Source organism: Mesocricetus auratus, unplaced genomic scaffold (assembly GCF_017639785.1).
Source record: "Mesocricetus auratus isolate SY011 unplaced genomic scaffold, BCM_Maur_2.0 Super-Scaffold_100021, whole genome shotgun sequence".
NCBI classification, from domain to species: Eukaryota; Metazoa; Chordata; class Mammalia; order Rodentia; family Cricetidae; genus Mesocricetus; species Mesocricetus auratus.
In genome coordinates, this window is record NW_024429202.1 from 12,892,073 (window position 1) to 12,953,992 (window position 61,920).

The 61,920-nt window shown below is 36.7% G+C and overlaps 2 protein-coding genes across 2 annotated transcripts; both read left to right on the forward strand.

Moving 5' to 3' along the window:
* Window positions 1–21,315: 21,315 nt before the first annotated feature.
* On the forward strand, window positions 21,316–39,763 carry LOC101830431 (cysteine-rich secretory protein 1). Its single transcript, XM_021228479.2, has 8 exons — window positions 21,316–21,343; window positions 24,219–24,298; window positions 27,364–27,480; window positions 28,558–28,645; window positions 30,432–30,577; window positions 32,133–32,227; window positions 35,211–35,299; window positions 39,088–39,763. The coding sequence occupies exons 2-8, from the start codon at window positions 24,221–24,223 to the stop codon at window positions 39,213–39,215; spliced, it is 741 nt and encodes a 246-aa protein (XP_021084138.1). The 5' UTR covers window positions 21,316–21,343; window positions 24,219–24,220; the 3' UTR covers window positions 39,216–39,763.
* Window positions 39,764–47,873: 8,110 nt separating this feature from the next.
* On the forward strand, window positions 47,874–58,720 carry Pgk2 (phosphoglycerate kinase 2). Its single transcript, XM_005072288.3, has 2 exons — window positions 47,874–49,470; window positions 58,511–58,720. The coding sequence occupies exon 1, from the start codon at window positions 47,959–47,961 to the stop codon at window positions 49,210–49,212; it is 1,254 nt and encodes a 417-aa protein (XP_005072345.1). The 5' UTR covers window positions 47,874–47,958; the 3' UTR covers window positions 49,213–49,470; window positions 58,511–58,720.
* The last annotated feature ends 3,200 nt before the right edge of the window (window positions 58,721–61,920 follow it).

Consider the following 61,920-nt stretch of genomic DNA (forward strand, 5'->3'; position numbering starts at 1 on the left):
CATAACTGTGCTTTAGCCCAAATTTGGACTTATATACCTCTTGGAGTAGTCAGCACAATTGATAGTAATTTTTTTAATGATAGTAATTTATGGGTTTATTTTTCTGTAAGTCACTAAAACAATAGTTTTACTTTCTAAAATGTTCTAAGATATTTAAGATCTACTTTAAGTGTAACCTCTAAAATAATTGCTTCTTATTGTAGCATAAAGTTAATTATGTTTATACATATTTAAAAGCTATTATAGAATATGAGAAATCTATTGAAGTGTCTTTTCTGCCCATTTAATAATTAAACTTTTCATTTTAATCATATCACTTTTAAAATTAATCATGTACAAACATGAAAATAGAAATAAATGTTGTTAAGATTACAAGTAAAAGCTATGGAAGCAAATTTGTGGGCAGTAAATGTTAATCAGAACTCTTACGTGTGGAATAATTATGACAATTTACTGCATAGCAAAAATGTATTCTTAATATTTCTGAACAGTTAACTTTCCATATTTCAGTTATCCAAAATGACATTTATTATTAAAAACAGAATAATTAATAGACTATGTATTATGATGGTTTTGAAAATTTCTAACAATCATGTATGAAGTTATTTTTCTTTATCCTGAAGAACATAATACAAATCACTAAGATCTTATTTATAGCTAGAACTATTCTGTTGAAATGTTACAATACGAAGTGTGAGAATGTAAAGATTTTTCATAGTTTTCTATACATATAAAATAAAATAAAATTTAATTTGGATTTCTTTTTGTGTTAATTTTATATATATGCCATGCTTCATATATGAAGGGCAATCTGTATTGTAATTTTTAAAAGACATCGTGAGGAGAATTGATCATCCAATTTTGAAATAATAATATAGGTCTATTTTTCCTATATGATATTGATAAATATTATAAGCCCAGAGAATGAATATAGTGACAAGTTTCTCTCAGAAATGGGGAAAATTCAAATATACAACATATGTGCATTTAGTTTGCAAGCCATTAGGTCTTAAGAAAAGATGAATGGTGTAAATGTCATCTATTTCTAGTTTTGTCTTTTCATTCCTATGTATATTACTAATGGTGGAGCATTATTCCATTTCCTCACATACAACATATTTAATGTCAGAATCATACAGTCATTTACACCGGAATTCTTTCTTACAAAGAGCTGTGAGGGTTTATCTTAATTGTCTATTTGATTGAGGTAATGGACATCCTGGATATTAATAAACCATAGAACCATGAATTGCTGTGAGAATGTGTCTAGACATATACAAAAAGCTTAAACCCTAGATGCAGACAGCATCGTTCTATAATCTAAAATATAAAGTGGAGAAGGAAGACGCCAGTGTAGTGCATGCAATTTTCACTTTTCCCAGATACCATAAAATGAATAATTTGTGATACATGACTTTCAACCACTTGTGAAATGGTGTGACTGAAACAGCTTCTTTAGGAATTAGGACTGTGCCTTTCCTGGATGATATAAAGTGCTATTTGTGGAAAGTGCCTTTCTGAGGAGTATATATGCCGCAAAGAAAACCTCAAATAAAAATGAAACACCAGGTTAAGACGTAAAATGAAGGGCATCAGTACAGCAGTTGAAAACTGAGTTAGAACTAATTTTAAGAGCATTTTATGTAGGAGTATTTCCTTTCAAGGGATTCAAATAGAGGTCAGGAATATATAGACACCTAACTGAAGTTAAAATTTTGAGGCCAGGATGAGAGGAAGTGGCCATTACACCCCAGAAGGCCCTATAGTCAAAAGAAGTTCCCTTTCTTCATAGGAGACATTGACAAAATACAATACTTGAGTTTATAACAATATTTGACTTCACAGAAAAGGGTAACATGTAAAAATCTATAATCACAATTTGTGATCTAATTCAAATAGACCAGCAAGTTTTTAAAAATTACAGTGTAATTTAAGATTACAGTTTTAACTATATTACAGATCATGGGATACTCGCATTTTTGTGAACATTGGAATAAATAAAAAACGTTCAAAGGTAAATCGAGAATCAGTCAAGGGATACATTTCTTTTTCTCACCATGACTACAAGTATTTCAAAGATAATTTTTAATGTTAAATTTGGAAATAAACAATTGTAGTTAATGTATAAGTGTTATGTTGAAGACCAAAGAGAGTTTTTTCTTCAATGAGGGCTAAGTAATGGTTGCAAAGCTACAAGGATTGGTTTCTAATAAGTCATAGGTGACCTTTAAACATTTGTGATTTACTAAGGAAACACAATCACGGGTCAAGCAGGTACCAGAGCCAGATAAATCTGTCAAATGTTTCTTTATTGCATGAATCTTTATTCAATGGAAGTTAGCAATTGTTTAAGTCAACTGTAGAAGGTAAAGAAACTGAATGCCAAAGCAGCCAACGGATGACCTTTATGAGAACAGGAAAACACTAGCACAAGGAGCTTAGTGAGGATTCATCAGGGATTTATAGCTTTTTATCATACTGTAATTTTGCATGGCTTGGAATCAAGCCTAGGGAAAAACAAACTGACAGTTGTAAGAAACTGAAGTTTTGTGGTAAGCATAGAAAGACAGGGCAGGGATTTAGTGGTTCCTGGAGCATTGGTCTAAAGTTCCTCATACTGGGATAAAATAATAAACAGTATAAAAATAATTCCCTTCCTTCTATCTCATCTTCTTACTAACCAAATATTGTTATTGCGTGATGGCCAGTGTGGTTATTACTGTCTGGTGTTGAATTTATCCTTAACCTCTTGAGAATAAAAATCAAGCTCATCCATTCTGTGTTGTAAATTATTGCATTAAACATGAAACATGCTACATTCATTAACTCTATCTAAACATTTTTGTTGTTGTCTTGTATTTTAAAATTAATTTGTTATATATTTTATATACCACCAACAATTTTCCTCCCTTCTGTCCTCCATTCCCCTCCCCCACCTCCTTGGTCTCCAATCAGAAGGGTAAGACCTCCCATGGAAATAAACAAAGCATGGCATATCCAGTTGAGGCAGGAGCAAGCTCCTCTCCCTTGCATCAAGGCTGGGAAAGGCATCCCACCAGAGGGAATAGGTTACAAAAGGATAAGTTCTCAATCATACCACAAGATCTCTTGCTCAACTAAACATTTTACCTGAACATTATCTTTCATTTATATATCTTTCCAAATAAATATGTTTTATGTTAAGTTAATTAATACATTTTATTTGTATTTATATTTTAATTCAGTTATCAAGTGTTTTTAAGTAAATTTTTATTTAAATTAAAAACAATTGTATTTTACATACTAATCACAGTTCCTTCTCCCTCTTGTTTTCCTATTACTCCCACCAACTCTCCCATCTGACCCCCATCCTTTCCTCAGGGAGGGTGAAGCCTCCCATGGGGGATCATCAAAGTCTCTCACATCATTTGGGTAGTCTGAGAAAATAATTCTCCATAGGGAATGGGCTCCCAAAGCTCATTTGTGCACTAGGGGTAAATAGTGTGGTTCCACTGCAGAGGCTCCATAGACTACCCAAGCCCCACAACTGACATCCATGTTCACGGGGCCTGGTTTGGTCTTATACAGGTTCCCAAGCTGTCAGCCTGGAGTCCATGAGTTCCCACTTGCTAAGGTCAGCTGTTTTTGTGAGTTTCCCAGCATGGTCTTGACCCCTTTGCTCATCACACCTCCCTGTCTGCAACTGAATTCCAGGAGTTGAGCTCAGTGCTTAGCTGTGAATCTCTGCTTCTGCTTCCATCAGCTACTGGAAGAAGACTCTATGATAGCATTTAAGATAAACACCAATCTCATTAAATGGGAAGGGTATTTCAGATAGCCTCTCTACTATTGTTTACATTCTTAGTTGGGGTCATCCTTGTGTATTGCTGGACATTTTCCTTGTGCCAGATTTCTCATTAAACCATAATAGGTCACTCTATTAGGGTATCTCTTTCCTTGATCTCCTTCTCTTTTCTTCCCCCAACTTGACATTCGTAATCCCTCATGTTCTCCTCCTCCTTCCCCTTCGCCTCTCCCCTTCCTCTTACCTCCTTTCCCCATGTGCTCACAATTTACTCAGGAGATCTGGAAATCAGTCTAATTCAAGATCCAGCAATGTCAATTTTAGGAATATATGCAAAGGATGCAAATTCACACCACACGGAAATCTGTTTAAATAAGTTCATAACAGCATTATTTGTAATAGCCAGAACCTGGAAGCAATCTAGTTGTCTCTCAACCAATAATGGATAAAGAAAATGTGGTATATTTACACAATGGAGTACTACTCAGCAGCAAAAAAACAATGAGATCTTGAAATTCGCAGGCAAATTGATAGAAGAAGAAACTATCCCGAGTGAGGTAACCCATGTACAGAAAAAAGCATGATATGTACTCACTTATAAGTGGATATTAGACATATAGCAAAGCGTAACTAGCCTAAAATCCACAGCCCCAGAGAAGCAAGAAAAGAAGGAGGACCCTAAGAGTGACATGCATGGACCCCTGGAGAAGGGAAAAGGGGCAAGATCCCCTAAGTAATTGATACATTTTAAATAGAACACTGTCTTAATTAGGGTATCTATGGCTGCTACAAACCATCATGACCAAAAAGCAAGTAGGGCAAGAAAAATTTTATTTGCCTTATACTTCTACATTGCTGTTCATCAAAGAAGGAAGTCAGGACAGGAACTCAAACAAGGCAGGATCTTGGAGCAGGAGCTGATGCAGAGGCCATGGAGAGGAGTTACTTACTGGCTTGCTTCCCATGGCTTGCTCAACCTGCTTTCTTACAGAACCCAGAACCACCAGCTCAGGGATGATACCACCCTCCATGGACTGTGCCTTCCCCCATTGATCACTAATTGATAAAATTCATTAGAGCTGGGTCTCATGGAGACGTTTCTTCAACTGAGACTTCTTGCTCTCTGATGACACTAGGCTGTGTCAAGTTGACACACAAAACTAGCCAGTATAAACACTAAGAATTAATACCTGAAAGCAGGTTTGCTCAGAAATCAAAAGTATGACCGTAATTTAAAGGGAGATAGATATATGGTAAGAAGTTGTATTTTAAAAATTCATAAATTTGCATCCAGAGTTAGTAGTTTCAAGTGCTTGCTGCACGTGCACCGGACCTAATATTAGTTCCCAGGACCCATATGGTGTCTCATATTCACCTGTAATTCTAGCTCCACGAGATCTAATGCCCTCTTCTGGTCTCTGTGAGCTTCTTCATTCTCATGGTGCACATAAATTCATTCCAACATCCATAAATATTAAATGCATCTTTAAAAGAAAAATGAGTTAGGGATATATGCAAAACAAAATACAAATCCAGATTAAATATTTTCATCTTCATATGGGAGCTGGACAGGTCTCTCATGAATAAAACAGCTATAAGTTAGTTTGAATGAGAAACAGTGAATGAGAATTTAGGGGACAGGAAAATGGGGTGAGAGAGAGTAGTGCCTCTTCACAAGGAGGTTTGATAGAGGAGAATAAAAGGTATGGGTCACAGTATGGATAAATTTATAAGAATCAAGACCATGGGTAAGTTTCTTACTCTAAAAAGAGATTTAAAGCCTCAAGACACTAATGACTGTGAGATACCTGAGCCCAAATGATACCTCTACAATGGAAATCCTACTCTACAGGCTCAGTGGACACCTCAGAGAAGAAGGCAGAGAGACTTTAAAAGCCAGATATCTGGCATGCTTGCTGTGATATTCTGTGTCTTACCAGAAGGAAAGATGAATCCACGACATCTTAATTATATTCTTGCACAGGGTCTGGGTTTGGCTCACAGCCCTGAAATGGCAGCTCACAACCATTTACAATTAAAGCTCCAGGGGACAGGAAACCCTCTTCCAGCCTCTGAGGACACTTCGCTTATATGACTCATAGACATATATGCAGGCAAAACACTCATACATATATAAGTAAACCTTAAAAGCAATCATTGACAGAGAAATAACGGCATGATGATAAAGTCAGTTAACATGCCAATACGGATGATGTAAACTTAAGGTCCCAACCCTAGATGAAGAGCTACAGGCAACCAGAGGCTGATAAGAGAGGGAAAATCAGTCTTATCTAGAGATGAGTCCTCTGATAGGTTATTCAGTCTTGCCACACCAACCCCAGTGGAATCGGTGTGACAAGTTCCACAAATTGAAGAGAAAACTTCAAAAGAAGGAGGCCTCCTGGAACGCGCTGTGGAACTCTCTGCCGGAACAAAATATTGAGCCATAGTTCTCATGGAAATTTCTGTTTTATCTTCTATTCTTTTTCTGTATTTACGAGATGTTCCTGATAGCCTGGGCTGAGATTTTACGTGAGAAAAATTGATAAGAAAGCATTCCTTGAGATGTGGGTCACTAGCCATGACCTCATCTCCAGGGAAACTAGCACTTTATAAATCATTTGCAAAATTACAAAATAGTATTATGATAAAAACTTCCCCAACAATAAAACTACTTATGGCTATATGTGTGTTATCAGAAGTGGGCTTAGATGTGTGGTAAAGAAAGCCTTAAATAAAAAAATTAAAATAGTTCATTTTGCAACTTGAAGACTCACAAGAATTAGGAACTGGATGTTAAGCAATAACTGACCACAAACATTTATTAACTTGATCTTGGAAATATGCCATTAGCCTTGGATGATTTTGTGCTTTACTATGCCAAAGACAATAATGTTATCTGTCCTATCTGAGATTGCTTCACTAAACCCATCTTCTAAGAATATTAATATCTGTTTCATTATTTATTAAAATCCGTGCTTGAAAGGTGCAAAATACACACACATTCAAACTGCTTCTGTGTTTCTGTTTGTCACTGCTGAATCCTTATCTGCCTACCCTTTGAGGAACCTCATCCCAAGGACCCCCATATCCAACTAGTGTGATCCGTGGTACTGTTTCAAGTGATCAGCTTTAAATACAAGAACACAAAGACAATACTCAGTAGATTCAACAGGTTCTGTGTGTGTGTGTATGTGTGTGTGTGTGTGCGTGTAAAACAATAATAATTAAAGAAGAAGAAGTTATGAATTTGAGAGATAGTTGTAAAAGAGGAATATGGGACAATCTGGAATGAGGAAATGAGAGGTAAATACAGTATTCATGTATATAATTATCAAAACTACTTAATTTAAAAATTTTAAACCAAAAATCAGAACAAAAGATTTGTTCTCAGTGAATACTCCATACCTAGTATACCATGAACACTTGTGATTGGAATGTTTTTTATTTACTTTAATTAAGCTCTGTCTAGAAGACACTACTAGCAGCATGGTGGTGGCACATACTTTTAATCCCAGCACTGGGGAGGCAGAGGTAAGCTGATCTCTGTGAGTTCAAGTCCAGCCTGGTCTACAATGGCTACACAGAGAAAACCTGTCTCGAAAAATCAAAAACAAAACAAGAAGACACTACTAAGCCAAACGTAAGTGTAACTGTGTTTAGCCGAGGAAAAAACCAGGAGGTCTTGAAAACAGAGCTCAGAGAGCTACAAAGCAGGAGAAAGCCATATGTGAAGAGTTAGAGACAACAAAGTTGATCAACTGTTGTTGAACAAGAGGTGGAAAATATTGATTCTTCCAATAAATTATATGGCATTAATTAAAATATTAGACATCAGAGACAAGACATAAGACAAGTTGTTCCTCATAAAAAATATGGAAAAGTATTTTTAGTGTTCTTATAATGGCCTTAGCATGTATGACAAACATTAAGAAGGCTACTACAAACTTTATTCTTGCAGACTGACCCTGGATCCCAACCTGGGATTCTAGCCTGTGTGACTTGAAATTCATAGAATTTAAGAAAGGTGAAGTGAGGACGAACAGTGAAGCTTTTCATATGTAATAGAGAGAATGAACAAAGATCTCAATCCTAATTTTATATTATTTTAATATTAACAATGAGATAAAAATACTTTGACCAGGTACTACTTGGTAAAATATGCTTTAGATACCCCACGTTTTAATGAAAACTTGACTATGAAGTTTTTTCTTCGTGGCAAAGTTTCTTCATGTGTAACCTTCTTCAGATATTTCCACATTATCATTTTTTGGAGTTCTTTTTCTCTTTTTGTTTATTCTTCTCTCATACACTACATCCTGACATCAGTCTTCCCTCCCTCCACTCCTCTCAGTCACCCCACTCCCACAATATTGGCCCTAACTTTACCCTTGCACATCTTGCAGGCAGGGCAAATAGTAGATCCCTTCACTTGTCTGGTTACAGAAGATGGCCAGTTCTGGCTCCTTAACTACCATTATTAGAACCCTTCCCTAGAGTCATTCTTGTAGATTCCTGGGACTTTGACCAGCACTAGGTTTCTAAGTCTCCCCAAATGCCCCTCCCCAAAATTTTAGTCATCTCTCACAGTACTCTCCCCTTCCATTCTCCCCCGACCTGATCCCTCATGTTCCCATTCCCACATGTTCCCAGTCCACCCAAGAAATCTATTCTACTTCTCCTTCCCAGCGAAACTCATGCATTGCCTCCTTAAGCTGCCATTGTCAGGTAGCCTCTCAGAATCTGTGGGTTGTAGCATGATTATCCTTTCTTTACATCCAATATCCACAGCTAATGATATTCTGATCATGTTTTTCTTAATTCAGATAACCTTCCTGGATCACTGCTTTCTTGTTACACTCATGTATAAAAGTGCACTGACTCTGAAGTAAGGTTGTCTATGGCATTAGACAGTGGTCTGACCAATTCTTTCAGGTCCTCAGATCCCAAGTCCAGCAGGCAAGATCTGCATAGGTCAGCAAAAAAGTCAATAGTTTAGTGTCAAAAATGTTTTAGATTTAACATTTTCTTTGACCATTAAATCAATTTCTTCTATCATATCTTCTACTTCTGGGATTCTGTCTTCTATTTCTTATATTCTGTTGGAGATGCTTGTGCCTATAGTATTTTTCACTTACCTAGATTTTCAATCTCTAGGATTTCCTCAGTTTGTGTTTTCTTAATTGCTTCTCTTTCTATTTTCAGGCCTTAAAGAGTTTTATTCATTTCCTTCACCTGTTTGTTTCTTCTTTGTTTTCTTTAGGGAATTTATTCATTTCCCCTCCTTGTTTGTGTTTACCTGGATTTTCTTTGACGGCCTGTATCATCTTCATAAAGTTGGTTTTAAGGCCATTTTGTTTGTGCGTCAGTTGTGTTGAAATATCCAAACCTTACACTAGGATAGCTGGACTCTGATGGTAACATCCTGACCTGGCAGTTGTTAGTGGTATTCTTATGCTAACCTCTGTGCATCTGAGTTTGGGGCAATTATAGGTTGAGGAGCCAATTTCTGGGTTAGTCTTTGTTGGATAAGAGTTTGTTTCAATTGATTTATGTTTCCTCTCTGGTCCTCCGGCCTCAGGAGCCTGTGGTTCTAGTGACTGGCATTTTCTCTGGTCCAACAGAGTGCTTCCATTGGGATTTTGGCAGCCCATGTGACCTTTGGGCTTCTCGATGCTGGTGTTGCCTCTAGAGTCTGTGGTTCTGGGAACTTGTGTGGCCTCTGGTGGATCAGGAGGGTTCTGTCAGAGTTGTGGGTTCGGAATCTTGGTACAGTGTGGCTTTGGTGGAGTAGGGAGTTTCTGGATACAAAGACAAGATACAGAGACAAGTGGGTAGCTGTTGTGGGAAAGCATGGAAGACTCTTAGGAAGTGTTGGTGTGGCCTCTGGTGGAGTATTTGGCCAGATATTATTTTCAAATATGGATTTTATTAATTCTTTGGAAATTTCATAATCTTTGTCCTGATAATATTCATACTTCTCTGTAATATTTTCCCAGACCACCCACTTTTATGTCCCCCGTAACATATGGGCAGAGGGCCTAGGTCAGCTACATGCAAACTCTTTCGTTGGCAGTTTAGTCTCTGTGAATCTCTGTGATCACAGATTCGTCGATTCTGTGGATTTCCTTGTGGTGTCCTTGGCCTCTCTGGGTCCTATAACCTTCCACTCCCTCTTCATCAGCATTTCACAAGCTCTGTCTAATGTCTGGGTTTGTGTATTGTAGCATGCTTATCTTTTAATTTACACCTAATAGTATCTTAAAAGTGAAAACAGATCATGTTTGTCTTTCTGAGCCTGGGTTTCCTCACTCATGGTGATTTTTTTCTAGTTCCATCCATTTGCCTACATATTTTATGGTGTCATTGTTTCTGACAGCTAGGTAATACTCCACTGTGTAAATATACATTTTTTTAGCTAGTTTTCAGTTGAGGAACATCTAGCGTGTTTCCTGTTTCTGGCTAGTACAAACAAAGGTGCTACAAGCATAATTGGGCAAGAACCCTTGTGGTATGGTGGAGCATCTTTTGGGTATATGCCCAAGAGTGGTATAGCTAGGTCTTGAGGTAGGTCAATTCCCAATTTTCTGAGAAACCACATACTGATTTCCAAAGTTTGAACTCCTACCAGCAACAGAGGAGTGTTCTCCTTGCTCCATATCGTCTTAACCATTCTGACAGGCTTAAGACTGAATCTCAGACTTGTTTTGATTTGCATTACCTTGATGGCTAAGGATGTTGAACACCATGTATAACAACATCTGAGTGTATTTCTGCTATGTGAGATTCCTCTGTTGATAATTCTCTATTTAGATTTGTGCCCCCATTTTTAATTGAATTGTTTGATTTGCTGCTGTCTAGTTCCTCAAGTTCTTTTAATATTTTGGAAATCAGTCCTCTGTCAGATGTGGGTTTGGTGGAGATCTTTTTCCATTCTGTTGTCTCCCATTTTGTGCTTTTGACATTATTCCTTGCCTACCGTAACTTTTAAATTTCATAAAGTCTATTTATTAATCGTCCATTTTAGTGTCTGTTCAGTTGGTGTTTAGGTAGTTGTCTCCTGTGTTAATGCATTCAAGGCTGTTCCTCACTTTCTTTTCTATCATGGTCAATGTATCTGGTTTTATTTTGAATTCTTAGGTCCACCTTTAGTTTTGTGCAGGGTGATAGATAAGGATCAATTTGTATTCTTCTACATGATAACAGTCAGTTATACCAGCACCGTTTATTGAAGATACTTTCTTTTTTCCAATGTATGTTTCTGGTTTATTTATCAAAAATAAGTTGTCTATGGGTATATGAATTTATGCCTGGGTCTTCAATTCAGTTCCATCTATCAAAATGTTTTTTATGTGCCAACATCATATGGTATTTTTATTGCTATTGATCTTTAGTACAGCTTGAAGTCAAGAGTGGTGATACCTACAGGAGTCCTTTTATTTTACAGGGATGTTTTAGCTATCTTGGGTTTTTTGTTTTTCCATATGAAGTTGGATGTTATTATTTCTATTTTTGTAAAGAGTTGTGCTGCAATTTTAATGAGAATTGAATTAAATCTGTAGATTGCTCTTGGTAAAAATGGCCATTTTTACTATTTTAATTCTACCAATCCATGAACACTGGATATCTTTCCATCTTCTGATATGTTCTTCATTTTCTTTCTTCAAAGAATTGGTATTCTTGCCATAAACATCTTTGACTTGCTTGATTCAAGCTATTCTAATATATTTTCATACTATTTGTAGCTATTTTGTGAAGGGTGTTTTTTTCTCTAATTTCTACCTCAACCCATTTATGATTTGTATATAGGAGGATTACTGATGGTTTTTAGTTTATTTTGTATTCAGTCACTTAGCGGAAGGTGTTTATCAGTTGTAGTTTCCTTTAGTTGCCGTATTGGTCTAAATAAAATATTAAGTACTATATTGAAGAGGTATAGAGAGAGTGGACTGCGTTTCTTGTCCCTGACTTTAGTGGAACTGCTTTAAGTTTCTCTCCATTTAATTGGAATTTTGCAGTTGGTTTACTGTATATTTCCTTTATTATTTTATGTATGTCCCTTGTTTTCCCTGATCATCGTAAGACTTTTATCATGAAGGGGTGTTGAATTTTGTCAAAGGCTCTTTCAGCATCTAATGAGATGATCATGTACTTTTTTTTCAGTTTGTTTATATGGAACATTACATTTACAGATTTTCATATGTTGAAGCGTTTCTGCAATATGGGATAGAAACCTTCTTGATCATGGTGGATGATCTTTTTGATGTTTCCTTGGATTTGGTTTGCAGGTATTTTCTTAAGTATTTCTGCATTAATGTTCATGAAGAAATTGGTCATAATTCTATTTCTTTGTTGAGTTTTGGTGTAGTTTGGTATCAGAGTAATGCATTTGGCAATACAACATCCATTTCTAATTTGTGGAATAATTTGAGACGTATTGGTATTAGCTCATCTTTCAAATTCTGGTAGAATTCTTCCCTATACTAAGTATCTGGAGTTTTGTGGACTGTTAGACCTATGAGGTTTTGGGTGCCAATGTTGTCTCAGTTAGGCTAAGCTCCTGTGTAGCCTCTGGGGTACTATATACTTGCTTGGTTTCTGAGATTCCCAGTATGGCATGGCCTCCAGAACAGCGGAAGTTTTCTTTGGAATTTGTGGCCTGGAACATGGAGCTCAGGGGTAGAAGTGAGTTGGGGACTGTTGAATCAGATTTAGGAAGTATTAGCTGGCTGAGATCAGTGTCTTATCATGGGTCCCTAGAAGTGACCTGGTCTCAGTAGAGCAAAAGTTTTCTGAAGTTGTGGACTGCAATATTAAGCTCTAAGGGAGGGAGTTCTGTTAAGGGATGATGGTAGAGCTTTAAGGAGCATTAGTGGCCATGAATGGGGTCTTATCTTGGGTCCCTAGATCCACCCTGACCTCTGGTAAAGCAGAAGTCTTATGTTGAAATTGTGGGTCAGAATATGGAGTCCAGGGGAGAGGGGGGATATCAAGTAACATGGTTTTATCATTAAAGGATTTTAGAAAAAGCCGGATGAATAGGCTACAACAGAACTTCTAGGCAAATTCAATAAGGAGATAATGTGATAGAAATATAGCTCAGCAACTGAGAATTGATGTATGATCTGTAGCATAAGAAAAAATACTTAAGAGAAAAAGATGAAAAGGAAGTTCAAGACAAGTCAAGACAAACAAAACATCAGACAAAACAAAGCAAAAGAAACCTTAGTGTTGACTGATGACACTCTATTCCTTTTCTAAGGAGTCAACTTGCTTTTTCACAATTGTTTTCAAGAAGCACATCATTTTAAGACTCAAGGTAATATGAAATAAATTACACAAATGCATTTGTGCATTCCACACCTAGTATTGTTTGTTGTTGTTGTTGTTTTATTTTTTTGAGACAGGGTTTCTCAAAAACCTGGAGCTTATCCTGGAACTCAATCTGTACACCAGGCTGGGCTCAAATTCACAGAGATCTGCCTGCCTCTGCCCTGCCACCAACACCAAGCCCACACCTATTACTAAGACATAATTATTTTAAGTATGCTTACAACAGCCAACAGTTGTTCAAAACATCCTAACTAATATGTCAACACGGATGGAGGCATCCCAGGATGTACCAACCATAGATGAATATGTACATGAAATTAATGATTTCTGAGAGAGAGGAAGAATCAGACTTCTCCCAGAGTGAGAACTGATAATTAATTCCCAAGCAGTTAACTCTAAGCATATATACAAGCAAACAACAATAAATGAATTCTCTAGGTTTTATTTATAATAATTAAGGAATAAAAGAAAACAAGAAGGAGTAGGGAGGTGAGGAGAGGCTGGAGGATGGAGGAGGGTGGAATTGATAGTAATATTAATACGATATGAAATACTCCAATAATAAAACTATCTAAAAATAAAAAATTCTGAAACTTTTCAAAGTATTAATGTATTTTTATCTTAACATTTATTATTTTGTGTATCTATGGTCATGAGCAATGAGAATATCTGATCTGACATACAGAATGGATTCAAATGCTTAATTAACAGATTTAATACTTATCATATGCGCATGAACTACTACTGAGAAAGACAATGACATCAATTCATGAAAACCAACAGCTCAGGAATTATGCTGATGCTGCTAACAACAAAGTTAGAATGACAAATATGCCAAGACAAAAATACCTTCAAATGTCAAGAAAACAAAGATGAATGTAAACTGAAATCAAATAGTATTTACTTATCACTAAAACGAAGGGTTCTTATCATGTGGCCAAGGTTTCAAGGCATTTTCAGTGCTAATGACAGAGAATTGTTGAGATAAGAATTGGAGATTGTAATAATTTTATGACAGGCTTTTTAATAATAACATTAGTATGTACAATGTTAAAGTTTAGTGTTCCACCCTGGTCATCTGTGTTGAATATACTGCCATCAGTAATATGACAACACCACCTAAGATGATGTGGAAAGTATTTATTCATTTCCTATTTTAGGTGACTTTTAGTGTGAGTTTATAAGTATCATACTGCTTATTAAGTCAAGGGGAAAATACATTATTGTGTATATATTACATTGCTCATCTTTTATATCCTCACAGGATTACCTACAGATACATTTCCTGAACAAGTCATAAAATGCATGTCTTCCTTCCTCATACTTTTCTACAACAATGAAGAGGTAATCTTTACTAATTGCTTACACATGCATGTGGAATTATCTTACATATTTAGAGGTAATAGAGTAGATGGAATTAGTTTATGTGCATCTAACCATTGGCTATAGGATAGAACAAATTTCAGTGACTTCTATGTGGTTATCAAATTTAGTGGGAGTCCTTACATCAGTGTCAATACTCACAATGATATGGTTGTTTTATTCATTGGTGAGAAGTTATGTTACCTTTGTGCCACCCAAGAGATAGGCGTAATTCCTAAGAATCCACTATTTCCAGCATTAATTCAGTACTCAAGTTTTAAAACTTTATTCTAAAACATGGAATTAATGTGTATCAAATTTTTATCTTTAAGAAAGAATATATTACTCTAAATAAATGAAATCAGAGCAACTTTAGATATCTATGAATAATTTATTAAACATGGACATTATATATGTATATGACATAAAACTATTGACTAATGATAATAAGGCTAAACATATGTTATTATTAAATTAAGATAAATTTAACTTTATTTATTTTTGTATGCAACATCTTGTCTCATTCATCCTGATTGAGCCATTATTTAGGAAATGTATAATATAAATTACCTATCCCATGAAGATAGTTTCCCCTATAAGTATTCTTATTAAGAAGGTAGATAAAGGTATCATTTCTAATAGAAATGCACACCTTCCATAGAGAAGCTAAAATACAAAATAGAACTTAGATTAACTAACTTCATTAAGGCTCCAAATCTATTCACTTGTCAATCCCTCCTCCTCTTTAATTTTTCATACATGCATGTGTTCTGTTTACACTAATACTGTTCCTTATTTTGGTTTATGAAAAGAACAGTTAACATGTTATTTGGATGTAAGAGCTTATATACAAGTTCCATCTCTTCAACAATCTGGAGACATGATTTTCAAATCCTTCATAATATTAGGTGAGTGCTGTGTGTTGAATATAATTAACAAACAGTATATGATTAACATCTTTACTTGCCACTTATTGTATACATTAGACTAGTGGCTACAATCCTTGGTTTAATTATCTGAGGAGCTTCACTAGAAATCATTATATACAGAACACATACCAAATCAATGACATTCTTAGATTGACAACATGGGATTCCTAACATATATATACTTTCATATATATGTTTGTCTTATTGGTTGATAAATAAAGCACTGTTGACCAATAGGGAAGTAAGATAGGTGGGACTAGGAGTTGAGGAGGATTCTGGGAAATGTAGCTAAAGAGAAGCCCTGGACATTGTCTAACAGCATTGTAACTAATAGAGTCTCTTTGTGTTATTTGGGGTTGACGTGGCTCTGGGACCAGGCTGGCGGGATGAATGCTCATTACATATATACATATATATGTATGTATCTATGTATACATATGTATATATATGTGTGTGGAGAGAGATATAGATGATAGATATTTCCCTTTCTCTCTTCTGTCTCCTTCCATTTTGTTCTACTTCCCTTAAAGTTAGGATAGCAAAATAGACATTGGGGTGAGGTTGTTATTTATAGTACAGTAAACTGCAGTCATGGCCTTCTGCACCTCTATAATGTATTTTGTCTTCGCCAATGGTGTTCCTAAGACAACAATAACTGGAGAACTGGCATGTTATAATGAAAAGATTTATTTTGAATCATTGTTGGAGAAGCAGAGAAGTCAATATTCTGAGGTCTGCTGGCATCTTACTGTGGAAAGCCTATAAATATTGAGGAGAAATTACATATAAAGTGAGACAGAAAGTTTGCTTTGTAACTGCACTGGCAATTAATGATCCAGTGTTGAGACAAATAGAAGCTGTTCCCACAAGAAAAGCACAGTTTTTGTTTAAAGGTTCCCCTAACTTTGACAGAGTTACACATATCTATTCTCAATATATTGTGTGATAGCAAACCCTATTGACACCCAGCAGTCCTGAATAATTTCAGCAACTTATGCTTTTTCAAAGTAGAAATTACACAGTTGTTGACTGTAGCCAACATAAGAGTGCTGCTACGGCCCCTTTAAGGATATTTTACCATGCTTGTCATTATTGCAGTTCATAGGCTAATAGCTGATTAGGGCTACTGATTGCTATTCTCCACTGGCATGTTGCATAGCAACTTCTGGAAGGAAGCTTTCAAATCAGAGCCAGCTCAACATGGTCTTGTATTTGAAGTACCTGGTGTCTTCAGAAGCAGGGACTTCCCTTTAACTTCTGACAGCAACGACGAATAACAGCAAAAACAGCCTATATTGTTTTTGGAGTCACTTGAACTCCACTGACCAAAAATTCAACAAAAGTTACTAAAGCCAGGTACTGGAGATTTTGTTAGATAGTTTGTAGCTATTACAGGCAGTATTGTTAGCCTCACGGACATAACTATATGTGTGTGTGTGTGTGTGTGTGTGTGTGTGTGTGTGTGTGTGTGTGTACAGGTATGTATGAATGTATATAGGTGTGTATGTATATATACATACCTTAAATGTATTATATGCAATTTTAGGTAAAATATGAAATAACATGTTTCTTTAGAGTGTTTTCAAACATTCTTCTATTTGTTCCCCCTCCCTCCTTGTTCCTCTAATTTGACCTACTTCTCCCTTCTCTTTTTTCACATTTCCTCTTGATTTAGATAATCAATAATTCAATATCTGTTTATGAAAACATTTTTGTGCTTGACTTTGGATATGATAATGGGGAAGTCATGCATAAGACAAATGTCTTAACTATTCAATATTACCTTTATGATATGTTCTTCTATAACACAACAAATGTCATAGTATGGTAGAATCTACTTGTGTATTCCCAAGAGATTACACAGCGGGAAAGAGTCTGAGAAGATGCTGTACTCAGATGTTGTATGTGTTGGTCAGCAGTGTTTGTTTCTGGCCCTGATCCAGAGCTTTCCATGGGTCAACAAGTGCCATCTTCCCAGGAAGTCTCATCATCCTGGGGATGATGCATGTATCCACCAACATTTGTTGTGACTTATTACTGTTTAAAATATGTTTTTTTTCTCAGCTGTGCATTTGTGTTGCACATCTTTAATCCCAGCACTCGGGAGGCAGAGGCAGGGGGATCTCTGTGAGTTTGAGACCAGCCTGGTCTACAAGAGCTAGTTCCAGGATAGACACGAAAGCCGCAGAGAAACCCTGTCTCGAAAAAAAATAAATAATAAAATAAAATATGTTTTTTCTCATCATAGATGAGAAGTCAGTATAGCATGTTTAGTTATTCAGGTATGTATTTCCAGATGAATATATTAGCTATGCTTACATGGTTTTGTTAAACATCAGTTGTTTAACACAGTAGCATTTGTTTTCTTCATTGACCTTAACTTTCTTTCTGACAGTTTTAAAAATAGCACAAAAGACAACTTAAAGCCATAAAAATTAAGATCAGACGTTAACTAACAAGTTAGAAAATGGGCAAAACTATGGATCTTTTTTCCATGCAATAGTAAAGAGCAATCATTTATGTACTGAAAAATATATAATGTGCTCTCTGGTTATCTCTACAGATTTGCAAAGGTGTCAGGAAAAACCGAAAGACAGGTGATTTAATGGTATAGGCACTTGAACCTATCTCGTATCTTTCAACAGTTGCCAACCACCAAGAGTTAGGGCTTATTTCTAGGCCTGTTTGATGAGAATAATTTGATGGATTAAAAAAAATCTGTAAATGTGGATATGTTGTCTTCATCATTGAGATTACATATTTAAACCAATTCATGAAACTGCTCTGACTCACTATAACTCAGTGATACATGATGAGCAAAATTGTGAGTGCGGTGAAACTGTAGAAGAGAATCCACTGAGTATTCCTATATTTTTTTAAAAAGTGCTGTAATTCTCAGACATATGTGTTAGATTGCCCTGCTGGACACATCTTAGCTTCTGAGTAACAGAACTGGGAAATAATTCCTATTCATTTATTTATTTATTTTGTTTAGTAGAGATTGCCTTTTGTTGTAATCATGTCTCAGTATAACAGATATTTATTATAATGTCACAGAATCTCTATTTAAATGTATTTATTAAATGCATAACATTTTTGATTAAGGGATAAAGCAATATGAATTATGAACAACTATCAAAGGCAATGATATATAGTGAAAGAAAGTTGGAGATCATTTTCCAAAACACAGACGAAAATAATAACTCTGTCTTACGGCATATAGAGGGGTCAACATGATTAAGTGCTATCGATATTACAAATAACTAGGAGATACAAACTACAAGTTGAAAGCATGAAGTCATAATGATAAAGACAAAATTGCTAAGTACCTTGATTTTATCATCTCAATTATACACATGAATTGAGTTACTATCCTTTATCCCACAGACCTGCAAGTCTCTAATATATTTTTGAAGGGGTGGGTTAGAACATTAACCATTTTGCTTGTAGCAAACTAGATTTCTCCTGATTTCTCTGCATTCTTCACATTTGATATCTAGATCATTCCTTTCCTTACAGCTTTTTACTAAATTATACTTTCTCAACAAATCCCATGTACTCAGTTACAAGTTTTATTATGACACAAATGGAAATATATATATATATATATATATATATATATATATATATATATATATATAGTAGACAAAGAATTAGTTTACCAGTTTAACTTTCCAAACAAAAAATAAGTTGTAGATTCTCTGGGATATGCTAGTAATATAACTCATAACCTGAGTTATGAAATATTAACATTTGCTATAACATATGTCAGTAAAGAAAAGGTCACAAAATCATGAGAAATGAGGAAACAAAATTGACAAGAAACAGCCATATTGAAAAATTAATGTCACTTTGATGCTTGAATGCATGTGTGTTATTTCATGGACCTTAGCATCTTTATATATCATAGCACATTTAATGATCATAAAGTTGAAATTTAAGAAAATTCGTGAAGCACAAATCTTAAGCCAGAATATCTTTGCCTTTTAGCCATTTGCATCCACTTTGTATAGGAATTACTCACGGAAAAAATTACTCCCTATAGGTTAGTAAAGTCAACTTATTATCATGTAATTCACAGATATTTAGAATAATTTTCTTCAGGTAAAAAGAATACTTTAAAATACATACAACATGGCAATGGATAATATTTACCATTTTATCAAAGTACATAAACAATTTCCGCATATATTATATAAAATCAAATTTCACCATTGTTCATGAGAACTGAAATATCAAGGTTAGGAAACTTTTGTACACCCCTAAGCAGCCACCAGGGTGAGGATGGAGACTGTTCTGTACATGCTCATGACACATTCTTCCATAGAAAGATGGAGGTAGAGACAGCAAATCCTAAGGTAATGTGCTTCAGGAATGTTACATAGTTACTTAGAGCTCATACTACTGCACTTGTAAATTTTTTTTGTTTACTGATTTTTTTCAAACAGAGTTTCTTTGTGTAACTCTGGCTGGAATTCAGTCTGTAGATCGGTGTGGCCTCAAACTCACAGAAATATGCCTATCTCTACCACCCCATTGCTGGGATTAAAGGCAGGCACTACTACCACCTGGCTCTCACTTGTATATTTAAAAAATACACATGAGGAGGTGATGAGAGGCAGTTAAACAACCTGTGAGCCTTTAATTTCTTGTAGTCAAATCCACCCTGACCTATAAATAGTGTGTTACACATAACTGTCTAATATTTAACCCTATGATTAAATATAATTAAAACATGTGTTGAGTAGATTCTGTTTTCTGGTATATCTTATTCACATAAATCAGTGAACTTAACAATGAAATAAGAAAATGAAAACAAATTATTAATTTATGAATGACATGCTAAAATGTATATGACAACATGAGCGTCCAGAAATACCTCTCAGTGCTATGTATGCACTACTGTGATTGCTTAATTTATCCTTGCTTATTTATCAAAAAAATTTTCATAGTAGTATAGCCTAGGAAATTTTCTGCTGTTAGTCTATCCTGCTTCATTTTTGTGGTGTGGCAACAAGCTTAAAAATCAGTAAAACCTTGTGTGGATCTACACACTCAAATGGTAGCAATTTGATTGCCCAATATTGTGTTCAACTTTGTTGAACCAGAAAATAAAAGCTAATACTACGTATATTTAAAAATATCAGATGGCTCTGGGGTTCTTTTTAAATATACCCTGGAAGGCACTATTACATTGAATTTACAAAGGCAAAACACAATTGCTTTCCAAAATGATACAGTCCAATGTTTAATTATGGTTGCTTTTGATTTCTGTGAATAAATCTTGAATTCTCTAGAAATCATGAAAAGTATAAGTTCACATTCATTCTTAAAGGAACAATTTTTAAATTATGCAATATGTATATATATATATATATATATTTGCTTCTGTGTAGAGGTATATGCTTGTGAATAAAGTTTTCATGGAGACCAGAAGCTGTCAAGTCCCCTTGGGCTGGAGTTAGAAGCAGTAGTCAGACACATGACATGGGTAGAAGACACAAAACTTATTATTCTCTGTAAGAGCATCTCTTAACCACTGAGTCACCTCTGCAGCTCCCTTAAAAAGAGAAATACAGCTCTGATAAGATGAAAATAAGTTGGTTAACAGCTTTCAAAGAATCTACTGACAAATATATAGATACATTATAACACTAGGTGAGCACCACAGAGCTAGTAAAATTCTCTAATAATTTCTTTCTAATAGCCATATACAGACTAACAACATGATGTCAAAATTTCAGTTAGATGACCAGCCATAAAATCTGGCATGACAGACCCTGTGTCATACCTTGTTAACCAAGACGTACTTGCACAACCAGATTGTACCAATACAGGAAATAGGTAGAGTACATATAGACAGTTCCGACTCTTGTCTGTCATCACCTTTCTTTTTCCAGAAGCACAAACACCTCATTCTGCTTGGACACCAGCAGTAAGTAACACTTCTTTATTTTAAACTGAGTCTCCTGTTTGCCAATGCATTTATAACTCAGCAGCAGCAAAGTGTTATCGTTAATGATTGCACATCTTGATCATTGTCAGAACCATACTGATAATTTTATTGAGAACAATTGTTATTATTTAATCTTGTAAAGTTAAGTATACATGAATTCAGTGGCTTATTTTTCATCCTTGAAATGCTTTTTGTTTTTTTACAGAGATGTGGGAAAGAAAATTTTATTCTAAAATCAGAAATTGGTCCAAGACTTTTTAAAATAGTTCTGTTAGAGGCATCTTTACTACAACTTATTTATGAGTACAGGGATTTTCCTGTGCAATGATGTAAATATTAGATTATGGATGAGAAGGTAGCCTTTCTAATGATTTTAAATGGGCAAAATCTGCATTATAGCACTGACCTCGAAATAAATGTGCTATTCCTGATCATCAGAAGAATATATAACTGGCCCCCTAAAACAAGCAGAAAACAAAACATTTCATTTTTCTGTTCATAGGTGAATATATTCATGTAGGTTGTATGTTCTTTACATGTATAAATTATGTGTATATTTTATATGAGGAAGCAGTTTTCCTAAAAGATACTTGTGTTTGGAACAGACAAGAAAAGTTTCTGGAGAATATTAGACTATAACTTTGGAAAAGATTGTAATTTCAAGGGGGCATTTATTGATGCTTTTCTACATGTGTTTAAATGATGTACTCAGCTTGTTGACATCTGAACCTACAGTACCTGCCAGTCTGGCTAAATTCTTGATGTTGGATCAAAAGCAGTCAAAGTTAGGATTAAGTGTCAATCCTGGCAGCTATTAGATAATAGACTGCTCCAACGGTAGCTCTCAATCCTTGATGTGAGACAGCTCATTTTACAAAAGGCATGCGTAAATTGCAGAAATGAGTGACATAAATTCCAAGTATTGTAGATCAGACACAGCTTACAATTCCAGTGCTACTGTTTAGCAAGTTCAAAGAAGCAGCGGCATTCGTTCTTAGAAAATGGAAAAAGGAAAGAATGCTTTTTAGGAGTGGACAAGGCTGTCATCCTTACAAGATATTTGTCCAGATTGTGTCTATAATGACTTCTAGCTGTAGAATTTATGTTCTGTGTTTACTGTTTCATAGCTCAGAGAAACAGGACAAGGCAATCTGAGAGAAGATTACATATTACTTTGGAATATAGAAAATATTACATCAGACACTCAGTGGAATGTGAATACTTGTCATGTGATTCTTCCGGTAATGCACTTATCCCACATAACTCTGCTGGGAATTTATTGACATATTTCCTTATCTACATAATCCCCTAGCACTGCAGTCTCTGGCTTTCAGAAATGAAGGCTTTGAAGCCACAGAGATGGCGCCTAGGTTTCAGCTGTGCTCCCTGAATTCTTATGACACCTCATTATTAAATCTGTAACACTGAGATTGCTCATGTTAAAGTGGGCTATTGAGTCACAGTATCTCCCTACTAGGTTTTTATGAGTTTTAAATGAAGCCCAAAGAGAGGCACATAACAAGTGACACCAAACACAGTCTATGTTATTTTGTGTGCCTAAGTTAGGGCAAAAGGGTGCAATGGAAAATTTCATGAAAAGTATACATGTATGCATTACATCCCTCTACTTAATAGACCTTTATTCATTGTAGAGTCAGAAAAACCTTTTTTACTGGTTAGAAGAAAGCATTAAAGCAAGCTATAGGTGCTGGCAATCTGTCTCAGTAGAGAATATACTTGCTATGCAAGCACAAGGGATGATGTTTAAATCACCAAATAAAAACCAGATTGTCGTGGCTGCATGCTATTAATTCCAGTGCAGGCAGAAGGAAGAGATGGAGAGCAAGTTGTGTAGTCAGACTAACTGAAATGGTGAGATATGGACTCCCTGATAGATCCTCATTCAGCTTACAAGCTAGAGAGGTATTGAGGACACCTAATGTCTGTCCTCGCATCTGTATACATATACATCCATACTGGAACACATTAGAGTATATACATGAGTGTGTGTGTCCGTGTGTGTGTTTTACTTAATACCCTTTAATAAGAGTATGTGTTCCAAATTATTCAAATGTTTTTCCTATTGTTGAACATGCCATTAATTTATCATACATTTTCCATTATATGTAAAATATGATAATGAAAGTCTAAGATTTTTCAGGTTCAATCTTAGTATTATGGACTAGAATTTGAGAGTAAAATTATTAATACACTGGACACTTTAGTCAAGCTAATGCCATTGATTTAAAAATATGATAGAGTTGTGTGTGGCCTTTTATAGACATGTCACAGCACTTCAGACTCTGAGGCAAAGTTGTAAGTTTGAAGCCAGATTGGGGTATATAGTGCAACCCTGTCTAAATATAAAAGAACAGAAAAACTTCTAAGGGATGAGTAGCAACCAAACATAGAATGGTGCAGGCAGAGGTGAAAGTATCCAACACGGTTTAATTAGACCATACAGGTGCCCTGTCACAGTAATAGTTGGGAGCTTTTGTTATTGTTGAAAGGATAGGGGAAGAATTCCTACATTCCTAGAATCTGAAGAGTAGACTTCCATGGATTAGAGTGTAACAGTGGGAGGAGAAGTTAATTTTCCAGAGCATTCATAGACTCCTTCGTCAGCAGCTACAGTTAGGCACTTTGATTTATTTCTTACTGCACCAGCTGCCAGCAGGCTATTTAAAATTATTTTCTTATCAGGTTGATGATATAAATAGCATGTTCTCTTTGTTAAATTGCTAGTGAATCTGGGATATGGATCTGATTACTTCCTCCAGAACTTCTGTGTTACTCAGAAATCCATGTACTAATCATTAAAATGCAGGTCTCTTTTCTCTTCTTTGTTTTTTAGACATGACCTTATTGCCATTGTTGTTGTTCCTGGCCGCTGTTCTGCCCCCATCCCTCCTTCAAGATGACTGGGAAGAACAGGTAAGGTTGAGTATCTTCTCAGAACAATTTAGGCAAATATGAAGGCTAAGAAGCTACCAGATCACTCTTCAAAACCGTAAAAGGTCAGAGTGTGGAATAAGTCAAAAAGTACTCGTTCATAGGTCAGAGCAGTCGACTTTATTTTAAAGCTGTGCAGAATCACCTTGTCGACCTAACAACAAGTGAATATTAAACAGTGGTTAAATTCAGGCTACATCTGAGTTAAACAGGTATACATCTATACCACAAAATAGATATCAAAATTAGGACTGGAGACAAATATAAAACATTTCATATCAATGACAATTAAATTGTATTTTTGCGATATAATTTTAAATATAAATATTGATATTAATTAAAATACTTTCCTACTGTGCTCAAAAAATTAAAATTATACAAGATATTTGAATTAATATTTGTGTTGGAATATTCATGTCTGTGGATTTATTTCATGAATCTTTCTGTTCCAAGCATTGTTATTATTTTAGTTAATCCATTTCAATATGGTTCTCATAGGAAACTCACATTGTATTCAAATTTGACTGACTTAATCTTATATTTTTCTGCATCTAAATTTCATAGATATTGTCTGAGAAGTTTATACCTACACTTTCAATTTTAAAAGTTTGCTAGATTTGAGCAAGGGATGATGCTCAAGAACACTTGTCTAGAATGCACAAGGCCCTGTGTGTGATCCTCAGCAATATCCACACACACACTCACACACAAACTCACAAACACAAATACACACACACAAACACACATACACACACTCATACACAAACTCACAGGCACACTCACATACACACATACACATATACACACACACACATACTCACACACAAACTCACAGGTACACTCACACACACACACACACACACAAAGGTGTTAAGAACATCTACTATGCAACAGTAAGGTATGTATATGAATAAAATATTAATTATTTGTAATATCTTCTTATGCGTAGAAAATCCCAATTGAGGCTCAGTCATCTTCTCTAATGATAGTGTGTGTACCAGCAGAGATGTCCTCCCTATATTTAGAAAACTACTAAAAGCATTACTGTTGTCCTCAAGCTCTTCTTTGGTCTCAGCATTAGAAACTACTAGAATTCCTCAAGAGTAAGGATTGCCAGTAACATGTTAAACCTGTTTTGGAAAATAAATTGCTTGTCTTTTGTTACAATAATCAAATTAGCATTCTGGAGACTATTATCTAGGTGTTCATTCAAGTTGTTTGCATTCCCAGTTTCTTTCCTAAAATGATCACATTTTGCGCCACTTTTGAACCATCTATTTCCCCTTCCTTCATCCTATTACTCCCTTCCCCCTCCCTTCTATCTTTGGTCTACTTGTACTTCTTAATAAATTTTCATGGTCCAAATAGTAGATAGATTCACCGTCATCTTTTATGAATGATGACTTCTTTGAGAGTTACCATAGAGAACTGATTCTTCTCCAGACATCACTTATTATTGCTCCTCTTGGCTTTACTTTGTGGTGTTGCAATTATTAGGTCATAGTCTCACATTTCATTGTTTCTAATAATGTTTGTTTTGAATTGGTACCACTGCCTGTTAAGAAAATATGAGCACACTGATTGTCATATGGAATTTTAAGTTACCAGGGGAGGTAGGATAACAAACAGAAAATAATTATGGCTTTCTCAGAAGCCACATATTTTGTCTTTAGAAATGAAACAACTTTAAGGAGGGTTTTCAGGTAAAAATAGAATATCCGGGGTGAGAGGCTGGAGAGTCAGCTTTGTGGATGACTCTCTTGCTGATGCCCTTTTAGATGCTAGCATCCACCTCAGGTGGCTTACATCCACCTGTCACTCCAACTCCAGGAGATCTGATACTCTTTTCAGGCCTCCACTCGTACTATACTCCTCTACACAAACTTACTCTTCAACAAAAAATGCACACTTAATTAAAAAATATATTTTAAGAAAAGGATGCCATTCCCTTAATAAATAAACATCTGGGGCTATTGTTACTTTATATTTTCAAGTGATGACTAACATGTGCATCCTTTCTGTCTTTGCAATTAGTAGCTCTGGAAGATCTCCTGCCACTAGTCTTTTATTAGTGGCCTCAGAACATAGAACATTAGGGAGAGATGGACTTGTGACAAAAACTTGCAATTCGGTGTGATTAGATCCATGGGTGTAATTTCCCCAGAATCTTGAGGGCAGTAAGTAGTACAATGAGAAACAATTTATCCCAACAGTAAGATAATGCATGTGAGCATTGTCCATCAATCATTATGCTGTAATATCTTGCTTTGCACTATAAAAAGCACATATTGGAGTTTGTTTATACCAGCAAATACCTCTAACATCTCTGCCAACTCACATCCACCTGTCCCGCACAAATGTAAAAATATAAATATATAAGCACATAGTTTATATAGATATAGCTTTAAACATCAGGATCTGAATTGACTAGGCAGTCTTATTTCTGTTCACTGAAATGTAAAGCAGCAATACCCAACTATGCTCAAGAACCCATTGCCTCCAAACTGAGTTGGATATTCTATTAGATAAACTTGTTATGGGAATGAGTGCAGAAATCTGTTACATATAAAATTCTCTTGTAATAGAATACTGAATATATACATGTACTGGGTCTGGACCTACACATTATCTCACAAGCCTCCAAACTCCTGGTCATATGGTTATCACCTACTTAGGTGTATAATAAATTATGTGTCTTCATCCTTAATACTTTCTTGCTACAACCTAATTAAGTGTTAATGATTTCAGGTTCTCTACTGTATATCGCTATCAGTATAGGTCTCTCTTAAATCAAAATTGACCTTTGTAGCCTCAGAAGAGTTTTTACTTTGACATGCCATGAATTTGTTCTTATTCTCAAAATTTTTGCATAAAGCGTTCCTTAATGAAAATGTCATAGATCTTGCTTAACGTTTTTTTGTCAAGGATTAATGACTACCACTGTCATGAGGACTTTAAAAATGACCTTCCTTCATTTCAGTCAACCTCTTCACCATTTTTGCAACCTTAACATACACTGACATGACTTCTATTTTATTTCTCTGCAGAATGAAGATTTTGAGAATTTGTCAACCTCTAGAGTTTCCGTTCAAGAACAGATTGTAAACAAGCACAATGAATTGAGAAGGATGGTTTCTCCCCCTGCCAGTGACTTACTAAAGATGGTGAGGGGCCACACTGGGACAGTGCTTTTGGAGAGCTGTGTTTGAAGCCTGCTGAGAGCATCTAGATTCTCCAATGTGCTTTAAGGGGGTTTACATTTATTCTAGCATCTCTTTTTTTAAAAAAGCAAATATCCGTTGTTTTGTTTATGTGCTTGTGTGTCTCTGTGTGGGTGTGTGTCCACCTAATAAGGCATGTACATCAGAGTTGGTTCTCTTCTTCTACATCTTTAGCTGTGCTATGATAAGAGTAGGATTTATTCAATTTCTTTTATAACATTGGTATGATGGAGTTCTCTCAATTCTAGTGACAGAACTAAAACCAAATCTTTTGACTTTGATCTCCAGTGAAAAGCCACTACCTTAATTTGGCTCGCTCTTCTCTTTCCCTTAATCTCGGGTCAGAACTTGTCTCCTTTAAAGTCCACGTGTCTCTTAAATCCTTTGAATGGGGGAAAATGAAGCTAGGATTTATGAGACAACTCCTTACAACTATAAAAACAGTCTTAGCTCTTCCACATGGTTAGTGCCTACTAGTAGTACAGCAATTGCCCAAAGTCTTTAAGAGTTCCTGTTGTGATTTCAGGAAGCCATTAGACCACTAAATATTTCATATATATGTGACCTTGGGAAGACAGACGACTTGTATTTCTTTAGTAAAGAAAAGACCATATATATGTAAGTGGGAGTAACTTCTGAGATAGGTTATGAAAATACTAAGACGATCATGAGAGGGGAAGAACGGGGCTATAGAATGTGTGTAAAGGGGAAGGAAATGGGCCATGTGTGACATCAGAGGGAGGCTAACGGTGGGAGGGCAAGCATGGGAGGACAGGCAGGATTAGGAAAATATGCAGAAGTAAACTTATTTATAAATGTTGCAATGAGACTTGATAATATATACGCCAAAATAAAAATTTGGATATATACCATATTCTAAATTGATTATGATGAAAATCGAAAGGTGCCAACAGAAATTTTGTAATGATATAAGACAGTAATATCACCGTGTTTGCAAAGGTCATGTGACTTTGAGGTTTGAGTTATTACATGGCTATCTTCCTTGCCTTTCCCGTTTAGCAATGGAGCAATGATGCCCAAGTGAACGCGCAGAGATGGGCAAACCAGTGCTCTTTTCATCACAGTCCTCGAGAAGACAGAAGAATCAGTATGTAAACTCAAAATCACTCAGAAACAAATGGAGACTAACACAGCAAAGCCCAGTTTCTGATCTCGTGCTAACAAAATGTGTAAATAAACACCTATTCTGATACTGCTTTTTAAAAAAAGCTTAATACTTCTGGGGCAGAGATGGCTCTGAAAGGCTCCACATTGCATATATTTGACACAAACTGTCTTTCATGATGCCAGCTTTGTTTTTTTTTTGTTGTTGTTGTTGTTGCTTTTTTTTATTTTTTGGTTTTTCGAGACAGAGTTCCTCTGTATTGTTTTGGAGCCTGTCCTGGAACTCGCTCTGTAGACCAGGCTGGCCTGGAACCCACGCTGTCCTCTTCTTGACCAGCTGTTGCTGGGATTAAAGGCATGTGCCACCAACACCCAGTCATGATGCCAGCCTTGAGCCTTGCAACCAGATCAAAAGTGAAAAAGATATGGATTATCACTTTCTCTGCTTAAAAGTTTAGAAACCGAAGTCTGGATGAAAATAATTACTAATTAATGTCACATAGAGGAAATTTGAAATTATAACCTCTTTTTAATCTTATTCTGATATTATATATTTATGTACATGTGTGTCTCTGTGCATGTATGGACATGGACATGTATGTGAGAGTGTTTCTAGAGTCCAGAAGGTAGCAGACCCTCTAAAGCTTGTAGATTACACGTGGTTGTTACAGTGTTGCTGTCACAGGTGGTTGTAAGCTACACTGTTTGGAAGCTAGGAATTGGATTCAACTCTGCTGAATTAACACATATCCTCTTACCTGCTCAGACATGCTTCCAGACCTATGAAATTAGAATTCCTATGGTTTAACTCAGCATCTTATCTTACAATGTGATTTGTTTGGGTTCACAAGCTATCTTTTTAATTATAAAAATATATCTGATTTTATCAAATAACTCTTCATTTTATCAAGAAATCTTAAATATCTTAGCATTTACATTTACTGCTTCCTTTATAATTTTTAGTTGAGAGGAAATAGGTCTCCCTGCATAGCCCAAGTTATCTTCAAATTAATTATCTCTTTTACATCTTAACTATTTCTAATTTAATAACATAATGATTAAAAAATATTTAAAAGCCTCAATACACAGTTAAAGTGTAAAGAAATTGTTTTTGTTACAGAGCTTGATAAAAATACAAAACTATTTTGGGGGTTAAAAGATGTTTTCCTGATTCTCTGAAGAAAATTTAGCCTGAGAAATTTTAATTGTCTATAAACTTTGAGAATATAGTCCCTTCTGTTTTTTCTTGCTATGTACTTGTGCTTTTTAAAAATGGCAGTAAAGAATGCTCACACAGCATGTAAAAATTTTTATATAAAAATGCTACATAGTGCAGGAGAGAAATGAAAGGAGTTAATTTTTGTCTTCTCTAAGACTGCAAATCCATATTTGACACACATGAGGTACACACACATACACACATGCACACATGTGTGGTGAATTTAATATGTCAATGAGTGAGTTCAATGAAAGAAGATACTGAGGCAAAGACATCATTGTCTACTTTGTGATTATGGTACTCAGCACACATGCTGAATACCTACGGCTACTCATCAGCTGAAGGTTCATCAGGGATGAATTGTGCTTCTTATAAATATTCAGAAGAAACTGTGAACAATGCCTTTAAAGAGCAAGGATTTTGCATGTGGGCATGCGTGTGTGGTATCTGTGGTATGTGGTGTGTTTGCATTCTTGTGTTTGAGTGTTCCTGTGTGTGTGTGTGTATGTGTGTTTTCCTCATTGCTGTCTTCATGAATCTTTTTCCTTAGATATAGGATGTGGTGAGAATCTCTTCATGTCAAGTTACCCAGCATCATGGTCTGCAGCAATCCAATCATGGTATGATGAATCCAATGATTTTGTCTTTGGTTCAGGCCCCAAAACATCTGGTGCAGCAGTTGGACATTATACTCAGGTAAGAAAAGGTATTCTAGATAAGTGCTAGGCAAGGAAATATTTTTAATTGCCTGACAGATTTCAAAACAGAATTTCAGTGCAGAGAATTTGTTTTTCTTTTTCAGAGAGGATCAGATTATGTAGCCCAGACTGAATTTGGACTTCCTATCTTCCAATCACAGTCTCCCAATTATAGGGACTATAGAGGGAGTGCTCACCCACCATACACCCTTGGGAATTGGTTTGAGTGGTTGGTTGTAAATTGGTCTTAACAGTCATTGACTGTTTTAGCTGATTTATTTCAACAACTTATAAGGGAATATATTGATGTTTGTTATAAGGGAATATATTGATGTTTTTTTCTCAGCCTAATCTCTTGGCTCCAGTCCCCAAACAAAGGTGTTTGTGTTCTAAGGTGCCTATGCAGACTTTAGTTGGGTTGCACATCAGCTCTGTGTGGCTCCTGAATGAAAAGGGGAAAGCTATCTCCTGGAGTTTTGTTACCAGAAACCCTGCCAGATGGCTTCCAGCTAAACCTAAAAAACCCAGGCCCTGGGCCCTTTCCTATCAAATAAGGTGACTATTTTAGCAAGAATTATGTGACTATAGCTCCATCCTGTCCACTGTCAAAAAGGGTCTATCAAACCTAGAAGAGAAGGTGACGTGGGGATCCTGCTTGGCTTGGTGGAGAGAATATCCAGCAGTGGTATAGGCAGGAAGGCAACTCCAGATCAGATTCTGCAGGCTGATAGGCTTGAGCTGAAAGACAGTTTCGGGAGGGAACTGAGAAATCCAAGGTTCTACATAGGTGCTCTTACTACGTATAACTTCTAGGAAATAAGCATTGTTACTGAGTGGCAGTATTTTATCAGGCTGTACCTGCAAGACTTCCAAGCCACCCAGTATCCCTGCCCACTAGGAAAGACGATACTCATTGCCATGAGTTAGCATCGATTTAAACAGCATCTTCTGTGACTTTCTGGTTCACATTCCAAATCAGGCCTCTGTGGACATAGGGCACTTGTTTTTGCAAAAGCACTTTATTGTACTTTCCCAAATAGTATTCACCAATAATACCATGATCAATTTGATGTCTGACCAGGAATTGATCTGATATCCAGGTGACCCTCTTGCTGTTTATTTTCGCATGACTTTAGAGCTAGAAGCAGTGTTAAAGATATTCTGCATGACACCTGGGATCTTCTGGTGTCCATAGACTCTTTTGATACCTTTCATTTTGACATAAAACTCCTTGACCTCATTCCAGGCTTCTGCACCCTCATCATTTTGGAAACTGAAACATGTTAAAGAAGAACAACAGCTTCTCTGAGATAAGGATGAAGGCACTGTTAGCCTCCACAAACTCCACTGTGTACATCCTTACTAGCTGACCAACAGCAGCCCCTTAGGGATGTTTTAGCATCTGTAGTTTGATTCAGTAATTTAAATATGTCCACAATCATATATAGAAACACAGAAATCCTGTGATATTTTAAATTGTATTTTCTCTATTTGTTTTTCTGCATTATTTTCCCCCTCTGTAATGCGCCCTGTCTTTGTCTCTGGGTGTACAGTTGGTATGGAATACATCTTATCTAATTGGATGTGGAGTTGCTGAGTGCCCTGGCCAATCATGGAGATTCTACTATGTTTGTCAGTATTGTCCTCCGTAAGTATTCACAACTTGACATTTAAACATTTTTATAGTATAGAAGCAAATTAAAGATGTATTTTACACATGGGGAGTGAAATAAAAACTTTTAAATATTTTCAGAGAAGAAACATATTTAAATAAATCTTTGAAATGTCCAAATCATCAATTCCATGAATCACACTCAGAAGCTTTTCCCTTATCTTTTAAAACACATTCTCTTCCCTCCTCAGTTGCTGTTTCCTTGACTAATGTTGACCTCATGAGTACGCAAAGTATAGGGATTGTGAGGTTCATAGTCTCAATTCCTGCTATGTTTGTAGACAACAAAGCAAATTTAATATTAGACCAGAAGAGAATGTGAGTGCATGAGTGACACAGGTTAATGATTGTGGGACTTCTAATTAAATTGATCCTACCCCTGATTATATCTTCTTTTTAAATTTTTAATTGCTGAGTGGTGTAAAAGGTTCACACCTTTATTCCCAGCAGTTGTGAGAAGAAGCAGTCAAATCTCTGTGAATTCAAGGCCAGCGAGAACAACACAGCATACCTCTGTCTCTAACATTAAAAAAACATGTTATACTTTTAGGATTTCATATAGGAATACTGTATTTCCATCATTTCTATACTTTCCTCTCCTACCCCACACTCCTTGTCAAACTCGTGAACTCATTTCTGGTATATTACACACACACACACACACACACACACACACACTATACATATATTCACATACCATAACATGAACATACATAATACCAACCAGTCCATTTCCCGTGGTTTTTGTGTGCAAGTGTTTAGGGTTGACTACTTGTGACTGGATAACCTATCATGAGTCTCCTCCCTGAAGATAACTGATTCTTCCTTTCTCAACACCCATAGATTACTCTTAGATCCTTATCCAGAGCAATAAAGCTTTTGTTATCACTCTTGTTTGCCTCCCTGAACCTGAAAATAAGAATCTATTACTAAAATCATCACCAACTTTAGACACTGGGGTTGGAGGAATCGAGCTGGAATTCACCTGGAAGCCTTCTTTCTGCAGACTAGCTCTCATAGTAACAGAAGATGCTATGTAAGCTGCCAAGGGAGAAAATAACCAATAGTTATATCTTCCTATAAAACCATATCAGTGACTTAGCCAAGCGGCTACTTTTTCCAATCTTAATTTTTGTTTCTTTGTTTATGCATGTGCACACACCACTCAAAGACAAGAAAAGGGCATTGAATCCCATAGACCTGAAGTTAAAGTTGGTTTTGGCCTACTTGATATGGCTGTTGGGAATCAATTTTGGATTCTGTGCAAAAACAGCAAAAATTCTTAACCACTGAGCCATCTTTCTAGTCCTACCTTGCTACCTTATACCTAGAAGAATTTATTAAATAGTAGACATCAAAGACTCTTAGAGAGGTCCTTAATATATTTCAAACAGTTAAGAAAGCCATAATCTTAACTCTTTTGTCCTCAGAATTTCCTGAAAAACCCATTCACTAGATCTTGATTTTAAACACTACAAATTCATTTCACTTCTATGATCTTTGTTTGAGCTCTTTAATAAATTGTCATGAAAATGAATATGTATTCATAGTCTGTCAACATATTTTTTCTTTAAAAATATTTTCATTACATCTGCGTGTATGTGTAGGTATGTACAGATAGGAGCAGGTAGCTATGTGCAGATTGGTGCAGGTGATTATGTGCAGATATGTGGAGACTAGAGGTATCAAATCCCTTGATACTGCAATTACAGACATTTGTAAGCCACTTGAAGTGGGGACCAAACCTGTATCTTCTAAAAGAGGAATGTGCTCTCCTAATTGTTGAGATATCTCTCCAGATCTATTTTCATCTTTTTTAAACCATGAAATTTATACAACAGGAGGCTGAACGTCTTCTCAAGTCGAGCCTTTGAAATTATTCATTTCTCCTATGTCTGTGGGCAACACAGATTGTGCGGCATCTCAGTAGAAAAGTAATGTCTTCAAAAGATTTTCAAACATGTTTCTGTTGTCATTCGGTGAAATGCAAAGAAAGAAGCCACTGGACTCTTTCCAGATGCCTGGTCAAATGAGAAACATCTGGAACTTCACACATAGAAGTATCTGATGAGTAATGGAGAGAAGCAAGTGGCAGAACTTGTACAACACTTTATGACTTTTTCACTCTTAAGAACTCTCATACACACAGAGCTGTGTTACACATATGGAGGAGAGGTTCTGTTGCAAGCTCTTGGAGATTACTCATACACCCTGGCCATCCTTAGCACAATGGGGAATCTGACTTCTCTATTTCCATATGACAATCAGAATCTGACTTCTCTATTTCCGTATGACAATCAGTGAAGCGATGATCCTACTGAAGCACAGGCTAGTCACTATAAGAGTATGCACTCTTCAGATGTCTTTTGTAGATAGTTTTTCTAATTATCATTCTCATTTTTGACAAGCTTAAAGGCTTATACCCACATGATATCTTCAGAAAACCCTAAACTTTCCTAAACACAGAATCTTTCACAATTATGCTCTTAAGTTCTTGAACCTCACCATTTCATCATGGGGACCTCTTCCATACAAAAGGAATCACAGAATTTTCCTGTGTCTAACTTTCTCTATAGGAAACATCTTTTATACCTAACTGACATCCTGTGCTGCACTGTCTGAGCAATTTTCCAGGTTCCTCAGGAAATGAAGGGAGTGTTTAAACGTTAAAATGTTGCTTTCTAAAGCTTTATATTCTTATGTAAACACTTTAAGTTGCTCAGGTTCTCAGATGATAGTTGAGGGAGTGAATAGATTAATTATCCCTTCATTTCACATCTATATCTGCACACTCTTAGGAAATGTTAAGTTTTTCTATGACATAGCTAAAGCTTTTATTAGCAATATATATATATTTATACATATTTGTTGGGAGCATATATGTGTGTGTGATATAGGCAAGCATTAGTGTATACAGAGAAAAATTAAAAATATTTGATGTTTTGCATTTCAATTTCAGTGGTAATCTTGTCGCAAGGATATATAACCCTTACACGATAGGAGAACCATGTGGCAGTTGTCCTAATGACTGTGAAGATGGACTGTGCAGTAAGTTTTATTAAGATACAAATACAATAACATGAAATGGCAATCTGTTTGAGTATAGAGACAAAATATATTTAACATCATTTTCCTTTGTTTAGAATACACGCTTGTACTTTTGACATTGAAAAGCATAATACTTTATTTATTCTAAAGAAAAATCTAAAATCAGTCCATATTTGTAGCTATACTGATATTATTGTCATTGGAGTCTACGGAAATATTTCTACGGATGTAACTCACTAAATGAATTTTCTTATCCTCAAGGCTAAGATAAACTTAGGGTTGGCTTTTAAGAAGAGAAAGCAATACAAATATAAGTAGTTGAGATAATAGAACATGGGTGTCAGCCCATAGGAGGGATACAAATATTACAATTCTTTGCCCACCAAAGAACTTAGCACAATAAATTGCCAAGTTCCTTCAGAATGTCAGTTGAATTTTCCGTTACATTTTGTTTATTTGTGAATGAGTACTTGTGTCTCTCTGTATATGTACAGGCACATTCACATGTGCCATGGCACTGTGTGTGGCTGTCTGTTGAGGTCAGAGGACAACTTGTGCGAATTTGATCTGTCCTTCCATGAGGTAGGTGTGAGAGACTGACCTCAAGTAGCTTCATGACAAGTACCTTTACCTTGAGTCATCTCACTGGCCCTTGGCCATTGTTTGCATCATTCCACTCGATCGTCAGTTACATGGTTTCTTTTTTTTTTTTTTGCTTTTTCTTCAATTTTCTGTGCACTAAATAGTTTAATGAACATATTAGTTCATTAAAAGCTTAGTATTTCATCAGAGACAGGGAGCAAAATGAATGCCATAGTATCTCATTTTTAGTATTATTATAGATATAAATACAAAGAATAAATGTAATCCCAACATCCTGGGAGCAGAGGAAGGAGAATCCAGGTTGGAGTACTGATCATGCTCTAGCAATACGGTGTTTAAAAATGGTATATGGTATCAAAATTAATATGGAAAATTCTAATACAATTCCCTGGGATTTTTGTGCAAATCTCCAGTGAATTACAAATTCTTATTTTATTTTATTTTACTTTTTTTTAAATTTAAATTAGGAACAAGCTTATTTTACATGTCAATCCCAGTTCCCTCTCCCTCCCTTCTTCCCTTGCCCACCATCAAACCCCTATCCCATCCCCTTTCTGCTCCCCAGGGAAGTGGACCCCTTCCATGGGGGATCTTCAAAGTCTGTCATATCATTTGGAGCAGGGCCTAGCCCCTCTCCCGATGTGTCTAGCCTGAGAAAGTATCCCTCTATGTGGAATGGGCTCCCAAAGTCCATTTGTACACTAAAGATAAATATTGATCCACTGCCAGAGGCCTTGTAGATTGCCCAGGCCTCCCAACCAACACCTATGTTCAGGTCTGGGTTGACCTATTCTGATTTCCCAGCTATCAGTCTGGGGTCCATGAGCTCCTCTTTTCAGGTTAGCTGTTTCTGTGGGTTTCTCCAGCCTATTCTTGACACCTTTGCTCATCAACCTCCCTCTCTGCAACTGGATTCCAGGAATTCAGCTCAGTGCCCTGCTGTGGCTATCGAGTTACAGATTTCTTTTTGTATTTGTATAGATAATCTTGAAAGTACTAATATTATTAAGATTACGAACCAAAAAAACCATCCAAATAGTCACAGATCTCCTGGATGCTGTTTTAAAGGAGTCTATTTTATTAGTAATAAACAGCCAACTGAAAGACTATAAACAGAAATAGAAAGGAAAAGATCCTTTTTTTCAGCATTTTTATATTTACTTATTTTGTGTGTGGGCTGTTGTTAGTTTTGAAATAGGGTCTCACTACATAAACAAAGTGTACCTAGAACTGATCATGTAGTCTAGTGTGACCTCAATCCCCCGATCTTGCTGTATCCATCTCCCAGGTGTTATGGAAACTGAATCTTCCATGGAGCTCTTAGAAAAAGCATGATGAAAAAAACCAACAAGGAGGCAGAGATTCAAAACTTGCCACTTTTCTGTTGTTAGTGCAAAAATTATGAAAATGAGGGTACAGGAAGAGGAGGTGGAATAATAAATACCTTTTTATTAACTGTGCTTGTTTAGTGCTGATGAATGTATACATACATATGGAGAGGTGCAGATTACAAAAAAAAGACCTTGTCTCACACAGAAAACCTCTGGAGAAACTGGTAAAGTTAAGCACACAGCTTATCTCTTCAGTGGAATGAGATACATAGCTCTTCTTCCTGGACTGTCAGGACTGCTCTTTTACAACCTGGTGATCCTTTGCTGTCTGATGACACAGGCTCTGCCGCATCTCCCAGAATCTATGTTTTACTTATCACCAATTCTATATGTAAATCTTGAGCATTGGCTTTAGGTCATTAACTTATTCTTACCAGGGATGTCACTTTTGCTTTACAACAGCTTAAGTGGTGCCTATGTTGTTTTAGGATCAGGCCAATCCTGATACCTACAGGTATTATGTTTATTTCAGTCATTTCCCTAAACCTTAAATATTGGGCACTGCCTCTGAGTCAACAGTACCCTTCTTTGTACTTGAGACTGAGTTCATTGTCATCAGAAAAAAGATTTCCATAAATTGTGCTATGCTTAAATATGGCTAAAATAAAATGATCTGGGTCAAACTCTAGAAGTCGTGGCCCTGTTCCAGTTAAAATAAAATCAGACTGAGTTTCCTTCTTTCTTCATGAATCTTTTGTTGTTGCAATTTTTTGTTTGTTTCCTCTACTTGCTATAAGGCCTGCAGAGAACCACCACACAGAGAAGAGGACTAGACATGTGTCCATTGTAGTGCTTTTCTCGAGGTGGAATTGGCAGGGTTATATGATTGCATGGGCTTGACTCTAGCCTGAACAACACAAAGAAACTCTGTGTCAATAAACAATACCAAAAATATAGAGGATAAATAGGATTATTTGGTAATCAGGAGTATCCAGTTGTCTGAAACTAGGTGAACTGAATGCAGGTTCATGAGATGTAGATACATGTCAAAGACATGACAAGGATTGAGTGAATTTTCTTGAGTAAAGGTGGACATTTGACTATAAACAGTTAATAATCAGAACAGCATTCTCCACTACCTACTATCCAAGTCTCTGTCTTCATATGATTACCTCTGCTGGTATGAGAGACAGAATCAAAGTCTAGGCCAATCATGAACAGCAGAACATTCTGGAATGATTTTATGCTCAGAATTTTCACACAGGGACACTGCTAGATACAGTAGCTATAGAACATAGTAATGAAACTTGTTTTGCTGAGAATATAGACTTTAAATATTAACTGTATTTAAGTTTAAAAGGTACTTGCATAATGGATGACATTTTAAATAGTAAGGTTCTCTTTTACTATTTGTCTTTATTTTATGCTTATAAGTGTTAGTGTTTGCATGTGTATGTGTATTTGTGCAAACCACATTTAGGCCCTATGACCACGAAGGACAGAATAAGGTACTGGGTCCCACAGAAGTGAAGTTACAAGTAGTCTTACAACATGTGGATGCTGAAAATCAAAACCAGTTTCTCTTGAAGAGGAGCAAGGACTCTTAATCACCAAGCCATATTTCTAGCCTCTAGATAGTTCAATTCCTCAAAGAATTACTTCAGTTAATTTTGTTAAGCCTTTTGTAAGTGAGGAGATACATCAGTTTGTCTCAAAGATATCTCCCAAAGCTCTGATTTAAAGGGTATCCATTCATTTACTCAACCTCATTCTTCCAATTTACATATTTTATTTTGTCACTGTTAATAGAGGAAAATAATAACAAGATAATGAATATCTTTGTTCTTTTTTCAGCAAATAGTTGTGGATATGAAGATAATTATTCTAACTGTGAAGATTTGAAGGCATCACTAACTTGTAACCATCCAATTGTGAAAAAAGACTGCAAAGCTGCATGCAACTGTGAAGGCAAAATTCACTAAACTTCCTGTACACATAAACAGGGCCATGTGAAGAAAGGGCACCTCCTCTCCTTAGGTTTGTAACCTTCCACCAGGAAACTATACATATAAGCACATTCAAATGATCCCAAGCAGCAGAGATTACTTTCTTCTACATTGTCCCACTTAGCAGAAATAATTGATCACCAAATATTTTAAAATAACAAATCAATAATACATTCAGTGCTTGACTTCTGAATTACGTGAAAAATTTATGGAGCTGAATCAAGCCTAAGATTATAGATTGCTTGTCTGTATGACTAATGTCACTGAAATTATTTCTTGAAAATAAGAATCAGATTCCCAGAGCACAATGAAGTAAAAAACAGCACGTACTTCCAATATAACTGTCAGTCATATTTCCTAGTTAACTCTCTCCATAAACAAATCTACATTAGCTTTTTTTAAATTTTCTTCTCAGCATTCACTCTTCTGCACATTCCTCAGAACTAGTGGTTCAAATTCTAAACTTCAATTTGCATTTAGTTGTTGGGTTTTCCAAGTACCTTATTAAAATGTAAGTTAATGAACAGAATTTGCTTGTTCAGATGACTCCATTGACCTTGGTTGCTTTTTAAAAATTAAATAAATCTTAATATTTGCATATTAACCCTCCCCTAGAACTTGTCTAAACTAGTGATTAGAAGTTTATTTATTCCAATATGGTACTACAATATTTATGATAGCTCTTTCTTAATTTTTATGTACATTGAGGTTCTTAGCCTTCACAAAAGTTTGCAGTAATCAGTACACAGCTCAATTAATAGTCAACAGTGGGGCTCAGTTTGACAAACACTGATGACCCTACCCTGTCCTGCCATATACAACCCTCAGACATACCCCAGAACATTATCCTCTAAGCCCATACAGACTGGTGAGTCCCATGTCAATCACCCATATTATCCCAACCTAAGATATCCTGTGCACTGGGACAGCTCTGAGGTAGAATCTAACAACAGACATACAACCAATGAAAGAAATCCACATTCCCTGATCTCATTGAACAAATATAATATATAAAGTCCCAGCAGTATGACCCTGTCCTACCAAATCTACTAGTTTTACAGAAATGTTTTACAATGAGAATTAACCTCAAGACAAAAAAATCATTTAAAAAGTCATTTAATTTTATAAAGGAATTTGAGGATTTTAAAGGAGACATTAACAGATATCTCAAATAAAATAAAGACAACTGTATGAGTGCTGTCTAATATGTATATTGAGAATGAAATTATGAAGACAATTCAGAATTGAAACTATATTCAGGAAGAGAAAGGACTATTACAGGGAACTTTAGCTGAAAGGAAGACAGAACTGAAAAACTAATCAAAATTCATAGGAAGAATAAGCAGAATGTGTGGAGTAGATGATAGACTATAAGGACTTAAAAGGCAAAAGAACTTGGCCTTTCAAGCAAAGAAAATAAAATTTAGCAGGCATACAGGAGAGGAACACGCAAAATGGTGTACTCTAGAACCACCAAATCTTGGACTTACAGACATAGAAGAAGAAGAGTAATTTTTTTCTTCTCTTTTGGATATTCAGATAGTTTTTCTGGGAATAACAGTCTAGGTTGACATTCATGGTCTTTTGGAATGTGAACTACATTGCTCCACACTCTTCTAGCTTTTATAGTTTCTTTTGATGAATCAGCTGTTAATCTGATAGGCTTTTTTTTTTTTACATTTGACCTTCAATTTTTATTTTGCTGTTCTGAGGATCCTCATTTTCTTCTATATATTTAATGTTTTAAATATAATATTTTATGAGTGCCTCTTTTCTCATCTTGTCTATTTGGAGTTCTGGGTGTTTCTTCTGTCTGGTTGTGTCTGTCCTCAACTTGGGAAATTTTTCTATCTTGCTGGAAACATGGCACACTCCAGTGAAGTGGAATTCTTCTTCCTTCCTTCACCATCCCTCACCAAGTCCTTCCCATGTGCTATCCACTTGCTTTCCCTAAAAAAATAAATACATAAATAAAAAACCCTTCAGACCGACTCTTTTTTTCTCTTGTTTTTTAAATTAGAAAGAAGCTTGTTTTACATGTCAATCCCAGTTTCCTTGCCCTCCCCTACTCCCTGCCCCCACCAACCCCTTTCCCATTCCATTTCTGCTCCCCAGGGAGGCTGAGGCCTTTTAGGGGTAACTTCAATGTATGTCATATCATTTGGAGCAGGGTGTAGGCCCTCCCCTGTGTGTCTACACCTAGAGAGTATCCCTTTATGTAGACTGGGCTCCCAAAGACCATTCATATACTATGGATAAATACTGATCAAATGCTAGAAGGCCCATAGATTGACCAGGCCTCCTAACTGACACCTAAGTTCAGGGGGGCCTGAGTCAACCCTATGCAGGCTTTTTCAACTGAGTAGTACTCCATTGTGTAAATGTATCACAGTTTCTTTATCCATTCTTCAGTTGAGGGGCATCGAGGTTGCTTCCAGGTCGGGCCTATTACAAATAATGCTGCTATGAACATAGCTGAACAGATATTCTTGTTGTATGAATGTGCACTTTGGGGTTTATGCCTAAGAGTGGCATTGTTGGATCTTATTGTAGACTGATTCCCATTTTCCTGAGGAAACAACATACTAATTTTCACAGTGGCTGTATGAATTTAAACTCCCATCAGCAGTGGAGGAGTGTTCCTCTTTCTCCACATCCTCTCCAGCATAAACTGTCATTGGTGTTTTTGATTTTAGCCATTCTGACAGGTGTAAGATGGTATCGCAGAGTTGTTATGACATAAATTGCCCTGATGGCTAAGGATTTTGGACAATTTCTTTAGTATCTTTCAGCCATTTTAGATTCTTCTATTGAGAATTTCCTATTTAGTTCTATACCTCACATTTTAATTGGATTGTATGGTGTTTTGGTGACTAGAATCTGGAGTTATTTGTATAATTTGGAAACCAGTCCTCTGTCCTGGTGACTGTGTCCTTTTCCTTACGGAAGCTTCTCAGTTTCAGGAGGTTCCATTTATTAATTGTTGAACTCGGTGTCTCTGCTACTGGTATTATATTCGGGAAGCAGTCTCCTATACCTATTCATTCAAGGGTACTTCCCACTTTCTCTTCTAAGAGATTCAGTGCGGCTGGATTTATGTTGGGGTCTTTGATCCATTTGGACTTCAGTATTGTGCATGGTGATAGATATGGATCTATCTGCAATCTACTACATGCCAGAATCCAGTTATGCCAGCACCATTTGCTGAAGATGCTTTCAATTTTCCATTGTATAATTTTGCCTTCTTTGTTAAAAGTCTGGTGTTCATAGTTGCTTGCGTTAATATCAGGGTTTTCAATTCGATTCCATTGGTCTACCTGTCTATTTTTATGTCAATACTAAGCTGTTTTCAGGGCTATATAATAGAGCTTGAAGTCAAGGATGGTTCCTTAATTGTTCAGAGTTGTTTTGGCTATCCTGGGTCTTTTGTTTTTCCATATAAAGTTGAGTATTATTCTTTCAAGTTCTGTGAACAACTGTGCAGGTATTTTGATAGGGATTGCATTGAATATGTAGATTGCTTATAGCAAGATTGCCATTTTTACTATGTTGTTCCTACCTATCCAACAGCATGGGAGATCTTTCCATTTTCTGGTGCCTTCTTTAATTTCATCTTAAAGACTTAAAGTTCTTGCTATACAGGTCTTTCACTTGTTTAGTTAGTGTTACCCCAAGATATTTTATGTTGTTTTTTGGCTATCATAAAGGGTGATGATTCTCTGATTTCTCTCTCAGTCCATTTATCATCTGTATATATTAGGGCCACTGATTTTTTTAGTTAATCTTGTATCCTGCCACTGTGATGAAGGTGTTTAGCCGATGTATGAGTAGAGTTTTTGATGTCACTTATGTGAACTATCATATCATCTACAAATAGTGAAAGTTCATCTTCTTCCTTTCCAATTTGTATCCCTTTGATCTGTTGTTGTCTTATTGCTCTACCTAGGACTACAATTATAATATTGAAGAGATATTGAGATAGTGGACAGCCTTGTCTTGTTCTGTTTTTAGAGTTTCTCTCCATTTAATTTGATGTTGGCTGTTTGTTTACTTTATATTGCTTTTATTTTGTTTAGGTATGTTTCCGCTATCCCTTATCTCTCCAAGGCCTTTATCATGAAGGGGTATTGGATTTTGTGAAAGGATTGTTCAGCATCAAGTGAGATGATCATGTAGTTTTTCTTTTTTCAGTTTGTTTATATGGTGGGTTACACTGATACATTGTCATATGTTGAACCATGCCTGTATACCTGGGATGAAGCTTACTTGATCAAATTGGATGATTTATCTGATGTGCTCTTGGATTCAATTTGCCAGTATTTTTTTGAATATTTTTCGCATCAGTGTTCATGAGAGGTATTGGTCTGTAACTCTCTTTCTTAGTTATGTCTTTGTGTGGCTTGGGTACCAAGATGATTGTAGCGTTGTAAAACCAGTTTGGCAATGAACCTTCTGATTATATTTTGTGGAACAATTTTAGAAGTATTGTCATTAGATGTTCTTTGAATTTTTGGTAGAATTCTGCACTAAAACCATCTGGCCCTGGGCTTTTACTTTGGTTGGGAAATTTTGATGACTGCTCGTATTTCATTAGGGTTAATATGTCTGTTTAAATTGCTTATCTGTTCTTGATTTAATTTTGGTGAGTGGTATCTATCCAGAAATTTCTTCATTTCCTTTAAATTTTCAAATTTTGTGGAGTATAGGTTTCAAAGTATAACCTGAAGAATCTCTGGATTTCTCAGTGTCCGTTGTTATGTCTCTCTTTTCATTTCTGATTTTGTTAATTTGCATGTTCTCTCTCTCTCTGCCTTTTGGTTAGTTTAGATAGAGTTTTGTCTATCTTGTTGTTACATTGATTCTTTGTATTGTTTTCTTCGTTTCTACTTTATTGATTTTAGCTCTCAGTTTCATTGTTTCCTGGCATCTACTCCTCTGCAGTGAGTTTGCTTCTTTTTGTTCTAGAACTTTCAGCTGTGCTGTTGATTCTTTAGTATGACTATTTTCCAGTTTCTTCATGTGGGCACTTAGGGCTATGTACTTTCCTCTTATTACTGCTTGCAAATCATCCCATAAGTTCGGGTATGTTGTATAGTTTAAATCCTTGGGTTGGAGTTTTCCTTCCAGAGCTTTCTGTAGTGCTGGATTAGGGGATATATATTGTTTAAATCTGATTTTGTCATGGACTGTCTTTTTTTGTCCATTTATAGTGATTGAAAGCTTTACTGGATATAATAGTCAGGAGTGGCATCAGTGGTCTCTTAGTGTTTGTAGAACATCCATCCAGGACCTTCTGGCTTTCAGAGTTTCCATGGAGTCAGGTGTAATTCTGATAGGTTTGCCTTTATATGTTACTTGGCTTTTTCCTTTGTTGCTTTTAGTATTCTTTCTTTATTCTATATGTTTGGTGTTGTGATTAGTATGTGACTGAGCAGATTTTTTTGTGGTCCACTCTATTTGGTGTTCTGCAAGTTTCTTTTACTTTCATTGTCATCTCTTTCTTTAGGTTGGGAAAGTTTTCTTCTATGATTTTGTTGAATATTTTTTCTGTACCTTTGAGTTGGGTTTCTTCACCTTCTTCTATACCTATTATTCTTACGTTTTGCCTTTTCATGGTGTCCCATATTTCCTGGATATTTTGTTCTAGGGATTTGTTAGACTTAAGATTTTCTTTGGTCGATGAATCTATTTCTTTTAGTGTATCTTCAACTCCTGAGATTCTCTCTTCCATCTCTTGTATTCTGTTGGCTATGCTTGTATCTGTAGATACTGAACATTTACAGAGCTTTTCTATTTATAGTATTTCCTCAGTTTATGTCTTCTTTATTTTTCTCCTTTTCAGTTATAAGGTTTTGAACTGAAATATTTTCTGTCATCTGTTTGATTGTTTTTTTCCTGGCTTTCCTTATTTTCTTTAAGAAACTTGTTGATTTCTTGCATATTTTGGTTTGTTTTTTCTTCTTTTTTTTATCTTGTTTTCTTTTTTTATTTTTTAAGGGATTTTCCCATATCCTCTTTGAGGTTCTCTATCATTTTCATGAAGTTGTTTTTAAGGTCATTCTCTTTTGCTTCATCTGTGTTGGGATGTTCAGGTCTTGCTGCTATAGAGTCCCTAGACTCTGGTGGTGTCATACTGTCTTTTCTGTTGTTGAATGTGTTTTTATATTGTTGTCATCCTTTCTTCCAGTGGGTGCAGGTAGGGTCTCTTCCTCTCCTGGTGGGTACAGTTCCAAGGTTCTCTTCAGGTCAGTGCTAGAAGGTCCAATGCTCTCATTGGTGTCACAATAGGTGCAGGCAGGTCTGAGACACTCCCTCTCCTGGTCAGTGGAGGTGGGACCAGCACAGAGATGTCAGTAGACTCTGAATTGCTTGGATTGCTGAGGGGGGCATCAATCTGCCCTGAGTCCCAGGCCAAGAAATCCCAAAGAGGGCAAGCAGAAGTCAGGCCTGAAACCATACAGGCTCTTTTTAGCACAGATTACCATGTACTTAAAACCTAGAAACTTGACACTCAATGTATGTTTAGGTAACTCTGATGAATACCTAAATCTACAGTTTTTCTGAAACTTGAGTCACTGATTTGAAAACACCTTCTTCTTGAAAAATGATCAAACCCCCAGTTATGTCTATATTTTAAATACATCTTTTATTAAAACATCAACAATAACAGTTGGTTAATAACAATAGTAAATGTTATATAAAGTATTTTAAAAGACACTGCTGTCAATAAAGACACAGATTAACATTAATTCAATAATAGGAAGTGATTTCAATACCCCACTTTGTCCAATAGAATAGTCATGTAAAAAACGTAGAAACATCAGAATTAGTTGTCATCAAATATCAAGTAAACCTAACAGATTTCCATAGAATATTTCATTAAACACAAAAATATGCACATTTTGCTTAGCTACTCTATAATGGACAACACCTTGGAACACAAAATAAATCTTAGCAGATTCAGACAAACCAAAGTAACTTCATGTATTCTACATAACACATACATTACAAGATTAAATTTAACAACAAAAGTTCTATTAATTACAAAAACCCATGGATATTAAATAACACAGTATTAATTGTGTTATTGCTGAATGCATTTTTTAAAAAGAAGTCAAGAAAGAGCTAAAAATAAATTGTAGTACAAATGCAAATGAAAGCACAAACCATAAAAACTTTTAGACATCTTAAAAGCAGTTGTAAGTGGGAAATTCATAGCTCTAAGTGCCTCTAAAAATTGGATAGAGCACAAATAAATGAATTTACGATACAACTCAAAAATGTGGGAAGAAAGAACCAGCCAAAACCAAGTCCAGTAGACAGGAAGTAATAATAAAAATCTGATGCATGGATTCTAATTGGTATTATTAATAAAACCTCAGAGTAGCAAAAAGGACACCAAAAGAAAACCCACATAATCAACTCACCTGGACTCATGGGGCTCACAGAGACTGAACTGCCAACTAGGGAGCCCGTATGGCATTGACTCTCATAAGCCCTCTGACCTTGTGTTACAAATGTGTATATTGTTTTTCTTGGGAGGCTCCTAAAAGTGGGAACAGGAGCTGTCTCTGACTATTTTGTCTGATTTTTCAATTGTTTTCTTCCTATCGTATCTCTTCATCCAGCCTTAATATACTTAATGAAAGTGATTATCCTACTTAAAGCGATTTTCAGAGTCAAAGCAATTCCAATCAAAATTTCCATGGCATTCATCATGGAAAAAGAAAACGAACCTACAAAAATTCTTATGGAAATTCCAAAGATCCCCAGATAGCCTAAGCAACCCTGAGCAAAAGGAGCAACCTGGAAAGATATCATAGCAGTTTCACTACTCAACCAGTCTTATAAATATGCTTTTGAGATTTTTTTCTTATTCATTTTCATTTTTGGTAGAAAATTTCAACTCAAGAAACACATATTTTATACTTGATTTCTAAATCATACAAGGAGTAAGCTAAAGAAAGAAAGAAATGGGACAATATCATTACTCCTGAATCCTGAAAGTTTTTGATGTTCTATTTGCTAGGCTCCTGTGTTATTTTCCTGAAGGAGGCAACACTCATTCTTTCACCAAAGCCTAAAAATAAATATTTAAAAAAATCTTGGTAACAAAAAATACATGATTACCACACAAAACAAGAATATATTACAATGCACAACACCAAACTCTGACCTCAGCAGAAATATTTATCAAGGATCGTACACACATCTTATGCTACACAAGCACAACCACCAACAACAAAAACCTTGCTTTTAAAATTTTTGTCATTTGCATTGCTGAGGATTTTATTCAATTTTAATTGGAGATTGGATGTGGAGAAGGCTTGTATAGTCTTTTGGTAATCTTAAGGTCGATTATGCTTTCTAGTTTCTTAAGAATAAATAGATTTGAAAAGGGGATGTGGAAACAAGAACCAGGAGGAAAAAGAAATCTGGCCTTTCAGCGCTTCTTAGAAAGCATTTTTAATTCTCCAACTTTAGTGCCCAGCTCTCAGTTTCACTGTTTTCTAGGATGGCAGTTTGAGTCTGTACCTGGCAAAAACTTCCAAAGCAAGATAGACAGGTTCGTGGACCAATCACAGAGCTCAATTTCCTTTCGATGTCTGTCACTGGCTATTGTGCAGGAGACCGGGTGGGGTCAAGAACGAAGCGTTAAAAATCACCTCCTAGCCAGCCCTCTAGCAACAGCAAAGAGGTTGTTCAACATACCATCAAGATGTCTCTTTCTAGTAAGTTGACTCTGGACAAAGTGGATGTTAAGGGGAAAAGAGTCATCATGAGAGTAGACTTCAACGTCCCCATGAAGAACAACAAAATCACAAACAACCAAAGGATCAAGGCTGCTATCCCCAGCATCAAACATTGTCTGGAAAAGGGAGCTAAGTCCATAGTTCTGATGAGTCACCTTGGCAGGCCTGATGGTGTGCCTATGCCAGACAAATATTCCTTGGAGCCTGTTGCTGCTGAGCTCAAATCCATGCTGGGCAATGATGTTTTGTTCCTGAAAGACTGCGTGGGCTCTGAAGTAGAAAAGGCCTGTGCCAACCCAGATACTGGTACTGTCATCCTACTGGAGAACCTGCGCTTTCACGTGGAGGAAGAAGGCAAAGGTGTGGATTCTTCTGGAAAAAAGATTACCGCTGAACCAGCTAAAGTAGAAGCCTTCCGAGCATCACTGTCCAAACTAGGTGATGTCTACGTCAATGACGCTTTCGGCACTGCACATCGGGCTCACAGTTCCATGGTGGGAGTAAATTTGCCCCAGAAGGCATCTGGGTTCCTCATGAAGAAGGAGCTAGATTACTTTGCCAAAGTCTTAGAACACCCGGAGAAACCCTTCCTGGCTATCCTTGGTGGAGCCAAAGTGTCAGACAAGATCCAACTCATCAAAAACATGTTAGACAAAGTCAATTTCATGATTATTGGAGGTGGGATGGCTTACACCTTCCTGAAGGAACTCAAGAACATGCAGATTGGTGCTTCCTTGTTTGATGAAGAGGGGGCCAAGACTGTCAAAGAAATCATGGCCAAAGCAGAAAAGAATGGTGTAAAGATAACCTTCCCTGTTGATTTTGTAACTGCCGACAAATTTGATGAGCATGCAAAAGTGGGACAAGCCACTGTCGAGTCTGGCATACCATCTGGCTGGATGGGCTTGGACTGTGGCCCTGAGAGCATTAAAAACAATGCTCAAATTGTGGCTCAGGCAAAGCTTATTATCTGGAATGGACCCATGGGGGTATTTGAATGGGATGCCTTTGCTAACGGAACCAGAGCCCTCATGGATGAAGTTGTAAAGGCTACGTCCAAGGGCTGTGTCACCATTATAGGGGGCGGAGACACTGCTACTTGCTGTGCCAAATGGGACACTGAAAACAAGGTCAGCCATGTGAGCACAGGAGGTGGGGCAAGTCTCGAGCTTCTGGAAGGTAAAGTCCTTCCTGGGGTAGAAGCCCTCAGCAACTTGTAACTGTCACAATGCTCTTGCTCCCTGTTTCCAGTATGGAGTTCTGAATCCAGTTGAGTGCCCTTAACCTGAACTTAACTCCAGTTTATGACTACTCTGTATCAAGCCCCAGGTAACGAGCGAGCAGTGAGCCATCAGGACAACCCCAGCATATCTTCTTAGCTGTCATGCATTTGTTACTGTCTTCAAGATCTCATCAGGACTTCCCACTGTGCTTCATAGAAAGAAAACATCCTCATGCCAACCTATTAAAGAAGTGAGGTGAATAAGTTGAATGCGTTGTCTTTAGTTCAACTTGTTTTTCTCTGAACATGGGAACTAACACATCTGCTATAGGCAAGGATGGATAAAATGACCCAAACTTACAGAATATCATCATGCAAATGTAACTCACTTATAATTAAATATCTACTATTTTTTTCTAAATAAGAAATACTTAGTAAGCCCAATTTTTTTAAAGGGAAAAGTAAAATCCATTGTTATCTACACTGATGAGAAAGCTAAAAATCAAATTCAGGCAATGAATAAAAAGTTACTTGAGAAAGCAGGCAATATTTAGTAAGATATAACACTTGAATTCTTTCTGTTTCTTCTACTTCCTTTTATGCATTATGGGTCTTATTTTCTCTCTCTTTTTTTAAATGTAAATAAGAAACAGTCTTGTTTTACATATCAATCCAGTTCTTTCTCCCTTCCATCATCCCATGACTCCAGCCAATCCCCTATCCCATCCCCTTTCTGATCCCCATAGAGAGTAAGGACTTCCATGGGGGATCATCAAAGTCTAACACATCATTTGGATCGGGTCTTAGGTCTTCCCTCATGTGTCTAGGCTGAGAGAGTATTCCTCTATGTAGAATGGGCTCCCAAAATCCATTGGTATACTAGAGATAAATACTGCTGCATTACCGGAGGCTCCATAGACTGTTCAAGGCCTCCTAACTGACAATCACATTCAGGGGGCCTAGGCTGGTTCTATGATAGTTTCCCAGATATCAGTTTGGGGTCCATGAGATTCCCCCTTATTCAGGTAAATTGTTTCTGTGGGTTTCCCCAACCTGGTCTACACTTGAATTCTTAAAGTTGGTTTATGAAATAAACAAAAATGTAAGTATTTTAATATTGAGAAAATAAAAGTATAAAAACTCATTTTAAAAACATCAAAACATGTAAGAAACAAAAATACTGGTCAGGGCTTTTTTTGTTCATTTTCTTCCTAATCTGGATGCAAAGACTAGGAGGATTTTCCTGATTTTAACAATGCCCAGCTGATAAAGCCCTTGGAGGCAGAATTGTGAAGTGTGAAGGTCCCAATACTGTTTCCATGTGTCTCCCCAGAGTTTTAGCAGAGGAATTCATTCTCTAGCAGATCCAGAACCCCTACTCTGGCACTGCATCCCAGAGACATTTGGTGGTGTGATGAGGAGCCAATGCAATGTAGTAACAAGTATTTTTATTAACAGGAGAAAGTACTTACACACAGGCTGGGAAGATGAGAAGTGTGGCCTGCTTTTAAGAGAGCAAGCTTTCCCGGGCGGTGGTGGCGCATGCCTTTAATCCCAGCGCTCGGGAGGCAGAGGCAGGCGGATCTCTGTGAGTTCGGGTCCGGGCTGGACCAATAGCCTCCAAAACAATACAGAGAAACCCTGTCTCATAACCTCCCCCCAAAAAAGAGAGAGCAAGCTTTCGTTTTTTCCATTTATTTTTTATCCTCTTATCCTCATCTATCCCCGTTCCCCTGTCCACGACAGCATTGTGGGCTCGCCCCTAAAGTGATGGACTCCCTCTTTAGAATGTGCATATCTCTTTGCTCTTGTCCATTTCTTCAATTCTGAGGCAGTGATTTCCCATTCTCTCGATTGCCTCTCACATCTAAACAGAATAGGAAACGACATTTACCAACTCCACGTCTGACAGAGGGTTGATCTCCAAAATTTACAAAGAACTCAAGAAGCAAGTCTCCAAAACACCAAATGATTCAATTAAAAAGTGGGGTACAGAACTAGAGAATTCTCAACAGAGAAATCTAAAAAGGCTGAGAGACACTTAAGTTCTCATCATCTTTAGCCATTAGGGAAATGCAAATCAAAACAACTCTGAAATACCATTTCACTCCTGTCAGAATGGCTAAAATCAAAAACACCAATGACATTTTATGCTGGAGAGGATGTGGAGAAAGGGGAACTCTGCTCTACTGCTGGTGGGAGTGCTAACTCATACAGCCACCCTGGAGATCAGTATGTAGATTCTTCAGGAAAATGTGAATTAGTCTACTACAAGACCCAGCACTATGTTCATAGCAGCATTATTTGTAACAGCCAGAACCTGGAATTAACTTAGATACCCCTTAACTGAAGAGTGGATAGAGGAAATGTGGTACATTTATGCAATTGAGTACTATACAGCAGAAAAAAATCAATAGAATCTTGAAATTTGCAGGCACTAGAAGAAAAAATCCCGAGTAAGGTAACCCAGTCACAAAAAGACAAACATGGTATGTACTCACTCATATATAGATTTTAGATATGAAGCAGGGGAGTGTCAGTCTATAATCCCACCACCAGAGAGTGGTGTGGGAAACAGGGATGACCCTAAGAGAGATGTGCATGGAACCCCAGAGAAGGGGAATGGAACAGGATCTCCTGAGTGGACTGGGAGTATGGGGGGAGGGGACAGGAAGCTGATAGAAAGAGAGGGGGAGGAGAGGAGGACATAGGGGAGCAGGAAGGTTGAGTTGGGAGAATCATAGAGGAGAGTAGGATGAGAGATATCATAACAGAGGGAGTCATTATAGGTTTGAGGAGAGATCTGGAACTAATGAGATTTCCAGAAATCTACAAGGATGACACCAACTGGCAATCTAAGCAATAATGGAGAGGCTACCTTAAATGCCCTTCCCTGATAATGTGATTGACCACTTCCTTGTATTGCCATCCTAGATCTTCATCCAGTGGCTGGTGGAAGCAGAGGCAGACACCCACCACAGCTAAACACTGAACTGAACCGAACTCCCGGAAACCAGTTGCAGAAAGGGAGGAGTGATGAACAAGGGAGTCATGACCGGGCAGAAACCCACAGAAACAGCTAATCTGAACAAGGGGGGAGATCACGGACCCCAGACTTATGGCTGAGAGGCCAGCATGGGACTGATCCAGACCCCCTGAACCTGGGTGTCAGTGAGGAGGCCTCGGAAATCTTTGGGGTTTCGGGTACTAGATCAGTATTTATCCCTGGCATGCGAATGGATTTTGGGAACTCATTCCATATGAAGGGATACTCTCTCAGCCTGGACACATGGGGGAGGGCCTGGGACCTCCTCTGATGATATGACAGACTTTGAAGATCCCTCATGAAGGGCCTCACCCTCTCTGGAGAGTAGAGTGGGGACTGGGTGGGGGACTAGGGGAGGGGGGGGGAGGAGGGGAGAGAGAGGCAGCTGAGATTGGCATGTGAAGCAAACTTGTTTCTAATTTAAATAGAAAATCAAAAAAATAAAATAAAATAAAAGTGTCATATAACCAAAGAAAAAGAAAGAAATTACTGTTACCTCCGAAATAACAGAGTGCCCATTGTTACTAAATCCAATTTATTATGTCAACAAAGCTTGAGATATTCTGGCTTCAGTGAGGTATCTCCAACGTCTTCTAGCTGGCCCCAAGTTATAAGAGTCAGAAGAAGAAAATTTTCCTATTTGCCCCTCCTAGTAAGTGATAATATACACTCTCCTCTCATACCTGTCTTCATCCCCTTCCTGTGATTTGTTTAAATTATCATTCTCATCAGGAACATAAAGGAAATCTCACCTCTATTTTAGGCTATTTGTCATTTTATAAAAATGCATCTGAAAAAATTTTCATATTAAGAAACTATATTGACCCTTTTTAGTAAATTCTTTTTCATAGATATGTATTTAATATAAAAACTTGTTCATCATCTGAATTCACCAGTTTGCACATATTCTTAACTGTCAACATTTGTTACTTACCATAGAGGAATTTACTGCTAAACCACACATTACATTTACTTGATCTTCCCTATATTAAACAGTCCACTTATCCCTATTTGACAAAGAAACTGAAAAGTGTATGAAAACTCAGACTAGCAACAGTAAGTTACTTAACCAATAGATGTATCATTGGTTACACTTCAAAGAAGAAAAGAGAGGGGTAAGTGTATTCTTTAGCATGAAATGCACATGCTTGGAAATGGAGAGATAGCTCAGTAGTTAAGATCACTAGCTGCTCTTGAAGAAGCCCTGGGTTCATTCCCCAATACCCACATGGCAGCTCACCTGTGACTCCATTCGCAGTAGATCTGACGCCCTATGGGGCTTCCATGGTCAATGACCATGCACATAGACATAAATTCAGACAAAGCATCCACACACATAGTTTTTTTACTGCACATGAACCTAGCAAATCAGAAGTGAGGTACATACTACACAGCAAGTACGTTCAGGGATGAGGGACTCTGACCATTGGGTACTAGGGATGTGACTACTCAGTGCCCACAATGAGAAGGTACTCAGTAAGGTAAACATCTTAGCATTTCAATACACTTGTGACTGATTAATATAACACATTTATCTATAATTTTGAAAAGTCATTAAAAAATATCCAATGAGATCAAGTAGTAACTTGAAAAAAAAGTGACCAGAGGAAAATATTTAATGGTCTCTATCTCCAACCAGGGTTGATGAGAGTAAAATGAAGCCAAAAGCAAGTGACAAAGTGGCTGACACAGAGACACACTCACCACTTCTGTGATAATATTTTCATGTGGCATAATCTCAGCAAGTGAGTGTGGCCCTTATAAGAAGCATGTAAAATTTTATATACTGAAAAACTTAATCTATATGCATTTAACTTCACGGAAAATGTCAAATTACCATTTTATGTCTCTCCATGTGTTTTCCCAGGTATGTTTTTGTTTAAGGCAAAATAATGTTTCAGTTTATCTGTTGGTACAGATGACAGGCATAGTTGTCCACATGAACCACAATGATTTGTGAATATTCTGGCATATCTGGCCCCACAATGGAGTGTTTGGAAAAATATCTCAAACATGGCAACGTTCTTCCACCTCTGAGTCTTAAACTCAAGCAAAAATTTCAAGCATACTATGGTAAAATGGAACAATTAACTGCATTTAAATAAATATTGAGGAACTGTTCATTTTTTCTTCAGCTATTCTGACCTCAATAACATAGTCATACCCACACACACATGCTTGCATGCACATGCATAATAGTAAACATACACACACATGCTTTCATGAACATGCATGAGAGCAAACACACATACATGCTTACAAGCAAAAGAACAAACAAACACACATACTTTCATGCACATGCATGAGAGCAAACACACACACACACAAAATTAGGAAAAAAGGACATTCCTCTAGATAGTGGTAACATTGCAAAGTCCATAAATATGAGATAGTTTAGGATATTTTTTATCCTTTTTTATTTTAATTTTGAATAGCTTGTTTTACATGTCAATCCCAGTTCCCTCTCCCTCCCCTCCTCCCTCACTCCCCTTCCCCCTCACCCTCCCACCCTATTGCCAAATCCTTCCACATAGGGGATATCTAGAGTCTGTCATTTTACTCTGGGTAGGGTCCAGGCACTCCCCTAAGAGTCCAGGCTGAGAGAGCATCCCTCTTTGTGCTATAGGCACACGAAGACTGTTTGTATACCAGGGATAGACACTGATCCACAGCTCAGGGCCCCATAGGTTGCCCAGGCCTTCTCGCTGACACTCACATTTTGGGGGTCCAGATCAGTCCCATGCTGGCCTCCCCACTGTCGGTCTGGGGTCCAAGAGCTCTCCCCTGTTCAGATCAGCTGTCTGCTGGTTTTGCCAGCCCATTCTTTGCCAATTTGCTCATCACGCCTCTCTCTCTGTCACTGGGTTCCTTGGGTTCAGTTTAGGATATTTTTTAAATGAATAGAATCTTTGTTTCCCTTTTTGTTCTTTTTAATAAAATAACTTCATTTCTACTTCTGTTTTTTTTCAATTTGTGAATTAGTTTTTGCTTCTCAAATTAGTTCAACTTAATTCAACTAACTAATTAAATTTAAATAGTAAGAAAACTTCACCAGGTATCTTTATACTGTATTCTAATTATTTTTTGTTAGTTTATATTCTTATTTTATTTTCTAGTGTAGTTCAATACGAACTGTTTTTACTGAGATTTTATTTCTTCAACTGAAAGATTTCACAGCCTTGGTGTATATCAATTTATGAAAAATAAAAAATAAAAATCCTACTCCAGTAGAACTTACCTAGTTAGAAGGTACAATAATAATTAGGTACATCATACAAATCAATTCTGTATTAGTGCAGTACATATGAACAAACTGGATGCTAATATTCATGAAATATTTGTTTTCTACTTTTTATTCTATTATCTCATTATTATCCATTATTTATCATTTTGTTTTATTTATTTATTGGATTTTTTAGGTTGAGATCTCTCTACAAATTTCTTGCTGCCTGGAACTTATTATGTAGACCAGGCCAGCCTTGAACTCATGCAGATCCACCTGCTTCTGTCTCCCAAATTCTGGGATTAAAGCCACACATCAAAAAGCCTCACTTATTAACAATTTAACTGAACAAAACAATGGATTTTGTTGTGATATCTCACATGTGTATATAATATTCTTTGATCACCTTCAGTCCCCAATTATTAAAACATGTACCCCCTCTACTGTTGGCATTCCTTTACCTCCAAACTCTCTTCCTCTTTTCATGAATTATCCCTATTGTTCACTTTCCTTTTTCTAACATATTTTATTGTGGTATGCATGCATACACAGATATATGTAAATACAAACCACTAAGTTCATATATGATTCTGTACTTTGTTGGCATTGGATAAACCCTTAGGGGCCTATCTCTGGGAAAGACTGAGTCTGACTCCCTCTCAACAACCTTAATTGCCTGTTGTTCTTCATCCAGGGGTGTGGCCTTACAAGACTTATCCCAAATGTACTGACGTGTGAGTTGGCGTCGTCATTGTTCCAGTCTTTTTTAGATAGCCATGTCGAGATGTCATAGCTAAAACTTCCCTGTCAGATATACAACACGATACATCAGCAGATATCATGCAAAGCACAGAGAATTCTTCTGAGATGACATAATCATGTCCTTTAAAAATCAGCATTACTAGACCTTATCTGATCTGACTGAATGTATGCACATATTAAAAATTAAAGCATGGTATCCTACAGAGTTCATATTGTCTGAGTAATATATTAGGATTACTAATTTTTTTTGGTCTTGGTGTTTCCTCCAAGCATTAGGAATCTTAACTGAAACACCACCTATGATTAAAATGCTTGGCATTGTGGTTAATGAAAACCAATTTGGCTTGGAAACCTGTTGCTTAACAACAAACTGATATTGTAGAAAGACAAAAATGGGTTCATCTATTATTGAGCATACTGTGCACATAAAATAGATGTTTCTTCTTTATTTATAGTCCAGAAGCAAGCCAGTTTAAAATAAAGAGAACCATGACTCTCAAGTAATTCTTTTGTGTTTTCTGTGAATGCAAATTGAGAAACAATACGTTTGACTCATTTTCTACAAATTAAATCTCAATCCAATTACATTCCTTTACCTCAAATCTTTAGTGGCTTTGAGAGTCATAGAAAATGGTACATTGTAGATCACTATGTAGACATATTTTATATATTCCTGTATTTTAATTTCTCTGGCTCAAAAATAACTGAGTTAGAGTGGTACTGTGGCGTTTCCAACCATGAGAAAGGAAAACACATCCAGAAGTAACGAACTGTGTGTGAAGAGCTGTCATTGTCTTCTTCTTTGTTCCTGCAGGTGCCCTGTTCTTTGTAACAAGCCAAATGGAATAATTTTCCTGCAAAAGCTTAAAGCTATCTATGAATTGAATTAATATGTCCTAGGAGGGCTTCCAGCCTTTCTGTATTGGTCAACTAGCTCCTCACTCATACTTCTAAGTGCTCTTTCTTGAAAAGCCATTCTACATGGGCTTCAAACTAGCAAAATATATGCTATTATCCCCAGGATGTCACATGAGTAAAACATAAAAGTAATTAGAGAATTATATTTTTTATGAAAAATACAGTTGTTCTTTGGCATCTGAAACAACTTAGAACATCCTGCTGTATAATTTTGTATCACAACTGAAATTTCTGGTATTCTTGCTTTTAAATTCTTTCTGTTCTTTTATGCTATGATGTTCCCCAAGAAGTATGTGTAGGACCTATGATGTAGATGTATCTGTTGGGGCTAGAATACCCACAGTAACTTGATCCTTGTATTGAATCAGTTTGTAGTAAACTTTGCATAGTCTCCATTTGATGTAAGGGAAGCTTCTTTGATGATGGGTGATAGTTACACTATTTGTGGGTATAGAGATAAGATGCAGAATGCAGTAAGGATTGGTGCTAGTTTAATAAAGTAGAGGTAGTAGACTTTTCCAAGACTCACAAAATTGGAACATTGTAATCAGGAATGATCTCCCTCCTGTTGAGAGAACCTTAAGTTCAATTAGATGATTTTTGGCCACCACCATTATGTGAGTACCACTTATTAGACCTTTATGTATATTTTTCCCTGATGATAATTGTTTGTACTTAATTGTAAGCCTCCCTTAGAAGCTTGTTCAGTATTGTCTGGTACCATGAAAGCTAGACTTCAGGAAGGAGGCTTTCAGGTTTGATGCTACACAAATTATCTGAGTCCTGTGTCCTAAGTGTGAGGTGTCTTTAATAATGCTACCTCATATTCAACCTATGAAACCTACGAGAGACAACAAAGAGACACACCAACAATCTTTATATCCTTGAGAGTTGTCAGGACTAACCTAAAGAAACAACCATTCAAATGATTTTTCATCCATGGTACTGGGGTCTTTGTTAGTCTATGGTTCATTATGAGAGCATAGTTAGCCTAGGTGATATAACTTCATTAAAGGTACACACACACACATACACACACACACACACACAGAATATTCATGTGCATACATACAGTTCTATACACATACACTTATATTAATTGTACATATTTCTAGCTAAATATAAAATATGATGCCTTGATGCTATATAAGTAAAGTTTGTGTCATTTGTCCCTTGTCACCCTGTCATCCTGTCTCCTTCTGTATTGACATTTCCCCCAGCACTAGTTAAAGCTCACTTCCTTGGTTTTTTTTGTTTGTTTGTTTGTTTGTTTCATACTTCTTATCTCCTGTATCCTGCTGTTCCTTTCTCAAGATCATGTCCTTGTGCTGACCTATGTAATTCCAGGTACTTGGGAAACTAACATCCTGTGGGACTTTCATCAAAACAGTACTGAAGGAGGTGTGAGAAAAAAAGAAATCTGAGAAACATTTGCAGGCAACAAGAGATTCAGGTGGGGTTCTGGACCTGATTCTGGAAGAAACAAGACGGCACATGGGAAAACTGAAGAAACAGCGACGAAATGTAAAATCCCTTGAACTCTGGTGTTGGATCCTTAGTCTTAGCAGCCATGTTATGCTAAAGTGAGATCATCGAACCGAACAAGCTGACAGAGGGAGAGAAGCACTTGGGATAGCCATGTAATGTGTTGGCAAGCTTCCCGTAAATCTAAGAATACTCTGGAATAAAAATGCTGTTTGAAATGAACCAGAACTAAAAATAATTTCCTTAGTTCAATAAAAGCATTCCATTTTGTCCACAAAGTAGCTAGTAATTCTTCCCTCATATTTTTTCCAATATGCTTCAGCTGCTCAACTGGATTACTGTTTATTCTCTTATTTGTCTCACAGACCTTTCATATCATGACTGTAAACTGTCAAATATGAATCATGTGTATCAAATATCAAGATTCTTTTTTGTTTGTTTGTTGTTTGTTTTTGTTTTTCCATGACAGGTTTTCTCTGTATTGCTTTGGAGCCTGTCCTGGAACTCGCTCTGTAGACCAACCTGGCTTCGAACTCACAGAGATCCGCCTGCCTCTGCCTCCCAAGTGCTGGGATTAAAGGCATGCACCAACAACCGGCCAAGTATCAGGGTTCTTTAATGATGTCAAGGATAAATAATTCTTTCCTTCAACAAATATTTGTTGGTGTGAAAACGATAGGGTTGAGGCAGTAATCCATGTCATCTAAAATATGAGAAGCAAAGAAAAGCAAGGTAACATGGCAGTCACTATGAGAGACTGGATAAAATACAGAAATAGTGAGTAATACAGTTATAAGGGAACCAACAACTGTTACCTAGAGTGCTAGACAAAAAGAGTAGAGAGGGCATGATTATCCTGTCTCTGTCTCTTGCTTTAAAAAAGAACAAAGGGAAATCTCCAGGTGCAAAGACAGATAAAATAAGATAGTGGATTACTGACCCAATAAGCTGACACCAGGATTCTCTGTATAGCAACTCTAGCTGTCCTGAAACTCACTTTGTAGTGTTACAGAAGAGGCTGGCCTTGAACTCACAAAGGTCTTCCTGTCCTTGCCTCCTGAGTGCTGGAATTTAAGGCATGAGCCATTACACCTGGCTATAATATTCCTTGAAAAATAAAATACAGACATTTGCCTCACTTTCTTTCACAAAAGATGTATTGCCTGATTATATGTATTTAGGCCATGTTCATGCCTTGTACCCTTAGAGGTTTGCAGAGAAAATCAGAACCCAAGAGACTGAGTTACAGATAATTGTGAACCACAGGGTGTGTGTGTGTGTGTGTGTGTGTGTGTGTGTGTGTGTGTATTGTGTGTGTGTGTGTGTGTGTAATAAGAACCTAGCCAGGTTCTCTGCAAAGGCAACAATTCTTTTTAACCTCTGAGACAGCTTTCCAGCTCCAGCCTAGAAACACAATTATAATCCAAATTCCTTCCTTCACCTCATACCTAACTGTGTCCTTTAGATGACTATAATACATGTCATTTGATCATTCTGAGTACATATTTTACAGATTAACTTCTTATACTAGCTTCCATGGTTTCCTTTAAATGCCACACATGAAGTTTTGGGTATCCATCTATACTTTGAAACTCCTGGCAGCCACAGATGACCTTTTGGCAATAACATAATGACTAAATTAAAATGAGACTTGGAGTGATGTTGAGAGTCTGTCTAGTCATGCAAAGGAAAATCAGCATGAATTTGAGGTTTATCACCAAAATATCCTGAATAGACATCACCTTCTCTCATTATTTATACGCATATGCTATGCTTACATAATCAAACTTCGATCATTTTCCTCCTAGAGACTAAAACTATCTGTGCATTGAATCTAATATGTCTTACTAATAAATCCCTACCCTGGTAGTCAATTAACTCTTAATCAAACATTCAAATGTTCACGCTTGAGAAGCCATTCTCTATAGACATAGATAATCTCTAATGTTACTAGAAGATACTGTCAGTTATTCCCAGAATTTCACAAAACCTCGAGTAAAATTGGAAACCTCTCTCAGTGCCCCCAAGGCATTGTTCATTATGATTCATTCTTTTGACTGTGTTCTGACATTAACTGTGGTCTCATCACATGAACTAACCAATCCTCCTTCTATATCTGTTTTGTACAATAATTTGACAAGTCCTAACATTAACTCTTTTTTGAAGGTCTGGTAGAATTCTGTGCTGAAACCACCTGGCACTTGACTTTTTTTGGTTGGGAGATTTAATTACTGCTTCTTTTTCACTAAGATTTATAGGTATGTTTTCATTATTTATCTTATCTCAATTTAACTTTGTAAGTGGTATCTATTGAGAAAATGTTCCATTTCTCTTATATTTTTTCAATTTGGTGCAGTACAGGTTTTAAAAACATATCCTTATGTTTCTCTGGATTTCTCCTGTGTCTGTTGCTATGTCTCCCTTCTCATTTCTTATTGTGTTAATTTGAATATTCTTTCTACCTTTTTCTTTATTTGGATAAAGGATTGTGCATTTTATGGATTTTCTCAAAGACCGAACTTGCTTCATTTATTCTTACATAGTTCTTTTAGCTTCTCTTTTATTGATTTCAGGATTTAATTTGATTATTTCTTCCCATTTACTCTTTTAGGATGTGATTTCTTCTTTTGTTATAGAGTTTTCAGACGTGCTATTATGTAGCTAGTATGAGATCTCTCCTGGTTTTTTGTTTAAATGAAAAGGAAATGTTCTAACTCTGACACAGTAAAAATATACATGTGCATCTTCATATAGGCTGTCTTTTAGGTCTTTAGTATGGTGGAATATTCAGGGCCTACTATAGTAGAGTTGCTGGGCTCCGTTTGAGGCATAATATCCTGGCTGTTATTGATAGTGTTTGTTTGTTTGTTTGTTTATTGTGTTGATGACTAGGCATCTGGGATTGGAATGATTATAGGTCTCTGTAATGATATCTGGTATTGTCTCTGTTGGGTAAGTGTTTTGTTCCTTCATTTCTGCTTCTTCCTAGGACTTTAGGAGTGACTGGTGGATGTGGTACCTGGTAGCTGTTTTATGTGGACCTGCTTCCCTGGCCTGCTCAGCTGATGTGTTCTCCAGCGAATGCCTGCTGGTGCTGGAGACTGGGATAATGGGATGAGTTAGAGGGAGGTAGAAAGGGATCTTTGCGATCCATTGGGGGTAGGTTCAGAGACTTTAAAAAAAAAAGACCACAGCAGGGTTCTGAGGTAGAGTTGGGAATGAGACAGGAGTTGGATCTGGAGGAGCAGATAAAGTGAATCTGACTGCTGCCA

Excerpts from the sequence above, each read along its gene's own strand:
- Pgk2 (XM_005072288.3), top strand. The coding sequence starts at position 47,959 with ATGTCTCTTTCTAGTAAGTTGACTCTGGACAAAGTGGATGTTAAGGGG.
- LOC101830431 (XM_021228479.2), top strand. The coding sequence starts at position 24,221 with ATGACCTTATTGCCATTGTTGTTGTTCCTGGCCGCTGTTCTGCCCCCA. Across the intron at positions 28,646-30,431 it reads TCGAGAAGACAGAAGAATCA|ATATAGGATGTGGTGAGAAT; the intron begins GTATGTAAACTC and ends CTTTTTCCTTAG. Across the intron at positions 32,228-35,210 it reads GTTTGTCAGTATTGTCCTCC|TGGTAATCTTGTCGCAAGGA; the intron begins GTAAGTATTCAC and ends TTTCAATTTCAG.